Consider the following 72,089-nt stretch of genomic DNA (forward strand, 5'->3'; position numbering starts at 1 on the left):
TTATTCCCTTACTGCCTTTAATATTCTATCTTTATTAGTGCATTTGTTGTTCTGATTATTTTGTGTCGGGAGGAATTTCTTTTCTGGTCCTGTCTATTTGCAGTTTTTCAGGCTTCTTGTATGTTCATGGGCATCTCTTTCTTTAGGTTAGGGAAGTTTTCTTCTATAATCTTTTTGAAGATATTTACTGACCCTTTAAGCTGAAAACCGTTCTCATCTACACCTATTATTCTTAGGTTTGGTCTTCTCATTGTGTCCTGGATTTCCTGGATGTGTTGAGTTAGGATCTTTTTCATTTTTAATTTCCTTGATTGTTTTGTCCATATTTTCTATGTAATCTTCTGCACCTGAGATTCTCTATTCCATCTTTTGTATTCTGTTGGTGATACTCCCATCTATTGCTCCTGATTTCTTTCCTAGGATTTCTGTCTTCAGAGTTGTCTCCTTTTGGGTTTTCTTTATTGTTTCTACTTACAGTTTTAGATCTTGAATGGTTTTGTTTAATTCCTTCACCTGTTTGCTTGTGTTCTTCTGTAATTTTCTGAGGGATTTTTGTGTTCCTCTTTAAGGACTTCTACCTGTTTATCAGTGTTTTTCTGTAATTCTTTAAAGGATATTTTTGTTTCCTCTTTAAGGACTTCTACCTCTTTAGCAATGTTTTCCTATATTCCTTTAAGTGAGTTATTAATGTCCTTCCTAAAATCCTCTACTAGCATCAGGAGATATAATTTTAAATCTTAATCTTGATTTTTGGGTGTGTTGGGGTATCCAGGACTCACTGTGTTGGGAGTACTAGGTTCTGATGATGCCGAGTGGTCTTGGTTTCTGTTAGTAAGATTCTTTCGTTTGCCTTTCACCTTCTGGTAATCTCTGGTGTTAGATGTTCTAGATGTCTCTGGCTGGAGCTTGTTCCTCCTGTAATTTTGTTAGCCTCTCTCAGCACTTCTGTGAGTCCAACGCTCTCCTATGTCCCAGGGATTAGAGCACTCGCTGCATGCAAGCTCTCCTCTGGCAGGGAAGGTGCACAGATGACTGTAGATCAGCTCTGCCTCCTGGGTCACAATGAAGGTAGAAGGGACCCTGTCCAAGAAACTCTGTTGCTTCTGCATTCTGAATGCTCTCCTGTGCAGAATGGTCTCTGAGAGACTTGGGATAGAAGATGGCGATCTCGCCTGAGTCCCAGGGTCACAGCCCTCTCTGTAGGCCAACTCTCCTCTGGCAGGGAAGGTGCACAGAGGTCTGAGGATCAGCTCCACCTCCTTGCTGAGGATGAAGTCCCGACGGGATTCTGTCCAAGAAGCTCTGTTGCTTCTGCAGCCTGTGTGCTCTACTGGGCAGACTGGTCTCTCATGCATTTTTTTTTTCATAATAGTTGATATGGTAGACACTATGTCAATGGGGAAGTGCTCTGCCTGGAAGATTGTCTTGGTAGCTTTTGAAAATAGGCTGAGGAAGTCATGGAACAATCCAGTAAACCGAGCTTCTCCTCCTGTTTCAGTTGCTGAGTTCAGGTTCCTGTCCTGGGTTCCTGCCTTGGTGTCCACGGATGATTGATGTAACCTGTAAAAAAGTGAACCCTTTCTTCCTTGGTTGCTTTATTCATGGTGCTTTTTGCAACAAATGAAATGAACTAAGACACTAACAATATCCAAACATGTTGAGACTAAGGTAGACACAAACACACTACTCATTGGGGTGCTATTGTAAGTGATAATTGAGGATAGAGAGATTCAATTAATAAATGATTTGATAACTGGCAGGTTACCCACATTGTGGAGAAGGTCATACTCTGAAGAGGAATGGATTTGATGGAAACAGAAGACAATACAAAGTTGGGTGGGTAGTGCTGAAAGAGTAGATGAGAAAAGAGTTTGATAAATGACTTGAATATTACCCAAAAGTTGAATGAAATTCACCAAGTTAACAAGAAGTATAGAAAATCATGCAATACCATATGCCTGTAATCCTAGTATGTGAATGGAATGGTGAAAGGTCATCTCATATTTGAAGCTAGCCCCTTCTAAATGAGTGTCCTGATTCCAGGCACATTTGCACAGCAAGGTTCTTCCTAGTAAATTTGAGAGGCAATTTACAAATTGTGTCTCTTATTCTTAGAAAAGCTTACATATTATCTACTACCTGCCTTATAGACACATCCATGATATTTCTTGTTCTACCATGTAGGTCACCTGCTGTGATCTCTGCCTGGGCTCCTTCAAATAGCAGTGATCAGGTGTAAACTACTACCAGGAGGGGAGCCAGTTCAAGAAGGGCCCAGAGCTATGTTAACTCTCTGGAAGCTGCCTCAGATATCAAGGATAAAGTGAGAAGCCACCTGCACCCCAGAGCCTGAAGACAAGCAGGGGCCAGTCTAGTTTTCATTTCATTCTCCAGAAGTATGTTCAAGCAGGTTTTCAAAAGTAGAAAAGTCTGTTTGGAAAGATAGCAAACCTCTCCACAGAGATGCTCAAGGAGCTAAAACTGGGCATGTTAGAGCACTTGATAGTTGGGAGCAGGACATCAAAGTCTGCTCTGGCTAAAGAGCAAGTCATAGGCCAGCTTGTGCTACAAGAGACTGTCTCAAAGCACAAGAGAGAGCAAATTTGAGGGAGAGGAGTAAGGCTAGAGGATATTCAAATATTACCAAGTGTTCTTCCAGTCCTTGAGTTCCATGATTTTGCTGACCTAAAAACCATTAAAATTTGGAAGGCTTCACAATTCCATGATCAAGCAGGAGGAATTTTCCAGACATGCAAGGAAATGTGACAAAGCTTGTTAAAAAGTGACAGGGTCTATGTGTGTGTGTGTGTGTGTGTGTGTGTGTGTGTGTGTGTGTGTGTGTGTGTGTGTGTGTTGGAAGTTTCTCTAAATGTCTAAATTGGCATCATATGCCCTGTAACTGGCATCACAAATGATTATCAGCTGCTAGGTTGGTACTGGGAATCAAACCCCAGTTCTCTACAAAAATAGCTAAAACACTTAATAGGAAGCCATCTATCTATTTTTGAACTCAGGTCCTAATACTTTTGCAGCAAGCACTTAGCCAACCAGTCCCCCGCAATTTGGTTGATATGACAAGCATAACTTCATGAAGAAAATTGAATTATTCTCACCCAGCAGCTTTCAGTTATATACAACTTCTTGCTTGAGGATGGGACTTCATGCTTACTTCTCTCCTCCAGGCTGAAATTTTTGTCTGATTTGCATGTGTGAAGGCCTTTTGCTTGCCATCATCTTTGTGAGTTCTCATGAGCAGCTCATCTATTGTATTTGGAAAATGCTATTTCCTTGAAGTCTTCAATTACCTTTATTTTTTTACAATAGTTCCAATTTCCTTCTGCATATATACATGAGCCTTTAAGGGGAGAGGAGTGATGTAGGTATCCCATTTAAGTTTGAGGATTTCAAAGTCTCTTAATTCATGCACACTGTCCAGTTGTTGATTTATGTCTTAAGTTCTATTGAGTATGAAGTGAACATTCTTTGGCAAGAGGTGACTGATACTGTAATCTATTTGTGTGGAAATAAATCCTTAGAAGTAATTTTAATGTTTTTTTTTTTTTATTGGCAGAATAGTACTAGGAGTTTCTCTTCTGGGGCCATGAAATATTTATCCTCAGATTTTTAGTCTCATTAGACATGCCAGACTTGTCTATGCTATCTTGTGGAGAAGGGCTTAAATCTAATAATACAAGGTGCTCCCATAACACCCATGCCACTATTGCATCATTGGGCATGTCTTACTATAGCTCACAAGCTTTGTATCTGGGTAAGACTGATGATTAATTTCTTCCTCTGCTAGTATGTATAGGACATTCCACTACTAAGAAAGCTAGACAGTGAGGTGAAACTTCTGATGGAGTACCAACTATATATCTTCATGTTTTATGATATAATTATGTGCTACTGTCTTGGTCACTATTCCATTTTGAGGAAGGGACACATGATCATGGTAAATCCTGTAAAAGAATACATTTAATTGATGGATGATTACGGTTTCAGTATTTAGTCCATTGTCATCATGGCATTGGGCATGGCAGCATACAGGGAGATATGGTGCTAGAGGAGTAGCTGAGAGTCCTGTTCTACATATAGATCCGCAGGCAGGAGGAAGTGTGAAACACTAATCTTGGGATGGGATTTAGAAATCCCAAAGCCTATTCTAAGTTATAAACTTCCACCAACAAGGCTGCATCTACTCCAACAATTCCACACCTCCTAATTCTTGCAAATAGTGCCACTTCTTAAGCATTCAAATTTACCACAACACAGGGGCCATTCTCATTCAAACCACCACAGGTATCTTTAGCAATAAGATCTTGCTATCACATTGTGTAGGTTATCCCATGTATTGGCTATAGTATTTGTGTGTGTGTGTGTGTGTGTGTACTCAAAACCCTGCTGGCAAACAACCCAAAAGATGTAAGCCATTTGTTGGTGCTATGGTTTTATGTGGTAGCCTATGATGTCTCATTGGGGTTTTGCAATCCCTCAATTTGGCAATGTTACTTAAATTCCTTTTGTAAACATATATGTTGTAAGAAGCTTCAAGAGAAATAGGCTTCCACATAAATTTACAGAAGACCTTCAGTGTTACTTGTCTCTCCCCACATTCTCTCAGTTATCCTGTCCTCCTTTCACTCTTTCCATTTAATCCTCCTATCCTATTTATCCCTTTGTAACGTGATTTTTAGTTTATCCTTCCTTAGATGATCACTCTCTTCCCATGTTCCCTTCTACCTATCTTATTTCAGTATTCAAAATGAAACACACAGACATAAAGCATAAAAAACATTCATATTAAGAGAAAACATGCAATATTTTTCTTCTTGATTCTTCTGGGTTGCCAAACTCAGGATAAGTTTTTCTAGATCTATCCATATGCCTCTAAATTTCATTTTTCTCAGCAGTTGAATAACAATATAGTGTGTAAATGTATCATATTTTCATTGTCTACTCATCTATAAATAGATATCTAGGCTGTTTCCAATATCTAGATTTGTAGATCTGCAATGGGTAGCAAGTGTCTCTGTAGTACGATTTAGTTTTTTGGGTAAGTGTCCATATGCTATAGCTAGATCTTATGGTAGATCTATTTTCAGGTTTTTGAGATATATCTCCATTCTGCTTTCCATAGTGGCAGTACCAATTTGTACTAGTATTTACTGCCATTCATTTTAATACTCTTCAAAACTCTGACTTTGGGACAATGCATGTTCAAAGTTACTTTTTCTTTTATTTTTTTGAAAAGGAAGAGTATTGAACATTGAAAAAATTTATATTTCATTATTTCAGAACCCTGTGTTTAGGTCATGCCCCAGTTTTTATTTCACTTATTTGTTTTTGTGGTACTCAGTGTTTTGTGTTACACACACACACACACACACACACACACACACACACACACATGCTAGACTCAAGATCTCAGAACTGTGCATATGCTTTGCATCTTTTTGCAACAAAAGAGGGATGCCTCATTAGAATCACAATACTGTGATCTGTGGAGTGGGTACTCTGTAGTTTTTGGCACTAGAAGGTTTGTTGATTTCAAGGAGTTGATAGCCTTTTACCTCAATAGTATGTAGATACTTGTCCTGGATATACAGCTGTTGGAAGATTAGGTTCTGAGGTTTACTAGAGTATTGCCTCTGACCTTAGGTCATAGAAATATTACTTGTGGATTGTGATGTGTTGGTATGTACTAGGGTCATCATAGGTGCTAGGTCCTGACCTGATTCATGTTTGAGTTTTCCATATGGTTTTGCAGAGGCTGGGGATATGTATGAGTGTCAGCAATGTTATAAAACTCTGCCTTCAGTTGTGAGTAGGTTTCCTGAAGTTATGCATCTCTCAGAGTTTCCAATACAATGAAACCAGGGCTTTGGCGTAGTAGTGTTAAAGTGGAGTGGGCTACCTTCTGTGGTTTTGTCTCCCTCAATGGATGTACACTCAGTGTGGTTTTATTGAAGTAGTGTACTGGGTGCTGTTGGGTCCATTAGGGCACTAAATTTACATTCTGAGTACACAAATGCCCTGTGTATTTCTTTCTGTGGCTCTATGGCTTAGGGTTACTAATTTCTACAATTTAGAAGTTGCAGTGAGTAATTAGTTCGGTTTTGAATTGATTTTTGCACAGAATGAGAAATGGGAATCTAGTTTCAGTCTCCTACTCATGGATTTCCAGTTTCCTTGTCATTTTTGTTGAAGATTCTCCCTTTCTTTAAACAAATGGTTTCGGTAATCATTGTCAAAAGGCAGACAACAAGGAGGTAGACAGATAGCTCTATGCTTAAGAGTATTTATTGTTCTTGAAGAGGGTCCAGGTTTAACAAGTACCTACATAGTGATCCACAAACATATATAACTCTCATTACAGTGCATCAGATACCTTCTTCTTTCATCTATAGGCACCATGCCTCCACGTGTTACACATACAAACATATAGAGAAAATACATACATAAAAGTTAATACATACATTTAGGAATGAGCTAGATGGTTACATCTAGCTATATTTATAGTTACTGGGTTCTCCTTCTTCAACCTCCGTGTCTGAATTTTTGGTGAGAGTATCATGCTGTAGGTTTTTTTTGAAATTAGGTATTGCATAATTTCTAATGTGGTTTCTTTGCCTCCTGTCTTGAATTGAAATTGGGCATATTTTTTACTTCTGACTTGAAGAAATACGAAATTTTAAAATTATTTATGTGACATTTCATTGGAGTTTGAGGGAGTCTTCTTTGAAATTTTACTGACTTTCATAACTTTAATTATGCCCACTTAGGCTAGAGAGATGGCTCAGTGGTTAAGAGTACTGACTGGTCTTCCAGAAGTCCTGAGTTCAATTCCCTGTAACCACTTGATGGCTCACAACCATCTGTAACGTGATCCTATGCCCTCTTCTTGTGTGTCTGAAGGGAGTGACAGTGTACTCATACAAATAAAATAAATAAATAAATCTTTTAAAAAAGATTATGTCTACACAATACTATAGTTTATCTTCCTATATTCTAGGGTCCTTCTCAATTTACTTTGCCAATATTTTAAAAAAATTTTTATTTTAGAATTATTTAATCTCCCTTTTTATGTATTTATAGACATTGAAAAAGATTTCTTTTTATTTGTGTCTGTTCACAGGAATATCTATATCCATATACATGCAGAAGCACATGTGGCCTGAAGCACTCAGTGGATCCATTGAAGCTGAAGTAACAGATGTTTGTAACCTGCATGATGTAAGTGCTTGGATCTGAATATAAGTCCTCTGATAGAGTAGTAAGCAGTCTTAACCATCAAACCACCTTTTTAGTTCCTCTGTGAAGTTTGGAAGGTATTATGAAAGGGGATTTTTCTTTACTTCATCCCCAACACAGTTAATCCATGCATATAGAAATGTCTTTGTTCATTGACTTTGTATGTCATTTGTGTAATTATATTCATCAGATTGTAATATTTATCAATGGAGGGGTAACAGGTTCTCCTAAGACATGGGAAAGTAATGGGACTTTCAAAACTCTGGAAGCTTATGAAACTTTAGAGCCCTAGAGCTTTGAAAAAACTTACAAATGTTCTTTCCCAAGTTTATGGACAGAGTAAACATTTTAATGGGAAAGATGTATGCTGGTTGATCTGCTTGCACAATAAACAGGAAACTGTATAAATGCCACTTTCATTAGTCATCTCCACGTAGTGTTTGACCTTTTGATGGTTTGACTGCCTGTCAACCAACCACAGTATATGGTGTCTTCAGCAGTAAGTGTTTATCATTTTCTTCAGTTGGTGACAAAGACCTCTGGTAATAGTGTTTGCACTGGAAGTTCCTGAGGGTACCCAGTCCAACATTTCATATGGAGGTTGGCATTGAGATTTTTATGTAGTCATATATGGCTTCTTAGATAAGCAATATCCACTTATGTTTTAAAACATTTACAATTTTGCCAAACCCTTTAAAATTTAGCTTATACAATAATGGGTTGTAATATAATCTGTTGGCTTATATTTTTAAAAACAAACTTTAAGAAGGTTTCTTAAATGCTTCAACATTCTTACAACCCAGCAACTAAAGGTGTTGGAGGAAGATGGCTAACAGACAGGGAGAAGAAGGTCTGTTTAGAAGTAGTTTCCTGTAGGCAATTCCAATCTTCATTGTTTACAGAGCGATCCACTAGCAAAATACCAAGTTGAATCACTAATAACAGCTCAATCCCAAAGAAACAATGAAGCTTCACTGATTGGTATGAGTCCACCAAAGTGCCAAAAAGCAGCCAGAACATCACCAGAAGTTCTTTGTTGCATTTCTCTGTACAAGGTTACAACATGTGAAGATCAGAGAAAAACACCAGGTGAAACAATGTCAGACTATCATTAGTGAAGACAAGTATTACCAAAGCCCCATGAAGACCAGCAAGGTGCATCAATGCCAGAGCCTCATCAGCATGGACCAGCAAGGAGAAGTCCAACAAGGAGAAGCAAGGGGAACTAATCCCAATGCATCATTCACTATTGGGTAATAGTTATAATGTTTGCAAACTTTATGTGTCCACTCATGCATCTGCTCCAGAAAAGCTCAAATGCCCCTTAACCAGGCAGCTTTCCAAAAATCACCATGTGTTTTCAGCAAAACACGCTCTCAGGTGTCTGCAACAGCAAAACATTATCCCTCAAGATAGTTTCAAGAAAAACATGAAATTATAAAGCTGGGTGTCCAACAAAACCAGAAATTTCCACTTCAATAGCCTTTAATACAATTTTAGGTTTCATTGACACCACCACAAACCCTACCTTTACTCCATGTCCCAACCCCATCCTTGTTTATATCTCATATTCACCCATTACTTATTACACACACACACACACACACACACACACACACACACACACACACACACACACCTTAGAAACCTTTTGTAGTAGTAGGATTCCATATGGCATTTTCAAAGTCCTTTACTATTATTTCTTATAATTCCTTCTCTACTGTGCTCTCTCACCCTCCATCCCATTTCTTCATTCCTGTTTCATTATTCCCCTTTACTCCTTGATACCATCCATGGTCCATCTCTGTTTCCTTAGAATCTTTCAATTCCATAATTAGTTTAAGCTTCTTTTTCTATGGGAACTCCTATTTAAATAAGTCATTTTCAGTGGGTCAGACACTGTCCTATTTCAGCCCAGGCTTCCTGTTGTGTCTGAAACTTTCACTATGAGTTCTAGAACTTGCTACATGCCTGTGGACCTTTCCAAGAGTCAGTTATGTTCCCCATCCCTGTTCCACAGCTTCTCCCAAAGCCCCTGTGAATGTAGAACTCCCCAAGTTCCCATAGGTCTTACCACATTTTAGGACTGTTTCTCACCCTGGTGCTATAGAAATATTGATCAACCTGAATACCCATAAGCCTAACACAGATCAAACCTTGTTCCCATTTTAACTTCCTAGTTATTACTGAAGCCAATTCATGGTTTGGATATCTATTCTTACTATGAAGATATGGAATAGCAAAGTAGTTTTAATTGGCATTTCTGCAATAGTAAATTATATAAAACACTTTAAAAATGATTACTAGCATTCCATAACTCTCTAAAAGCTTTATTGGTGTTATTAAGGTATTTATTTGGCATTTGTATGGTTTTCTTTGTTTGTTTTGAGAGTTTTCAGTTCTTGGAACTTTCTAATTTCATACTGAATTTCTGTATTTGTAGGCTTACCTGTGTTTTTAACTCCAGCTTTATGGATATGACTTCCATTCTTCTTCTTTATTATTATTTTTTATTTATGTACATTCAAGCCATTGCCTCACTTCCCAATCCCCTATGTCACTGTTCCTCACCCCACTCCTAGAGGGTGCTCCCCACAACAGGCATCCTCCTTACCTGGGGCCACAAATCTCTCAAGGATTAGGCACATCTCCCACTCAGTTCAGAACAAGTAGACCTCTGTTATATGCATGCTGGGGCTGTCTAATCAGCCTCTGAGTGCTGCCTGAATGATGGGTAGTCTCAGGAAATTTCCTGGGCTCCAGGTTCGTTGAGACTCCTGGTTTTTCTACAAGATCACCTTCTACTTCATCTTCTTTATCCCTTCCCCAAATTTAACCACAGGAGTCAATGACTTTAGTGCAATTATTGGGTGTAAGTATCTGCATCAGTATCAGTCAGGTGCTGCTAGAGCCTCTCAGAGGACAGCCATGATAGACTCCTGTCTTCAGTCTCTTCCCAGTTTTGTCTGTGCAGTTTTTTTTTTAAAGACAGGAACAGTCCAGCTGGGGTAGGCTGCCTGGTTTGTGGCTCAGTGTCTGAGAGATATCAGGGGTCTGTTTTAGTTGAGACTGCTTGTCTTCCTATGGAATCACCCTCCTTCTCAGCTTCTTCAAGTCTTTCCCTAATTCAACAACAGGGGTCCTTGATTTCGGTCCATTGGTTGAATATAGTCATCTGCATGAGTCTCAGTCAACTACTTTTTGAGCCTTTCAGAGGACAGCAATGCTAGGCTTCTGTCTGTAAATACACCATAGCATCAATAATATTGTCAGGCCTTGGAGCCTCGCTTTGAGATGGATCCCAAGTTGGGCAGGCCACTGTACCTCCTTTCCTTCAGTCTTTTATCCACATTTTCCCCTGCAGATCTACTTGACAGGAACAAATTTGGGTCCGAGGTTTTTTTTTTTTCCTGTGATTTTGCAACCCCATCACTCCACTTGATGCCTTTTCTTTGTACTGGAGTTGGACTCTAGAAGATGGCTATCTCCACTCTTCGGAATTTCATCTATGGTCCCTCCCTTTTAGTCCAGAATGTCTCTCAACTCCAAGTCTCTGGTACCTTCTAGAGGGTCGAGCCACCTCCCATTCACTAAGGTTGCATATTTTCATTCATTTTTGCAGGCCCTCAGGACTTCTCTACTGTCCCCTCATCCTTAAATACCTGATCATGTTCCCCTTTTTCATTCCCCATCTCCCTTCCAGGTCCCTCCATCCCTCTGCCTCCAGTGATTGCTTCTTTCTCTCTCACAAGTGGGGTGAAGCATCCTCATTTGTGATCTTCATCTTATTAAACATTTTGTGTTTGGTGTATTGTATTCTGTGTATACAGTATATTTTTGGCTAATTGTCTCTTGTGTATACTATATATTTTTGGCTAATATCCACTTATTAATGAGTACATACAATTACTATGTAAGTCCTTTTGGGTCTGAGTTACCGCACTCAGGATGATAATTTTAGGTCCATCCATTTGCCTTCAAAAATCATGATTTACTCATTCTTAATAGCTGAATACTATTCCATTGTGTAAATGAACCATGTTTTCTGTGTTCATTCTTCTGTTGTGGGACATCTGGGTTGTTTACAGCTTCTGGCTATTACAGACAAGACTGCTATGAACATAGTGGAGCACATGCCCATGGGGCTTGGTGGAGAATCTTTAGGGTATATGCCCAAGAGTAGTATTGCTGGGTCTTCAGGTAGACCTATTTCCAATGCTCGGAATCATCTCCGGATTGATTTCTAGAATGGTTGCACCAGTTTGCAATCCCACCAGCAATGGAGAAGTGTTTTTATTTCTCCACATCCTTGCTATTATGTACTGTCTCCTGGGATTTTGATCTTAACCTTCCTGATTGATGTAAGGCAGAATCTTGGGGATTTTGATATGCCTTTCTCTGATCACTAAGGATTTTGAGAATTTCTTTAAGTCCTTCTCAGACTTTTGAGATTCATCTGTTGCAAATTCTGTTTAGTCCTATACCATGTTTTTTTTTTTTTTATTGGATTGCTTGGGTTTTTGGAAGTTAGCTTCTTGAGTTCTTTATATATTTTGCATATTAGCTCTCTATCAGATGTGGGGTTAGTGAAGATTTTTCCCAATCTGTGACATCTATTCTCCATAAGGGGAGGGAATCCCCATAAATACATACACATTCAATATGCATAAAAATAAGTGCTAAAATATTTCTTTGTTCACAGATGTAATTAGCAAAAGTCAGATTTTGAGTTTCATCACACCAACTACTATAACCATTCTAGATACTTGTGGCTCTGCTGCCTTTGTGCATTCTCTGGCAACAAAACAGGTTAGATGGTTGATTTTAATCTTTTAAGAAAATAAGTTTGTGACTGAGGAAGCTACTGACAGCCAGAGTGACAACTTTGCCTCCACATGAAACCTCTTGTCTCCTGTCTGATTGGCAGGTGTTTGTGATGATTGGAAAGACAATTTCACCAAGGCCCAGAGTGAAGACTACCAAGGTCTTTCAGGAGAAGATGTACAGTGTGGATCCTGGTATCCTCCCTGGCCTGAGACATTCAAATTCTTAAGACTCCTGAGTATAAGTTGCTTTTGCCTATTTTACTCTTTACTTTTGATGTAATGAGCTGTTGGCACTGCTCCAGAGAGTAGGAAGTGATGTTTTTCAATGATCAACTCTCACCTGGGTAGAGTCCAAGATAGCAAAGCATACATTTACTAATTAAAATTGAATGGCATGCAATATATGTACAATTAATAAAAATTTCATCTTTGAAAACATTAATTATCACAACACTTTCTCATTTATTCAGATAGGGAAATATATAGGCATTCTGTTCTTATGCAATGTTTAAAGAATTAAGTTAGAAGGAGCAGAGAGTAAGTTTTGTCAGGATTGTATAACATATTAACCTGTTTAGGGGAAAATGGGATTCATCTGTTTTTGATCTGCCTGGAGCAGAGTGCAGTTATATATAACAGAACAGAAAGTGGTGAACAACTCACTTACTGTGTCAGTCAGATTCCAACCAGAAATGTTTTCACATCAACAAATGATTATAACCTTATTCTTTTAAAATTACAGAAGTGAGCACCATGCCTTGTTAATCCAAGACGTTGAAAACATATTTATGGAATAAAGTATTTAATAGTATTAGTAAAGCTATCTTCTGTGTTTGGCATTTTTAGAGACTCAGGATTTCAACAATTGGAAGAACACAGAACAAGGATCCTTAGATTTTCTGAAGATCAACAGTAAGGGAGAGATAGTGGGAAAGCCTGTGACCAAAGCTTCACTCCAATGACTCACAAATGCATGAGAATCTGAAACAAGGGCTTGAAGGATGATACAAGTAAAATTTAGAAGATAAAAGCTAACAAATGTGACCACCAGCATCAGGATAGTACAGGTTGCTCTGGTCTCAGCTTGGCCTCTATAGTGTCGATTGGTAGTAAAGACATGCTGCATTTTCTGGTGATGTTTATGGAGGAGAAGTACCATGGAGACACTAGTCCAGACCATGATGCTCATGAATGTGGCATCATAGGCAATCCTCAAGAAGAAAATGACTCTACTGTATCCAGAAGTGAAGCAGAACAACTTGCTTCTACAGTCAGTGATATTGTCTGTTATCTGTGGACCAGTGAGCTTAATTGGAATGTAGATGTTATTTAAGACACTGAAGAACCAACAACTGTAACAAGAATACCTTGCCAAACTTGGGACACTTGCTCTGAGTATGAGTTTACCTCTATGAACAGGAACAAGAGTGACAAACTGATAAATACTCAGGACACAGGTGGAACACAAGTTTGTGCTTCTTGCCACTAGGCGAATGAAGAATTCTAATTTACATTTGAGGTCAGTTGGAGGATTTCTTGGAGCAAAAGTCATCACATTTGTTGGAAATATAGTGATGAAGAGAATCAAGACATTAGCCACAGCCATGTGGCTTAAAATCACCTGTCTGGGACTCTGTTGAGAACCAGTCAAGACTGGATAGAAATTATGGACAAACAGAAAGACATTGGCTACAGTTCCAGCCCCAAACTGGCAAAGCAAGAAGATCTGAAGAGCCACTTCCTCAGTGGTTTTCAGGTACTTATCAAGTGTACACATAGGGAGGGCTTTCACAGACACTGGAGTGATGATTAGATAGGACATTGCTGTTCTCAGGACTCCAATACTGGCCAAGCTTAACAATTGATTTGGAATAATTTCTTCTATTGATCAGTGAATAATTATTCTATCACAATACAGGAACTTTGCATGGAGAACAATGCATGAACTAACTCAGAATAAAATTTGATACTTACTGAATTACTCTTTCCTGAAGATAAAATTTGTATTGCAACTACATCTTTATGGTCACATTGGTCAATAACGTACATAATAACACACATTTTAACACACCATGGCCTTTGCATATTAATAAAGACATAAAAGTGACTAGTATGAGTATGTGATTCTGTCAACAGAATTCAAAATAATTTGGAGGGAGGAAAGGCTGCAAATGGGATGTAACTTAATAAAATCACTTAATAAAAAAAACTAAAAGAAAATACAAATGCCACATGAAAAGAATACAATTACCGTATGTTTCAATAACATATTAAAAACGATGTGTATATTAATAATATGTAGGGTTACAACATAGTAACCAAGAAGGTTGTGTATCTGAATTCAGTTATAGAAAATTAAGTTGTTAGATTTGAGAAAATTTTTATACTACTTATCCACACAACAACAACAACAACAACAACAACAGAAAAACCCAAATATTTCTGATAAAGTCACCTGTGTACCAGTAACACAGTTGAACATAGGTTAACATATGCATCTTCCATTTGAATAACAACCACTTGCTAAAAAGTTTAATTTATTCATAGTTTTCCTGATGTTAATATTTGTTCTAAAAAGTCAGGTTCCAGAGTCTTACCTGCATCATCTCTACATTTCCTCAAAAATTATTAACAAAATTACTATTATTCTCTTCACAAGCTGCTGCTTAGTCTGCATTTTACTTTTTTATATGTTTCAAAAGGAACACGAGGGCCTCCATCCACCAGATAAAATTCAACATCTCATATACAGATTTTTACACTGAATGCTGTTTTTTTCTGAGTGCTAATCTAGAAAATACTCATTCCTTTGAGATGAAAGAAAAATATTAACCTATTTGATTTAAACTTCTGTCTTCAAAAAGAAGTAGTGCTTCATGTTGGCTTCAGAAGCCAATTTACACTGAAGAAGGGAGAAGATAATTTTAAGCATAAGTCTCTGGTTGGAAGATTCCCACCTTCTGATCCATATTCAGGATGATGGTGCTCACAGTCTGAAGACCAGTTACAGACAACAGCTCCTATAGAAGCATATGTCATAGTGCCTATTCCACTGAGGAACTTTTCTTTGTCACTCTTAGTCTGAGAAAGAAAGAAAGAAAATTATGAATGGCTTCTTATTCTTCATGCAATACTGTGAAGGTAACCCAAAAGAGTTCAGGTTACCACTCTCATAAAATAACAAGGTATCTGGACATGACGTCTTCCAGAGAGTTAATTGTTTTGTTATTTGTGATGTCAGTGCATTTGTCTCTTAAGGATATTTCCTATAAAGGAAAAATCATTGATCCCCAGAGCAAGTCTCCATGTTTACTTTCTGATGTTTAGTGATGATGTCTAGTAGTTCCTTAGATATTAATGAGTACCTTAGCAGAAGTTAGGAAAGAGTTTTCATGTTTCCTTTGGGGGGATCTAAGTTCTGAATTAATTTTGTAGTCATATGTGAATTCGAACACACAAGGGTAAAACAAAGGGCACATTATGTTCATTTCTATGGAATACTTCCCTCCTACTATTTTATCCTTGCAAAATTATACTGACACCAAATCCTTCAAGAAAACTGGCAACATGTCCTTCAGATTCTGTAATTGCCCAGAAAGTTGCTGCTTTCCAACTTTTCCCATGTTTGTTCCAGGGCTCATATTTATAATAGCCAGAAGCTGGAAAGAACCCAGATGTCCCTCAACAGAGGAATGGATACAGAAATTATGGTACATTTACACAATGGAGTACTACTCAGAATTAGAATTGGGAACAAAACACCCAGGGAAGGAGTTACAGAGACAAAGTTCGTAGCTGTGATGCAAGGATGGACCATTTTGAGACTGCCGTATCCAGGGATCCATCCCATAATCAGCTTCTAAACGCTGACACCATTGCATACACTAGCAAGATTTTGCTGAAAGGACCCAAATATAGCTGTCTCTTGTGAGACGATGCCGGGGCCTAGCAAACACAGGAGTGGATGTTCACAGTCAGCTATTGGATATATCACAGGGCTCCCAATGGAGAAGCTAGAGAAAGTACCCAAGGAGCTAAAGGGATCTGCAACCCTATTGTTGGAACAACATGATGTACTAACCAGAACCCCGGAGCTCTTGTCTCTAGCTGCATATGTATCGAAAGATGGCCTAGTCGGCCATCAATGGAAAGAGAGGCCCATTGGACTTGCAAACTTTATATGCCCCAATATAGGGGAATGCCAGGGCCAAAAGAATGGGAATGGGTGGGTAGGGAAGTGGGGGGCGCTATGGGGGACTTTTGGGATAGCATTGGAAATGTAACTGAGGAAAATATGTAATAAAAATATTAAAAATCAAAAAAAAGAGATAAATAGATCCAACCACACTTATTACTGTTCTATGTATAATAGAAAATAGGGACTTATTTTTGATTATCAATGATGAAAAGTAAAAACTCAGGTTATAAATATAATAATTGTATGTTGTAATCATTTATCGATCAATATTCATATCTGCAGCAAGATTGTCTCAGGTGCAGTCAATGTACATATATTGGGATGTATGAGAAAAAGATATTACCGCACGATACTTTTACTAGTGAAAACTACAGCATTTAGAAGGGATATATTTGGAAATAACTTGTCTTTTATTGCTAACATACCATATGTTTGCCTGGAACAAGCATACAGCCATGATTTCAACTGAAAAATTTCAGTTGGTGAATTGACAATTACATATTCATAAATGTATATATATGAATAATCTTTATATATATTATTATGTATTTTCTTCATTTACATTTTGAATCCTATCCCAAAAGTCCCCCATACCCTCCCCCCACTCCCCTACCCCCCCACTCCCACTTTTTTGGCCCTGGCATTCCCCTGTACATGGGCATATAAAGTTTGCATGTCCAATGGTCCTCTCTTTCCAGTGATGGCCGACTAGGCCATCTTTTGATACATTTGCAGCTAGAGTCAAGAGCTCCGGGGTACTGGTTAGTTCATAATGTTGTTCCACCTATAGGGTTGCAGATCCCATTAGTTCCTTGGGTACTTTCTCTAGCTCCTCCATTGGGGGCCCTGTGATCCATCCAATAGCTGACTGTGAGCATCCACTTCTGTGTTTTCTAGGCCCTGGCATAGTCTCACAAGAGACAGCTATATCTGGGTCCTTTCAGCAAAATTTTGCTAGTGTATGCAATGGTGTCAGCGTTTGGAGGGTGATTATGGGATGGATCCCTGGATATGGCAGTCTCTAGAGGGTCCATCCTTTTGTTTCAGCTCCAAACTTTGTCTCTGTAACTCCTTCCATGGGTGTTTTGTTCCCAATTCTAAGAAGGGGCACAGTGTCCACACTTTGGTTTTTGTTCTTCTTCAGTTTCATGTGTTTTGCAAATTGTATCTTATATCTTGGGTATTCTAAGTATCTGGGCTAATATCCACTTATCAGTGAGTACATATCATTTGAGTTCTTTTGTGATTGGGTTACCTCACTCAGGATGATGCCCTCCATGTCCATTCATTTGCCTAGGAATTTCATAAATTCATTCTTTTTAATACCTGAATAGTACTCCATTGTGTAAATGTACCACATTTTTTTGTATCCATTCCTCTGTTGAGGGGCATCTGGGTTCTTTCCAGCTTCTGGCTATTATAAATAAGGCTGCTATGAACATAGCGGAGCATGTGTCTTTCTTACTAGTTGGAACATCTTCTGGATATATGCCCAGGAGAGGTATTGCAGGATCCTCCGGTAGTACTATGTCCAATTTTCTGAGGAGCCCCCAGACTGATTTCCAGAGTGGTTGTACAAGCTTGCAATCCCACCAACAATGGAGGAGTGTTCCTCTTTCTCCACATCCTCCCCATCATCTGCTGTCACCTGAATTTTTGATCTTAGCCATTCTGACTGGTGTGAGGTGGAATCTCAGGGTTGTTTTGATTTGTATTTCCCTAATGATTAAAGATGCTGAACATTTTTTTTCCGGTGCTTCTCAGCCATTTAGTATTCCTCAGGTGAGAATTCTTTGTTTAGCTCTGAGCCCCGTTTTTTAATGGGGTCATTTGATTTTCTGGAGTCCACCTTCTTGAGTTCTTTATATATATATTGAACATTAGTCCCCTATCTGATTTAGGATAGGTAAAGATCCTTTCCCAATCTGTTGGTGGCCTTTTTGTCTTATTGATGGTGACTTTTGCCTTACAGAAGCTTTGAAGTTACATGAGGTCCCATTTGTCAATTCCCAATCTTCCAGCACAAGCCATTGCTGTTCTATTCAGGAATTTCCCCCCTGTACCCATATCTAGATATTATAAATTGTAAACATCTAGGATATCCGGTCTTTGGGGCACATTCTAGGCCATGTAGTACTTTCATATTTAGCTTTTGAAAATCTCCAAACTTATTTTCATAGTGGGTGTACTAGTTCTAATTATTACTAATTACACTGAATAGATGTTCCTCTTTTTCCCAATATCCTAACTTGTGTTGTGGGTTTTAACTACAAACAAAAAGTGGTTGATTACTCAAATAAATGAGCATAGGAGTTCTTTCCATCTTCTGAGATCTTCTTTAATTTCCTTATTCAGAGACTTGAAGTTCTTATCATACAGATCTTTACTTCCTTAGTTAGAGTCATGCTAAGGTATTTTATATTATTTGTGACTATTGAGAAGGGTGTTGTTTCCCTAATTTTTGTCTCAGCCTATTGATCCTTTGTGTAGAAAAGGCCATTGACTTGTTTGAGTTAATTTTATATCCAGCTACTTCACTGAAGCTGTTTATCAGGTTTAGGAGTTCTCTGGTGGAATTTTTAGGGTCACTTATATATACTATCATATCATCTGCAAAAAGTGATATTTTGACTTCCTTTCAATTTGTATTCCCTTATTCTCCTTATGTTGTCGAATTTCTCTAGCTAGGACTTCAAGTACAACGTTGAATAGGTAGGGAGAAAGTGGGCAGTCTTGTCTAGTACCTGATTTTAGTGGGAATGCTTCCAGCTTCTCACCATTTACTTTGATGTTGGCTGCTGGTTTGCTGTAGATTGCTTTTTATCATGTTTATGTATGGGCTTTGAATTCATGATCTGTCCAAGACTTTTATCATGAATGGGTGTTGGATCTTGTCAAATACTTTCTCAGCATCTAATGGGATGATCATGTGGTTTTGTCCTTTGAGTTTGTTTATATAGTGGGCTATGCTGATGGATTTCCGTATATTAAACCATCCCTGCATCCATGGAATGAAACCTACTTGGTCAGGATGGATGATTGTTTTGATGTGTTCTTGGATTCGATTAGTGAGAATTTTATTGAGTATTTTTGCATCAATATTCAAAAGGGAAATTGGTCTGACGTTCTCTATCTTTGTTGGGTCTTTCTGTGTTTTATGTATCAGAGTAATTTTGGCTTCATAGAATGAGTTCGGTAGAGTACCTTCTGCTTCTATTTTGTGGAATACTTTGTGAAGAACTGGGATTAGATCTTCTTTGAAGGTCTGATAGAACTCTGCACTAAACCCATCTGGTCCTGGGCTTTTTTTGGTTGGGAGACTATTAATGACTGCTTCTATTTCTTTAGGGGATATAGGACTGTTTAGATCATTAACGTGATCCTGATTTAAGTTTGGTACCTGGTATCTGTCTAGAAATTTGTCCATTTCATTCAGGTGTTCCAGTTTTGTTGAGTATAGCCTTTTGTAGAAGGATCTGATGGTGTTTTGGATTTCTTCCAGATCTGTTGTTATGTCTCCCTTATTATTTCTGATTTTGTAAATTAGGATGCTGTCCCTGTGCCCTCTAGTGAGACTGGCTAAGGGTTTATCTATCTTGTCGATTTTCTCAAAGAACCAGCTCCTCGTTTGATTGATTTTTTAAACAGTTCTTCTTGTTTCCACATGGTTGATTTTGCCCCTGAGTTTGATTATTTCCTGCAGTCTAAACATATTGGGTGAATTTGCTTCCTTTTGTTCTAGAGCTTTTAGGTGTGTTGTCAATCTGCTAGTGTGTGCTCTCTCTAGTTTCTTTTTGGAGGCACTCAGAGCTATGAGTTTTCCTCTTAGAAATGCTTTTATTGTGTCCCATAGGTTTGGGTATGTATGGCTTCATTTTCATTAAACTCTAAAAAGTCTTTAATTTCTTTTTTTATTCCTTCTTTGACCAAGGTATCATTGAGAAGGGTGTTGTTCATTTTCCATGTGAATGTTGGCTTTCTAATATTTATGTTGTTATTGAAGATCAGCCTTTGTCCATTGTGATCTGATATGATGCCTGGGACAATTTCAATATTTTTGTATCTGTTGAGTCCTGTTTTGTGACCAATTATATTGTCAATTTTGGAGAAGGTCCCGTGAGGTGCTGAGAAGAAGGTATATCATTTTGTTTTAGGATAAAATGTTCTTTAGATATTTGTTAAATCCATTTGTTTCATAACTTCTGTTAGTTTCACTGTGTCCTTGTTTACTTTCTGTTTCCAGGATCTGTCCATTGGTGAAAGTGGTGTGTTGAAGTCTCCCACTATTATTGTGTGAGGTGCAATGTGTGCTTTGAGCTTTATTATAATTTCTTGAATGAATGTGGCTGCCCTTGCATTTGGAGCATAGATATTCAGAATTGAGAGTTTCTCTTGGAGGATTTTACCTTTGATGAGTTTGAGTTGTCTCTCCTTGTCTTTTTTGATAACTTTGGGTTGGAAGTCAATTTTATTCGATATTACAATGGCTATTCCAGCTTTTTTCTTCATACCATCTGCTTGGTAAATTTTTTCCAGCCTTTCATTCTGAGGTAGTGTCTATCTTTTTCCCTGAGATCGGTTTCCTGTAAGCAGCAAAATGTTGGGTCTTGTTGGTGTAACCACTCTGTTAATCTATGTCTTTCTATTTGGGAATCGAGTACATTGACATTAAGAGATATTAAGGAAAAGTAATTGTTGCTTCCTATTATTTTTGTTGTTAGAGTTGGCATTCTGTTCTTGTGGCTGTCTTCTTTTAGGTTTGTTGAAGGACTACTTTCTTGCTTTTTCTAGGACGTGGTTTCCATCTTTGTATTGTTTTTTCTGTTATTATCCCTTGAAGGGTGGGATTTGTGGAAAGATAATGTGTGAATTTGGTTTTGTCATGGAATACTTTGTTTTACTCATCTACGGTAGTTTAAAGTTTGGCTGGGTATAGTAGCCTAGGCTGGCATTTGTGTTCTCTTAGTGTCTGTATAACATCTGTCCAGGATCTTCTGGCTTTCATAGTCTCTGGTGAAAATCTGGTGTAATTCTGATAGGCCTGCCTTCATATGCTACTTGACCTTTTTTCCTTACTGCTTTTAATATTTTATCTTCATTTAGTGTATTTGTTGTTCTGATTATTATGTGTCAGGAGGAATTTCTTTTCTGGTCCAGTCTATTTGGAGTTCTGTAGGCTTCTTGTATGTTTATGGGCATCTTTTTCTTTAGGTTTGAGAAGTTTTCTTCTATAATTTTGTTGAAGATATTTGCTGGCCCTTTAACTTGAAAATCTTCATTCTCATCTACTCCCATTATCCATAAGTTTGGTCTTCTCATTGTGTCCTGGATATCCTGGATGTTTTGAGTTAGAATCTTTTTGCTTTTTATATATCTTTGATTGTTGAGGCAATGTTCTCTATGGAATCTTCTGCACCTGAGATTCTCTCTTCCATCTCTTGTATTCTGTTGCTGATGCTTGCATCTATAGTTCCAGATTTCTTTCCTAAGGTTTCTATCTCCAGCGTTGCCTCACTTTGGGTTTTCTTTATTGTGTCTACTTCCCTTTTTAGGTCTTGGATGGTTTTGTTCAATTCCATCACCTGTTTGGTCCTGTTTTCTTGCAATACTTTAAGGGATTTTTGTGCTTCCTCTTTAAGGTCGTCTACCTGTTTACCAGTGTTCTCCTGTATTTCTTTAAGTGAGTTATTAAAGTCCTTCTTTATGTCCTCTACCATCATCATGAGATATGCTTTTAAATCCGGGTCTAGTTTTTGGGGTGTGTTGTGGTGCCCAGGACTGCGTGGGTTGGGAGTGCTGCGTTCTGATGGTGGTGAGTGGTCTTGGTTTCTGTTAGTAAGATTTTTACATTTGCCTTTTGCCATCTGGTAATCTCTGGAGTTAGTTTTTGTAGTTGTCTCTGGTTAGATCTTGTTCCTCAGGCATTTATGTTAGCCTCTATCAGCAGACCTTGGAGACTAGCTCTCTCCTGAATTTCAGTGTTCAGAGTACTCTCTGCAGGTAGGCTCTCCTCTTGCAGGGAAGGTGCCCAGATATCTGGTGTTCGAACCTGCCTCCTGGCAGAAGTTGTGATCCACTCACAGTGGGCTTAAGATCCCATGGAGGGTCCTGTGTAAACCTTACGGGTGTCCACAGGCTACATGCTCAAAGTACCCCCTGTGCTGGCATGGACTGGAAGGGACTTTTGCCCCTGATCAGGCCGGGTTTTCTGCTTCCCTAATTAATGCAGTCTCAGGCCCAGTGCGATTGGATTGGAGCAGCAGCTGTGTTCCACTCACCAGAGGTCTTAAGATCCTGTGGAGGGTCTTGTGGGTAGCTGGCGGGTGTAAGCCGACTCTGCACCCTAACTACCCTGGTGCTGGCCCTCTTGAGGTCTTTATATATTTTGGATATTAGTCCTCTATCAAATGTGGGATTAGTAATGTTTTTTCTCAATCTGTAACACCTATTCTCCTTAAGGAGAGAGGGTCTCCTTAAAGACATACACATCCTATACATATTAAAAATATGAACATTAACCAATTTTTTGAATTCACAGAAGTAATTAGGACAAGTTAGATTTTGAGTTTCATCAGAATGACAACAATAACCACTACAGATACTTAGCTTGTAGGTTCTGGTATCTTTGGATATTCTCTGATAGCATAGAAGGTTAGCTGCTTGATTTTAATCTTCTGAGAAAATAATTTTGTGACTGAAGAAGCCACTGACAGAGTGATAACTGCCATTGTTCTGATACCACTTGTCTCCTGTCTGATTGGCAGGTGTTTCTGATGATTGGAAAAAATTTCACCGTGGACTAGAGTGAAAAATTTGCCAATGTCTTTAAGGAGAAGATGTACAGTTTTGATCCTGGTATCCTCCATGGATCTGAGTCATTAAATCTCTTAAGTCTCCTGATCAAGAACTTCTTTTGCCTCTTTTCCTCTTTACTCCTGATGTAATGAGAAGCCTGCAGTGCTTGATAGAGCAGGAATTGATGTTGTGCAATACTTGACTCACACCTGAGTTGTGTCCAAGATAGCAAAGTGTACATCTACTAAGATGGAATAACATGCAATATATAAAATAATAAAAATATCCTCTTTGAAAACATTTAGTCATTACAGTATATTCTTCTTTGATCAGATGGGTAAATACAGAGAGGAATTCTAGTTTTATCTGAGGCTTAATGTATTAAGTTGAAAGGAGCAGAGTATAACTATTTGATCTGGATCATATAACACATGAAACTGTTTAAGAAAACAGTTTTCAACCATTTTAGATGAGCCTGCAGCAGAGTGCAGTTATATACAAGAGAACAGAGTGTAGTGAATAATTCTCTTACTGTGTCAGTCAGATTCCAACCAAAAGTCTTTTCACATCAACAAGCGATTATAGCCTTACTCTTTTAAAATTATAGCAGTGAGCACCATGCCTTGTTCACAGAAAAGATGTTAAACACACATTTATATAATAAAGTAATTGATGGTATTAGTAAAGCAGTCTTCAGTGTTTAGCATTTTTAGCAACTCTGACTTTCAACAGTTGAAGATCACAGAACAAGGATCCTTAGGATCTCTGAAGACCAACAGTAAGGGGGAGAGAGTGGGGAAGCTTGCAGCCAAAACTTCACAAAAATGCCTCATGAAGAGATGAGAAACTATTTTTAAAAAGGTTTGAAAGATGATACAAATAAAATTTAAAAGATAAAAGCTAACAAATATGACCACCAGCATCAGGACCGTATGGGTCACTCTGGTCTCAGCTTGGCCTCTGTGGTCTTGATTGGGGGCAAGCATGTGCTGCATTCGCCGGTGATGTCCATGAAGAAGTACCATGGAATCACTGGTCCAGATCATGATACTGACAAATGTGGCATCATGGGCAAACCTCAAGAAGAAAATGTCTACACTAAATCCAGAAGCAGAACAAAACAATTTGTTTTTAGAATCAGTGTTATTGTCTGTTATCTGTATTCAGTGAACTTAATTGGAAAGTAAATGTTATTTAAGACACTTAAGAACCAACAACTGTAACAAGAATAACTCCCCAAATTTTGGACACTTGCTCTGAGTATAACTTTACCTCTATTAATAGGAACAAGAATGACAAACTGATGGATACTCAGGATACAGGTGGAACACAATTTTATGCTTCTTTTGCCACCATGTGACTGAAGAATTCTAATTTATATTTGAGGTCAGTTGGAGGATTTCTTGGAGCAAAAGCCATTATGTTGTTTGGAAATATAGTGAGAAAGAGAATCAAGGCATTGGCCACAGCCATGTGGCTTAAAATAACTTGTCTGGGACTCTGTTGAGAACCAGTCAAGATTGGAAAGAAATTATGGACAAACAGAAAGACATTGGCCATAGTTCCAACCCCAAACTGGCAAAGCATGAAGAATTGAAGAGCCACTTCCTCAGTTTCTTATTCTCCATGCAGTTTTGTGACGGTAACCCAAAAGAGTTCAGGATTTCTGTCTCATAACATAACATGTACCTGGACGTGACAATAAACTTCAGAGAGTTTATTATTGTGCCATCTGTGGTCTTGGTGCCTTTGTCTTCATGGAGATTCTAGGACATCTCCAATGAAGGAACAATAATTTATCCCCAGAGAAAATCTTCATTTTTATTTTCTGATGCTTAATGATAATGTCTAGGAGTTTGTGAGATTTTAATGAGTACCTGAGCAGAAGTTATGAAAAAGTTTTCATGTTTCCTTTGGGAGAATCTAAGTTCTGAATTGATCTTGTAGTCAGATGTGAATTGGTGCACTCCAGGGTAGAACAAGGGACTCATTATGTGAGTTTCTACATAGTACTTCCCTCCTTACTATTTCACTCTTGCAAAATTATGCTGACACCAAGTCCTCCCAGAAAACTGGCAATGTGTCAGTTGGAATCTGTAACTTTCCAGGAAGTTGCTTCATTCCAACTTTTCCCATGTTTGACCTAGGACATTCATAAATGACAAATTTATTAACTGAAGCTGGTCTTTCACACCTGAATCCTCAGGTTATTCCAATATCCATTTGTTTTCAGGTAGATTGTTACTTGTTTTCTGATATACTCATGAATCCTTATCAGAGACCTAATATCATCTATTAATATCTATGAATCTGCTTTGTAAAGAAGGAATCCTTGACATACAATAAGCTTAGATATGGATAGAGCAATCATTAAGAAAAAAATTAAGAAAAAATGACCCATCTACATTCATTTCTGCTCCGAGTATAAATGAAAGCTAGAGACTTAGTTTTGATTTTCAAGGATGAAAAGTAAAAACTCAGGTTATAAATCTAAGAATTGTATATTCTAAACCTTTATTGATATTCAAACCTGCAACAAGGTTATCTGAGGCACAGTCAAATAACATATACTTGGGTGTATGAGAAACAAGCTATTATTGCCCAATAGTTTTACTAATGACTATACTCACATTTAAAAGGCATATATGTGGAAATAAGATAAAAAAAGAAAGAATAACTTGTCATTTATTGCTCAGAAATCTTATGTTTTTCTAGGAAAAGAACACATCCATAATTTCAACTGTGATATTTATGCTGGCCAATTGACAATTACATATGGGGTATTAGCTTCTTGGAATAACTTTAAATGTCAGGAATTTGTAAGATTCATGTCATGTTGAAAAATATGAGACAGAATATAGTGTTATAAAGGACTAAAGGGTGATAATATTACAAAAAGTGTTAAATTTCAGTGTATGTTTGAGGGAAAGTAGACTGGGAGATATGGAAAATAGTCTTTTGAAAAACTGTACAGACACATACTGCTATTTGGGCATCCTGTAATATGTTAGCATGCATATTTCAAAGGACTTTTTTCCTAGCTGCTTGACTATTGACTCCCAAAGCACAATCCAATCCATTCCCAAGCATCACAGAATAATAGTGCTGGTAACTCTCCAATACTTGTTGGATGAATGCAGCATATTCTGGACACACAGACATGCGGAAATCAAACTGGCCTTGGAAGTTTATACAGCATCTACCTGTCCACAGGTAGTATAAGAAAGGAGGCTTAAAAGTCACATGGAAAACCCAGTTTTTGCTTTCTTAAAAGTTGCCTCACACAGTACTGGAGGAGAAAAGTAGTTAGAAATACCATGCTTCTATGAATCCTGACAGGTACAGCAATTACTGGCTATACGAGATATGACCATTGATTCAAGAGTGACATAAATGTTTGGGAGAAACCATATACTTTATTATTAGACCGAAGTCCCTGTCCATGAGGTAGAACTCATAAATTGCATTGTTTATATTGTCTGTGGGCAGATAGGTCCTAGCAGGAAACCCAATACTAATATTCTGCATAATGGACTGAGAATTGAAACATTTATTGTTGAGTTATTGATACGGTTGTATATCAGTGTACTTCTCAGCCCTCATCAGAGAAGCATCTTGGATGTTAATTATCTCAGGAACTCTCAACTGGTCATTGTGCAGTGATAAGACTTTGGTGTGCTCACTCAGCATTAGAATGTATATATCATACCTCTCATCAGGGCACTATTGTAAGTGATAATCGATGATAAAGAGATATAGTTTTTAAATAACTTGATCCCTGGCAGGTTAGCCACATTGTGAAGAAGGTCATACTCTAAAGAAGAATGGATTTGATGGAAACAGAAGACAATCTATAGTTGGGTGGGTGGGACTGAGAGAGCAGATGTGCAAAGAGTTTGATGAGTGAGCTGAGTATTGAAAATTGAATGAACTTCACCAAGTTAATAATATTAAGAAGTATAGAAAATTGGGCAATGTCACATGCCTGTGATCCTAGCATGTAAAAGATATAGTGAAAGGTCATCATATGCTTGAAGACAGCCCTTTCTAAGTAAGTGTTATGATTCCAGGCACTGTGGCACAGCAAGGTTCTTCTTCATAAAGTTGAGAAGTAATATACAGATTTTGTTTCCTATTCTTAGAAAAGCATACATACATAAACAATAAATCTAAATCACACATGCTCCACTTATTTCCTGCCTTTTCTCTACTCTCCCCAACATATATCACCTTGCACTTCATAGGATCTTTTATTTTTTATTAGAATTAGATTTTTTTCTTAATAAAATCAATTAAAATAATCAAAATATAAGATTAAAAAAAGTAACACATCAAAGTTTGACAAGACTGACAAAGGAAAGAGGTCCAAGACAAGGGATTAGAATGGGAGACTCACTTGTTTACACATTCACAAATCCCCAAAACAGTACACTGGAAGTCATGGTATAGACATAGAGGGCCTAATGTATACATATTTAGGTCCTTTGTCTGTTCCCTCAGACTCTGTTTCTAATTTCATGTCTCCTTTTGAAAAATTACCCTTTAACTCCATGAGTGCTCCCCATAGGTTTTGGGTACCAAGTCAGACACTAGATCATAGGCAGAGTTTCACTCAAAACATGAAGAAAATGGCCCTCCCTCTCTTTGTGTTCAGGTAATGTCAGTTCATCCTTTGTCTCTCCCTTGCTCGTTCTGTTATCTTACACTGTTTGATCATATTCAGACCTTCTCTTATCAACAACAAATCTATGAGTTCTTGTATGGATATTTCCATGAATGTAGGTATGTGCACTAAAATCATGTGTGCTACCCTCAGAGTTCAAAGGATGACATTGGATCCTCTGGAACAGAAACCAACTATTGTTCTGAGCCTCAATGCCTTTTTGAAAAGAGAAATTTTGTTTTTATGTTAATTCCTTGTTTGAAATGATGCAATTATTTTTATTTTCTATCTATTTGTGTTTTGTCTGCATGTACATTGCATGGGGTGTCAGATCCCCTGGAACTGGAGTTCCAGTGACCTGCCATGTGTGTGCTGGAAATTGAACCTAGGTCCTCTGGATGAGCAGACAGTGCTCTTATCCATTGAGCCATCTCTCCAACCTAAAAGCAGAGCTTCTGACTGCTGAGCCATCTCTACAGCCAACTCTGGTATTTTGAACTGGGGCAAGTCAAACGTGTTTAAATATACCCTGATCAGACAAATATTGTGTTCTTTCATGTCACTTCTTGACTTTTTTTTCCTTAGATATTTTCTTTATTTACATTTCAAGTGTTATCCCCATTCCTGGTATCCATTCTGAAAACCCCCTATCCTCCCCCCTCCCCCTGCTCACTAACCCACCCACTCCTGTTTCTTGGCCTTGACATTTCACTATACTGGGGCATAGAACCTTCACAGGACCAAGGGCCTCTTCTCCCATTGATGACTAACTAGGCCAACCTCTGCTACATATGTAGCTAGAGCCATGAGACCCACCAAGTGTTTTCTTTGGTGGGTGGTTTAGTCCCAGGGAGCTCTGGGAGTACTGGTTAGTTCATATTGTTGCTCCTCCTATGAGGCTGCAAACCTCTTCATCTCCTTAGGTACTTTCTCTAGCTCCTTCATTGGAGACCCTGTGCTCCGTCCAATGGATGGATGTGGACATCCACTTCTATAGTTGTCAGGTACTGGCAGAACCACTTCTTGATATTGTCAAGGGCAGATCAAGACTTTGACAGAACTCCAATGGTTTTAGTGTATGACACTTGACCTTACAAATTTAAAGATCACAGATGTCATAATTTCATCTCACCATTTACATTCCTTTTATAACTCACTCAGATTTCCATAACTTGGTAAGGCTCACATGCTTTCTTTCCAAATCTAGAACCACATTAAGACCTCTTCACTTTTAAAAATTCTCTTCTCATTTGTTACATTCTGAACACAGTTTTCTCTCCCTCTTTTCCTCCAGTTCCACCCCACAATGTCCAGTCTTCCCCAGGTCCACTCCTCATTTTCCACTTAAAAACAGGCAGACCCCCCAATTAAACATGGCATATCAAGTTTCAATAAGATTAGGCACCTCCCTTTATATTAAGAGTAGATGATGCAACCCAGTAGGAGGAAAATGGTTCCCTAATCAGGCAAGAGTTAGAGACAGCCCAATTATCATTGTTAGGGGTCCCATAAGAAGACTAGGCTGCATAATTATAATACATCTTTAGAGGGCCTGTGTCAGTCCTTTGCAGAGTACCTGATTATCACTTCAGTCTGTGTGAGATTCTATGAGGCCTGGTTTGTTGATTCTATGTGTTTTCTTGTGGTATTATTGAAGGTCCTCTCTCCTACAATCCTCCCTCCCCCTTCTTTAGGATTTTCTGACCTCTGCCTAATGTTTGCCTGTGAATCTTTGTATCTGTTTCTGTCAGTTGCTGGATGTAGCCTCTCGGACAATGACTATGGCAGGCTCCTTCTCATGGCATGGGTCTCAACTTGTCTAGTTATATGGTTGGTGACTCCCACAAGTTCTGTTTCACCTTTACCCAAGCACATCTTGTGGGCATGACAGATTGTATGTTGAAGACATTGGGGCTAGGTTGATGTACTAATCTCTCCACTGGAAGCCTTTCCTTGTTAGAAAACAACCACCTTGCCATTTTATAAAAATTCTTTTTTTTTTCTAAAATTGTTTACATTCATACATTTAAGAAAAAAACAATTTCTTTTTTTAAAACTTACTGTTGCCTTTTACCACTTTCTTTACTGTCTTCATATCATTAGACTCAGTAACACTAACAAATTTATGTGAAGCAAAAAGTTGATCCCAATCTACTTTTGTACAGCATAATGTTATAAAATAATATTACCTGTGTACACATTGTATAACTTGTGAAGCTTTGTATGTTCCTAAAGCAAAACCCACAGAAAACACTATTCTTTCAACAATCTTTTGTGCCTTGTATAGACCAGAAATGATGTCCCATGCATAGCAAAAATATCATCCAACTGATGTTTATAACATCTAATAGAAAAAAGAAAAGCACTCCCAAAATCCTAATCTTAAAGTAATGGGTGAAGATTTTAAAATAATGAACCCATTATTCCAGAAGTATTTTCTACTACAGAGTTTGGAAACACTTTACCTAACCCTTAGCTGTTCATCAGAAAACGCTTTAGATAGCTTCTCTGTGAAATGCCAACTGTAAATGATGAATTTTCCAAGATTATCAGAGATTATAGAAGGAAGCTAGTTGTGTATGTTGGGAAGCAATGCTGAGTCTAGTATTTACAGTCTGGAACCAAGCACCAGAGAATTACCTAATTTCTTCAAGGTTTATCAAAATTAGGTTTATATATTATATGCATATATGCATACATGTACATATGTATGCACACTCATATACACATAAAAGGGTATATATGTATATATGTATGTATGTATGTATGTATGTATGTATGAATAATCATTATGTAGCTAAGAGAAAAACTGACACCATATTATAGGCTTAGATTTTTCAAAACCTCCTTTAATAAGGGTTCTTAACCACTTCAATTTCCTTTCTAGCCCACTGACCAAGGGTAGGAGAGAAAGATGGTTAATAGGAACAGAGGATGTGGTCCTGTTTAGAAGTAGTTCTATGGGGCTATTCCAATGTGTGTTGTCAGAATATCAGAAATCCATTCCAAAACATCAAACACAAATCAGTAGAAGCAGTCCAGTCCAATTGGCAAACACCAAACATGAATCACTAGTAGTGAATCCATTGTGAAGAAACAACAAAGCAATGCTGAGTTGGCATGAGTCCACGAAAGTGGCAGGAAGCAGGTAGAATACCATGAGGAATTCCTTGATGTTTTTCTTTCTATGAAGTCATGATAGGTGAAGATCAGAGAAGACCAAGAAACTGTTGAAAGGCAAACAAATGTAAGAGTGTCATTTACTGTCTGTTGTATTATACTCTTTACATATTTCAAGTATCCTCTCAAGTGTCTGAGTCAGAAAAACATCCTGTCATGTCTGCCTTGGTAAAAACCCACTCACTTTTATGCTTCACCAAAACACCCTCTCAGATCTCTGCATCAGCAAAACATCCTCTCATAAGACATCTTCCAGCAAAATATCACATAACACAACTGAATCTCCAAATAAATCAGACATTTACCCTCAGCTCACAGTGCACACATGCACACAGTGCTCAGATTTAGGTATGAAGACATACTTTTCTTTATCTGTTCACAGTTCCTGCTGTTGAGAGGATCAAACAACAAGGCATGGCATGCTGCAGGTCATATGGAGTTATCCTTTTATTCTTAAAATTCCATGAAGTGTTCTAGTTATTCTAACTAGAACATTACTGTTTTGTGGTTCACAGTAAGCACCCATGGGGAAAAATCTACCATCAATTATATGCTATAATATTAAAAATACTAATATGTGCCAAAATATTAAGATATAAAATACCACTAAGAGAAAGGCAGATTCAACAGTGAAAGACAAGTAGGTCCAATAAAAACTAGCGAAGTAGTTTTAATTTTAAATGATGAAAAGTATAAACTTATGTGTTACATGCATAAAATGAAAAGGCTACAGTTTTACTGATATCTGAATCTATACCAAAATTAACTTAGGCGAAGTGAAAGGAAAATTCCCTGGATATATAAGAAGCAATCTATCTATGAAGAGTATTTTTCAAAGTTAACATGCTAGCATTTAGGCAAAACTTATATGAAAGTGAGATATAAAAAAGAGGATAACAAATCATTTATTGTCCAGGTAGCGTATGGTGGTCTATCACAAGCACATATATTTTTTCAACTGTAAATTTTATATCTGCTAATTGACAATTACACAAGGTTATTAAAATGATCTTGAGATTCTACCTTACTCCAATCAGAATGGCTAAGATCAAAATCTCAAGTGACAACAGATGCTGGTGAGGGCTTACAGGAGGGGGAACACTCCTCTATTAATGATAGGGTTGTACACGTTGCATGGTCAGTCTGGAAATCTATCTAACAGTTTCTCAGAATATTTGGAATAGTTCTACCTGACAACCCAGCTATACTGGTCTTTGGCATATACCCCACCATACCACAAGTACATATGCTCCTCTATGTTCACAGAAGCTTTATTCAAAATAGCCATTAACTGGAAACAACCAAGATCCTTTAACTTAAGATGGATTCAGAAAATATCATTCATCTATACAATGGAATACTATTCAGCTATAAAAAGGCATCATGATTTTGGGAGGCAAATACAGGTTTAGATTTTTCTCAACCTACTTTAATAAGGGTTCTCAGATGCTTTAACATCCCTTCTAACCAATCACCCACCAGAGATAGTGCAACAAAAAGATTAATAGGGCAAAAGTGGCATGTAGACCTGTATAGAAATAGTTATTTGGGGCAATACCTATCTTCATTGTCAGGATATCAGCAGTTCAGGTCACAAGAAAGAGCAACTGTAGTTTATCCATTCACAAACACTGCTCCAAGGTAAAAGCCAGGGCATAGACACACTGTATTTCTGCCTCCATATGACTGTGCACCTGTGCCCTATTTTCATTGTTATATCATGAGGCATCACTGCCTGGTGCCTGCTCTGGCAAGAGGCTCTTTTACAAGTTCTCTCACTTGATTAATGTATCTGGTCCATAAAAATGGAATTACAAGATTTGGCACATTTACATTGATGTAAATGTCATTTTTAAAAAGACTTTTTACAAAGGAGACTTCTCATGACCCCACTATATCCAAGAAGGCTTGAATACCAAACTTAATCTCTGTCACTTATAAATAAGTGCAGTTCCAGCTAAACTTTGGTTCTGTTTGCTTTTTGTAATAACATTCCATTAACTCTTAAAATATAAAATGTCCAATTCTTGCCAGTTTTTTTTTTTTTTACTTTTTACATTAGGGAAAAATTACAGATATTATCTAGAAAATAAATATGTATTTTTGCATTTTTAAAAAAATTATGAGACAATTAAAGTCTGTCATCAGAAGTTAATACTAAGGACCACCTAATACCTACCTCTTATTTCTTGTTATCATAATTGAAATAAAATGTTGCCTTATTAAGGAAGAAATGAATAGAACTATCCACATTTGTTACTGCTCTAGTCACAATAAACAAGAAATACAAATATACCAGATGTCCAATGTGGTGGATTGAATAGGTATAGCCCCATAGACTCATGTGTTTGAATGCTTTGCCACAGAGAGTAGCACTATTAGTAGGTGTGGTCTTGTTGGAATAGCTATGGACCTCTTGGAGGAAGTATGTGATTATGAGTGTGGGCTTTGAGGTCTCCAGTGCTCAAGCTACATCAAGCAATACAGTTTCCTTTTGCTATCTTCAGACCCAGATGTATAACTTCCAGATCCTTCTAAAACAAAATGCCTGCCTGCACTTTGCCATGCTCTGTGCCATGATGATGTTGGATAAAACCTCTGAAACTTTGAGCCAGCTCCAATTAAATGTTTTATTTTCTAAGAGTTGCTGTGGTCATGGCGTCTATATGTAGCAATGAAACCCTGAGACACTGAGAAACTAATGAATGTATAATAAATATATGGTATATTCACATAATGGAAAATTCTTCTGATGTCAAGAAAAAAATGTAAAATCCACAAGTAAATGGATAGAACTAGAAATAATTATGCTGTGTGAGATATGGAGAAGTAAAAAGAGAATTTTCACATTTTCTCTCATGTTTGATATTAGATTTGAATATTTAGATATGTGTTATTTATGTTTAATTACTTTAGTAGTCAAGAATTTATTAAGAGTAATGGGGGTTCAAGAGAGAGGGAATTGAATAGTGTTATAAAATTATAGGAAAATAATGACACATGGGGGTCAAATATGGGTGGGTATATGATTGAAAAGTAGAGAAGGGAATATGAAGAGGGGTCATTATCACTAAATGTCTTTTGAAAAAACATACAAAAACACCATAGAAGAGGAGCTTCTCACTATATGTTAATAACATGCTAAAATAGTTCTAATGGAGTTAAACTACATTACAGGGAAGGTTTGACCTCTGGCTATCAAAAGAAATCCTCCAATTCCCAGAATGGGTTACTTCTTTTTAAGTTTCTTTTTAAGCAATTCTATAGATCCCTGAACATTACAAACTATTGCAAATAGAGCTGTAAATTCTCTTGGTTGAAAACACCACAAACAGAACTCATATAATATGGAGAAATCATACTGTTATATGAATATTCTTATGCCATCTAGGTGTGTATGTGTGGTATAAGAAAGCAGACTGAACAAGTCATGTGGGATAAGCAAAGTGTCCTGGTGGTAAAAGGTGCTATGTATAGTACTAGAGGCAGAATGTAGTTCCAAATGTCACCCACTTCTGTTGAAGAAATTATATAATCTTTGCCTAAGGTTTCTACCCTGCCTCTGATGCATTAGTTCCCATATAATAGACAAACACAGTCTTTATGTTTACAATAAGCTTTAAACATTACAAGAACTGAGTGAATACCTACCCTCCACGCTATCAGTATCTACTTTCCTGTCGATTATCCCACATTATTACTTAATATTTAGTATATTTAATCTGGACTTCTCTTTACTCCAATGGGCTAGTCCTCGTGGTCATAATTTTATTGCTTACCTAACTCAGGGCATCTTCTCCTTCATGCTTCTACACCTATTCTCCTCATTTTAATCCAAAGCTCATGAAACCTAAACCAGAACAATGTCTCTTTTTTCCAGGTATTGACTAGTGATGATTTTTAAATTTACCAATCAGAAACAACTTGGGGACAGTGTCACTACATGTGGATTCTCTCATTTTTGGGGTAACAAATCTTGGGCTCTAATATTACCATTAGAATACAAGGAGCATCAGATCAACTTACTACGTAATTCTGAATCCTACAGGCAATAACAGTGACTGGCATGATGAAATATGCCCATTGGTTCCTTAGTGGCATGAACATTTTAGGAAGTCAATCACCTTCTGATTTTATCTATGTCCAAGTACATGTAATAGAACTCATACCTGGAATTGCTAAAAGGTACTCAGGGAAAGTTCAATAGTTAAATATTGCTAAGTGATCATATTACTAAAACATTTTTATTGATCTATTGACATACCTGTAAATCTCTGCATGCCTTAGTCCTCACGAGAGAAACTTCTTGAACCAAGTGTCAATTAATAGAGAAATTCTCAAGGGGACACAGCAGATAATTAAATACTGGAATTTTGAGTACATATCATACCTCTTCCACCAAGGAATATGGGTTGGGTAGACCTTTAAGAAGCAGAGATAGAGTATGCAATGGTGTCAGCATTTGGAGGCAGATTATGGGATGGAACCCCAGGTGTGGCAGTCTCTAGATGGTCCATCCTTTCATCTCAGCTCCAAATTTCGTCTCTGTAACTCCTTCCATGGGTGTTTTGTTCCCAATTCTAAGAAGGGTCAAAGTGTCCACACTTTGGTTTTTGTTCTTCTTGGGTCTCATGTGTTTTGCAACTTGTATCTTGTACCTTGGGTATTCTAAGTTTATGGGCTAATATCCACTTATCAGTGAGTACATATCATGTGAGTTCTTTTGTGACTGGGTCACCTCACTCAGGATGATACCCTCCAGGTCCATCCATTTGCCTAGGAATTTCATAAATTCATTCTTTTAAATAGATGAGTAGTACTCCATTGTGAAAATGTACCATATTTTCTGTTTCCATTCCTCTGTTGTCTCTTGTGAGGCTATGCCAGTGTCTGGCAAACACAGAAGTGGGTGCTCACAGTCAGCTATTGGATGAAACACAGGGCCCCCAGTGGAGGAGCTAGAGAAAGTACCCAAGGAGCTGAAGGGGTCTGCAACCCTATAGGTGGAACAACAATATGAACTAACCAGTACCCCTGGAGCTCGTGTCTCTAGCTGCATATGTATCAGAAGATGGCCTAGTCAGTCATCACTGGGAAGAGAGACCCTTGGTCTTGCAAACTTTATATGCCTCAGTACAGAGGAACGCCAGGGTCAAGAAGTGGGAGTGGGGGGAGGGTATGGGGGACTTTTGGGATAGCATTTGAAATGTAAATGAAGAAAATGCCTAATTAAAAATTTGGAAATGATTTAAAAAAAAGAATGTGACAACCTGTAACACATTCTATTTGAAAATCTAAAAATCTAAAAAAAAAAAAAAAAAAAGGAAACGGGGGGTTGCACATACGAACTGACAGTATTTGTGACAGAAAGCAGAAGACCTGTGTAAGCTCTAATACAAATCTCCTAATGTTTTACCAACTTGAATGAAGCTAGGCTCATCTGTGAAAAGGAATCTTAATTGATAAAATATCTCCATAAGATTGACTTTAGCTAAATAGGTATGTCATTTCCTTAGTAATAATTGATGTGGGATGTCCCAGGCCACTAAGGCTTGTGGTCTGGGTAGCACAAGAAAGCAGGCTTAGAAAGTCATGAAGAACTTTCTCTTCATTACTATATTTCAAGCCTTGGGTTGAGGGCTTGGTGTAAATGTCCCATTTAAAGGTTAACATTCACAGTAACTTACTCAGGAATCTCTGCATTAACCACACCACGTGCTATAATACAAGAGTCTCTGAAAAGATGGAGAGTAGCACAGATTGATGAAAACAATATTTAGGAGGCGCTTCAACACTACTAAAGTTTTCTAAATCAACATCAAAATATTATACTCTCAGCCTTATGTTTTTCAACAATGGATTTTGACAGTGTTTAAAGTACTGGCCATAATCTCTTTCCTGTGGATCATCTGTTTAATGTATTCAAAAGAGTGCTAGGTCATCCTCTTTGATAGTCTTGCTATTATTGCGTTGGTAGCTACATATTGCCTGGTATGTTCAAATTATAGATGACAGTATCAATCACTTGGCACGAGTCATGCCATCATCATACACTTGCTAAGACATACAGGGACTGTAACTGATAAAGTCTGAAGACAAAGATCAGTGCAATATTTCCAATTATTTTCTCCAAGTCCTGCCAAACTGACAGGGAGTCTGCCTGATCCAGTAGGTCAAAGATCCATGACACATTCAGTATGTCATCACTTCTGTTGTGATATGTGGGAATTCTAACCAGTTCATGTGACATTATAGATAACATAATCTTCTACCACATCACTACTTCTCCCATTTTCCCAAGTCAGAGGCCATGTGAATCAAGTCTCCAAGCATCAATGACTATGTATACCTTGTTTATGAGGTCAAAGGGTGTGCTTTCCCTAGCCAAGTAGGATTTTCCTTTGACAGCACAATCAGAATCCGGGAAACACATAGAAGGAATTTCTTTAAAAACTGAAAATAGAACTCAGATGGTCTAAAACTTGAGAACACAAATTATACATTTTGTCTCATATTGTTGTCTTCTGAATTCACATGCACACAACATTGCATAAGTGGACATGAGTATGCTCACATATTCAGTGTAATTAAAAATTATGAGATTTTATTATGAAAAACATGTGTCTTTGTGTGACAAAATTCTATGACCATGATAAATAGTATATGAAAGCTGCTAATTGGCCTTAAGATTTCAGAAGATTTGTGTCCATGATGGTGGAGTGAAAACATGATGACAGAATGAGTTTAGAGCTCACATCTTTATCCCCAAGCAGAAACAGGAGAACTAGAGATAGTGGAAGGCATTTAAATTTTAACCCTTGGTTTAAAGATTCATTTCCAGCAACAAGGCCATAATTCTTTCTTTTCTTCTATCATTTTACATCCCAATAACTGCCATCCTCCTGGTCAACCCCTCCCACAATTTTCCTACTGCACCATTCCCCTTCTCCTCTGAGAGGGTGTAGCCATGCTTGGGTATCCTCCCATTCTGGCACATGAAGTCTCTATGGGAATAAGCTCATCCTCTCTCACTGAGGCCAGACAAGGCAGCCCATTGAGAAAAACATACCCCTCATACCTGCAGCATCTTTTGGGATAGTCTCCATTCCATTTGTTGGGGACCCACATCAAATCCAAGCTGTACATCCGTTGCATATGGGTAGTGAGGCCTAGGTCCTGTTCATGTATGCTCTTTAGTTGGTGGTTCAGATTCTTAAAGCCAACAGGTACAGGTTAGTTGTCTCTGTTGGTCTTCCTGTGGTGTTCCTGTCTCCTTTGGGGTACAAAATCCTTCCCCCTACTCTTCCCTAAGAGGCCCCAAGCTCCATCCACAGTTTGGCTCTGGATGTCTGCATCCATTTGAGTCATCTGCTTGGTGGAGGTTCTCAGAGAACAGCCATGCTGGACATCTGTCTGCAAGAAAAAGAGAGTATCATTAATTTTACCAGGGATTGGTGATTCCCCATGGAATGGGTGTCAAGTTGGGCCTCTTGTTGTTTGGCCATTCTCCTAGTTCTGTTCCATCCACAGTCTCTGAATCTTATTTAGACATGATAAATTTTGTGTGGAATATTTTGTGACTGGGTTGGTGTCCATTTTGCTTCACTGAAGTTCCTGCCTAGACACAGGTGGTAGTCTATTCAGGATCCATATCACCAATGCTGTGTTTCACAGTGGAGGTCCTCCTCACTGATTCTTGAGTACATTCTTTATCCCAGACGTCTGTCTTGTCTTGGAGATGCCTCCGCCTTTCTATCTCCATTAGTTGCAGATTTTTTTATTCATTCTCATGACCATTTGACCATCTTGCCTGTCCTTCCCAACATCTGATCCTTAACCTTCCCATTTCTTTCCCCATCCCCTCTTTCACTCAATTCAATCCATCCATCTTCCTTTTTATGACTATTTTATTCTCTCTTCTACGTGAGAATCAAGCCATCTCACTTGTGAAAGCCATAATTCTTAATCCTTTCAAGCAACCACACCTGGTAAGCATGAGTTTAAGTGTCTGATACTTATTAACAGATATTTTATACAAAATGCCACATCATTAGAGATAAGAGTCTGCCAAGAAACTGCAGTCAGAGAGAGTTCTTGAGATTAATGATGGGAAAATTTGACTCAAGGCACAATTACAAGACGTTCTATAGTGGTAGATTCCAGGCATTCACAGTTTTCTAGAATACACAGCAAATAAACAGGGGACCACTAGATAGCAGCTCTCTGAATACATGTGTTATGTCTTAATATCTACAATTAAACTAGCAAAGAATAACAGGGAAAGATGTTAAGCAAAATGTGATGTCTGTAGCAGTTTTTTGTTGTTTTGTTTTTTGTTTTTCCCATATTCCTTGTTTAGCAAACTCTGTCACTCACTATCATGATGGAGTGTCAGTGTCCAACACTATCTGTTAGTGAGAACAAAGCTTAGGACAAAGCTCAGAGGTCTTCAGTATACTCTGTCTGATTGTCAGATTGAAAATACTATTTTTACCTATCTAGTTGTGTTTGTGTGGAAGTGTATTTGTGTGTATAAACATATATTACATTTATACCAGAGTGACTTTGGGTTCATTCATAGTTATCAGATTTCAATTGGGTTCCCCCTTTGGAGTCTTTTGTTTTGTTAATAATGTGATTTAACAATGTACTCAAGTGGAAGCTCCAGAACAATCTTGTTAGTGTTAAGAAGACAACTATGATAGACTTTCGATCAACCCTTCTCTTGGGCAATTAAGGCACACGGTGGACAAACTTAAATCTTTACTTGTTTAAGGTCAAAGCCACTTTAAGATCTTGTACTCAAGGTTACTTGGAATAGCAGGAACCACTGCATCCTTTATCTTTTCATCTACCATATTATCCATCTATGTGAGAATAGGTCAAAGACTATGTTGGTCCCTGGCATTATTGATTAACATGGAAGAAAAGTTTCCTCTATCTTGAATGTCATCTTTTTAGATTAAACACTGATAACCGGTTACCCTATTGGGTCTACATGACCTCCCAGAATTAGAGGATAGGTGATTTTCAATAATACAGTGCATTTTGTGAAATGATCTTCATTCCAATAGGACCTCATTGACCTTTGAAGATCACCCCTTTTATTTCATCTGTTTATACCAGTATAGACTTTCAAGTGTCTGTATTTAGAGCCCAGGAAGTCACTTATATCAGTATGATTTGTAAAGGATTATTTTTATTCTACGTTTAGAAATGATTGTTCAAACAATGTATGTGTTTATGATGTGTAAGGTGGGTTCCAGAAACAATCAGAAGAGGTTTCTGGATCTTATGTAACTGGAGTCACAGATAGCTATGTGGTGCTATACAGGTGCTGGGATCAGTATTTAGGACTTCAATAAGAAAGCAAATGCTTATATCTACTAGAGCAGTTATTATATCCCCTGTAGCAGTTGGGAGAGCTTGCCCCAAGGCCATGAGAAGGGGAGAGCTGGCCCTTCCTCTTACCAGTTGAAGCATTTGCAGAGCTAGCTGTGGCAGTGCTGCAGAGCTCATTCTGCATGGGGAAGAGCTGTTGAGCTGACCAATGTATCTATAACCCAGGCACAGATTTAGAGCACTAAGTTGGCCCATCCCAACATCTACCTAATCTATGACTGTTAGAGCATATGAAGATGCTAGTCTTTCAGATCAAAAGCTGCAGGATTTCTACAACAAAGGATATCTGAGAGAAAACCCAGAAAGAATCCAATATTGATGGTGTGGCAGAAGTCATAGGCCTGAATATTTGCAAGTAAAACTGTATGGATAAAAGGGTATACTGTGGGACAATGAAATGCTTTTTATGTTTTGTTTATTTGTTAATTTCTAAATTGTGGGGGAATGTTACAAGGGGAAAGGGCATGTATGAAAAGTTGGGGATATAAATAGGACTGGGCGTGTATTATATGAAACATGACTAAAAATGTAATAACCTTTTAGAAAGGGAGGATTCAAATGATGTCTTCTTGCTGAGGACCAAATAACTATAGAGGGAACTCTGGTGTATGCTGGAAGGCAGACTTCAAGTGGAGTTCATTGATAACAGAATGGACACAAGCACCTAAGAATTAACCACTTGCCCCTTGCTCCATGGAAAGTAGGCAAACACATACAAATGAATTTGCACATGCATGTGTTGTGTCCGGCCAGCAGATCGCAGGTCTGGGTTCTAGCCTGGAAAGGCATTTTGGAAACCTGGAAGAGAAGGGGGGCTAGGCTGCGCGAGATAAGGACGGACCCAAGACAAGGTTCTGCTCAAGGTTCAATTTTAATGTCAGCAAACACGCTTTATAAAGAAAAGGGGAGGCCCATCCCTGGCCAAACAAAGTTACTTTGAAGTAGATAAGTCAGCCTTTTAGTGGGAACTTGGGAAGATTGCAGTTTGGTGCTAACTCCAGAAAGTCTTAGAAGAGAGGCCTCAGGCAGGTTGGGCCTCGGGGCAGGTAGTGGCACATCAAAGGAGCAGCACAACAGGTGGCTCTGCTTAAGCGGTGGATGGTCACAGCCAGCCTTACTAGTCTGGAAAGAGGTAACATGCATGTACACACATGCACACACAACTAAGGATGGTCTTCATTAACAACAGAAAGCACACATACACATTGAAGCTGAACACATTTCTACTCAATGATAATTTGGTTAGGGAAGAAATAAAAGGAGAAATTAAAGACTTTAGAATTTAATGAGAGTGAGAGCCAGCATACCCAAGCTTATGGGACACAGAGAAAGCACTGCTGAGAGGAAAATTCATAGCTCTGATTGCCTTCATAAAGAAATTGAAGAGAGCATATACTAGCAGCTTAACAGTACATCTGAAAGTTCTAGAACAAAAAGAAGCAAATACACCAAGAGGAGTAGATGTCAGGAAATAAACTCAGGCTGAAATCCTCCAAGTAAAAGCAAATAGAACTATACAAAGAATCAGCAAACCCCGGAGTTGGTTCTTTGAGGAAATCAACAAATAGATAAATGCTTAGCCCAGCTAACTAGAGGGCAAAGAGACAGAATCCAAATTAACAAAATCAGAAATGAAAAGGAGTAAATAACAATAGAAACTGAGAAAATTTAAAAAAAAATTAGATCCTACTACACAATTCTACACTCAAGAAAACTGGAAAATCTTTGCTGAAATGGACAATTTTCTAGACAGATACTAGGTATAAAATTTAAATCAATGTAGTACTCAAGTTCTAGCTAGAGCAATTAGAGAAGAAAAGGAGGTCAAAGGGATACAAATTGGAAAGGAAGAAGTCAAAATATCACTATTTGCATATGATATGATAGTATACTTAAGTGACTACAAACATTTCACCAGAGTACTCCTAAACCTGATAAACAACTTAGGTAAGATGGCTGGATATAAAATTAACTCAAACAAATCAGTAGTCTTCCACTACTCAAAGGATAAACAGGCTGAGAAAGAAATTAGAGAAATGACATCCTACACAATAATCACAAATAACATAAAATACCTTGCTGTGATACTAACCAAGCAAATAAAAAAAATCTGTAGGACTAGAACTTCAAGTCTCTGAAGAAAGAAATTGAAGATCTCAGAAAATGGAAAGATCTCCCATGCTCATGGATTGGAAGGATTAATATAAGAAAAATGACCATTTTGCTGAAAGCAATCTACAGATTCAATGCAAAACAAAAGCTGGAAAGAATCAAGATGTTCTCCATCTTGGGGTCACTCATCTCCAAATTCTTAACCCAGAAGGGCTTCTGTATAAAGAAAATAAAAAAATAGGGGAACAAAATGTGGAGCGGTGACTAAAGAAAAAGCCATCCAGATAGTGCACTACCTGACGATCTACCCCATATACAGACACCAAACCCAGATACTGTTGTGGATACTAAGAATGGATACAGAAAATGTGGTATATTTACACAATGGAGTACTACTCAGCTACTAAAAACAATGAATTCATGAAATTCATAGGCGAATGATGGAACTAGAAAATATCATCCTGAGATAAAAACCCTGAGTGAGATAAAAAAGAAAACACATGGTATCCACTTATTGATAAATGGATATTAGCCCAAAAGCTCAGAATAACCTAAATAAAATTTATAAACCTTATGAAGCTCAAGAAGAAACACCAAAATGTGATGCTTCAGTCCTTAGAAGGAGGAACAAAACACCTGGGGGAGGTAGAGGTTGGGAGACACTTGGGAGGAAGCGAGGATGGGGAGTTGGAAAAAAGGATGGGATCAGGTTAGGGAGAGATGGGGATGATATACAGATGGTCAGGAATTTGAACAGAGGTGTGTAGCCATGGGGGATGGGGAACTGGAGGTAGCCACCAACAAGTCCCAGATTCCAGGAAAGCAAGAGGCTCCCAGGAACCAGTATGGATGAGATTAGCTGAAATGCCCAATAAAGGGGAAAGAGATCCTGTAGATCATATCTAGATGTTAAGCAAGGCCCCTGGTTGAGGGATGGGGTCACTCATCTCCAAATTCTTAACCCAGAAGGGCTTCTGTATAAAGAAAATAAGAAAATAGGGGAACAAAATGTTGAGCAGTGACTAAAGGAAAGGCCATCCAGATAGTGCACTACCTGACGATCTACCCCATATACAGACACCAAACCCAGATACTATTGTGGATACCAAGAAGTGCTTGATGACAGGAACCTGATATACCTGTCTTATGAGAGGTCTTATGTGCCAGAGCCTGACAAACACACAGGTGGATTCTAGCAGCCAACCATTGGACTTAGCATGGGGTCCGAAATGCAGGGGTTAGAGAAAGGATTGAAGGAGTCAAAGGGTTTGCAGCCCCATAGGAAGAACAACAATATCAACCGACCATAACCCCCCCCCCCCGAGATCCCAGGGACTAAAGCAACAACTGAAGATTACACATATAGGGAACCATGGCTTCAGCTGCATATGTAGCAGAAGCTGGCATTGTCTGTCATCAATGGGAGGTAGGAGTGGGTGGGTGGATGGGGGAGTGGCTAGGAGATGAAGGTTTCAGAGGGGAGACCAGAAAATGGGATAACACTTGAAATGTAAATATATAAAGTATCCAATAAAAAAGAAGAAAAAAATTAAATAAAAAATCATAGGCCATAGAAACGAGCAATAGGAGAGGGTCAAGTACACAAGAAGACATACAGAGTCAACTGACCTCAGCCCAATGTAGATCACCGACACTGAAGCACGAACCAACGAGCATGTGAGGGCTAGACCTAGGACCCCTATGCAGATGTAGTATATGCATCAGCTAGTTTTTCATGTGGGTCACCTAACAATTAAAGAAAGGACTGACTCTGACTCTACTGCCCAACTTTGGATCCCTTTACCATAGCTGGGCTGCCCTGTCTGGCTCAATAGGAGAGGATGCACAAGACTGCTGAGACTTCATATACTAGGGCAGGTAACCATGCTCCACCCTACTCTCTGTAGAAAGGGGATGTGGGAATGGGGAATGGGGTATGAGGGTAGAACTTGGAGGAGAGGAGGGAAGGTGTGTGTTTAAGCTGTAAAGTGAATAAATAAAGTAATGAGGAAAAAAGAAAATGTTGTACATTTACACAACAGAATATTATTACTAAGATGTAAAAAATTGTAATAATGAAATTTGTAGATTAAGCTAATGGATCTAGGAAATAATCATACTATGTTGCATGCCCCAAATTCATAAAGACAAATAAGATATTATATTTGTCTATATGTGGATGTTAGTTGTTGGGTCATTGATAAAAAATGCTACAATTCATAGAACCATAGAAGTTAAGTATAGAGTAATTGACTAGTAGGATAAGATGTGTCTATCCAGGAAGGGGAAATAGGATAGATAATAATGGATGGATGACAGAGGGGAAGAGCATGGGGCATCAAATGAAGAGGGGCAGTGAAGAAGAAGCTGATGGAGGGAATATGGGTATAGACAGCTAAAAGTGAGTGTTTTTAGTGTTTGGAAATGCAGCATGAGTTTCTAAGAAATATACATGTGTGAAGTCAATTTAACTGAAAACAAAAATATCAGGGATTATGTAGCAAGAAGTGCACACCTATTTCCATCAAATGAAGCTTTTCAGACCCATAATGGGCTATGGCTATTAGGGTTGTGATCAAATGGATCCCAAGTGAATTCTCCAAGCCATCCAGGCTTTTATGAAGGCTACTTGCTGAACTCTACAAACTGACAGTAAAACCCTATTGTTGTAGCCAACACTTAAATAATTCCTTGGACATAAAAAAGTTGAGCTGATGCATACTTAGATTACTGATCCCTACGAATAGTGTTCTTGATACTGTAAAGTACTCTGCATGCTAACAAAGAAAGGAATAGTAAACATCAATCCAGCTATAAACTTTGTTATTTGTAATGTGACCTGCCTAAAAGATATGGAGCACAATAATTATACAAAGCTTGTGGATGTAACCAAACAATATCTGGCTTGATTGAAGGACCATCCTATGAGATGGAACCCATTCCTGAAACTGGGTGGTGAAGAAGAACCTGAGATAAAGTAGTTCAGGGCCATAGGGCAACATGAAATACTAGTGTATTGCTAAAGAAATACACCAACAAATTGACTTCTAATCATATTCTGCTACACTCATAGATCAGCACCTTGTTTGGCCATCATCAGAAGATTCCTTTTGCAGCAGATAGGGACTAACAATGACATATATAACCATAAAATATGTAGAGTGAGATACTTTTGAACACTCAGTCCTAGATGGGATGTCTTCATCAAATCCCTTTCTTCAGGAGTTATAGAAGTCTTTTGGATTGGAGGCCTAGGAAGTATAAGAGCCAAAGGGGAAGGAGGGCACAAAAGAAGTAAGATCCTTTAAGCACATCATGCACATATACACTCCAAGAAAATGAGAGTTTATGCACTAGACCTTCATGGCTTTGTACATGACGAGATCCTAGAGCTTAAAGACATGGACACATGCACTCAACTTTGACCCAGAAACTAGATGATAACCACATGTTATTTAAAAAAAAAAGAACTTTTTTTTTTTTGCAAGGGGGATCTCCCAGGGGGAAACAAGTCATTCTTATGGGTAGGCTCCATGCAAATCAGTAGATGGCCAGTACAAAAACGAACTTACTGGCATCCCTTAGGTTCATTTTCTCATAATGGTTACTCAGAGAATTCCTTTTACTTTTAATCTCATGTGTCTACTGTGTACATTTTATGGTTTTCAGTTTTGCACTTTTATGGGATTACTGTGTGTGAAAACGTGTGTGTCTGTGTCTATACAATGTTTCTTGAGCTTTTTATTTTCACTTTCTGATGCTCTGAAACAGCAAGAATAACACATTGACTTCCCAAGACAAGGGAAAACTTATATGATCTACCTCCCTTTCCCTACTTCCATTTTTCCTTCCTTCCTTCAAGGTCTCTGGGTGACAATCTGACATAGTTATAACTTTATATTCTGAGTTGATCATATTGGTTACATGGTAATTTTCCTACCTCAACCACATTAGTGCTAGGATTACAATAGTGAGTCATGACCATCATACAGATGTTCTACCCAGGTTTATTATCAGTGACTGTTAATAAAAGCATTTTCTGTGTTTATCCCTTTAGCTGATATTTTTTAGGATCCCTAAAGATCAACATTAAGGGAGAAATGGTGGGAAAACTTGCAGCCAAAATTCCACTGACATGCCTCAACCATACACGAAAATGCACAAAAGAAATGTGAAAGAAAATACAAATACAATCGAGAAGATAAAAGCATACAAATGTGACCACCAGCATGAGAATTGTGTATGCTGCTCTGGCCTCTGGTTGAAGTCCCAGGCTCCTATTGGACCTGTGAATGTGTTTCAGGCTTTGGTGATGCCTATACAAGAGAAGCATCATGGAAACACTGGTCCATACCATGATGCTGATGAATATGGCATCATGGACAAACCGTAAGAAGACCATGACTAACTCAAAACCAGAGTTAGAACATACCCACTTGCTGTTCGGGTCAGTGTCATTGTCTGTGTTCCATGGACCACTGATTTTTATAGGGATATAGACATTATTTAAGACACAGATAATCCAACAACTATTACAAGAGTAGTGCACAAATGTGGAGGCATTTACTTTGAGTATCACTCTACTCCATTTACCAGGAACAAGAATGATAAACTGGTAAGTGCTCAGGACACAAGTAGTACACATGTTTGCACTTCGAGCCACCAGGCGAATGAAGTACTCAAGCTTGCAGCTGAGGTCATTCAGAGGCTTCCTTGGAACAAAAACTGTCATATTGCTTGGAAACCCAGTGAGGAGGATAATCAAGAGATTGCCCACAGCAATGTGGGCAAGAATGACATGTTTTGGTCTCAGTTGAGGGCCAGCAAAATTAGGAGATAAATTATGGACAAGCAGAAGAATGTTGGCCACAGCTGCAATACCAACCTGGCAAAGCAAGATGATTTGAAGGGCCACTTCCTCAGTGGTTTTCAGGGCTTTACTAAGAGCAGACATAGAAAGACTTGGGTGAAAAATTGAGTGAAAATCAGGTGAGACAGTATTGTCTTCAAAGCTCTTGTTAATTGTCTGTGATTTGCAAATTGTTTGTAGTATTTTCCTGGGTAAGAAGACACCACTGTATTAAACTACAGGAACATTTCCTGGAGAATTCTACACAGGTGTTAACTCCAAATATCATTTTTTACATATTGTACTTTCTGCTGCATCATGATAAAAGTGTATGAATGAAACAACTCTATCTCTGTTAGTCAACATACATACATTTTAACACGAATTCTGGTGTACATGTGAACACATGAACACATAAAGAATTATAGACAGGAGGGCATCACTCCTTCATTTAAATTCAAGAACTTTTCTCGTGTTATAGTAATGTTTTAAGAAATGCAGATTTACCACTGGAGACATGGCCCTGAATCTAATGTACTTTACTGGCTTTTGTGGTATTGCATACTTGTATTTCCACTCATTCATGAAAGGAAAGCACTCATGCAGATAAAACAAAATAAGTAATATTTAAAAAATAACACAAATGTATAAAAGGCAATGTATACTTTATAATACAATGTGACTGAAATAAGTTACAAAAATTAGCCATCCACTTTTGATATATTTTTACCCTATTCATTGAAGTTATAGAATACAAAATACTACTTAAATAAATTACTACTATCTCTGCCCACAGATAAACCTTGATTTACATACATAGCACCTATGAGGAGTAAAGCCACAGTGACCAAAGCATTTCATTGATTTATAATATTCTATAGTTTATCTCTTTTACTAAGAAGTCAGATGCTGGATACATAACTGATTCATCTAAGCTTCCCCCAACTATGCTCAAACCAATAACATCATCACAGTTGAAAACATTTCAGGGGCTGGAGAGATGGCTCAGTGGTTAAGAGCACTGACTGCCCTTCTGAAGGTCCTGAGTTTAAATCCCAGCAACCACATGGTGGCTCACAACCATCTGTAATGGGATCTGATGCCCTCACTCCCAGTGTACTTACATATAATAAATAAATACCAAAAAAAAACATTTCAGGACAAGGTTACTTGAAACTTTTTTTTAATATTCATCTTTGATCTGGAGCGTTTTTTGTTTTATTTTCCCCTAACAGGGACAATAAGTCTCCACCAATCAACTAACAAATCTATCCTGAATATGGATGTCATATTCAGTGGTATTTTCAATTGAGTGATAACCCATGAAACATACACTTTTGGGCAATAAAGAAATCAATGAAATAACTCCATAAATTAGAGAGACAAAACAACAAACACTATCAATATTAATGTTAGCTTCAAAAGATGCTCTTTAGTTGCATGAAAACAAGAGAATTTTAAGCAGAAATCTACAAATGTAGGAATCTCACCTGCCAAACTACATCAAGGTTAAGGTGGCTCACAGGGATGAAAGCCTTCTTCTGAGCATTTACTGAAGAAAAACAGCTATGACTATGTCTTCCTTTGAAGACTTTCTCTGGTCATTTACTTCCCAAGCAGATCTAAGGAAATGCTTATATTTCCCATATTTTCCACAGAGTGGTGTACAGATTACTGAATGAGACCAGGATATTTATCCTCATGAGAGCACAGTGTATCAGGAGTAACATCCCTCAAAGACTCCATTACTGTGTCATCTGTGGATATTACATTATAAGACATTACAATGTCTTACAGGATAATTTGGGATACATCTGATAGACAAAAAATGTCATATATCCCCTGAGGAAATCTCCATTTTTACCTTCTGATAGTTAATGATGATGTCTATAAATTTGTTAGATGTTAATGAGTAGCTGTGTATAAGTTACAAAAGTTTTCAATATTTCCTTTGGGAGAACCCAAGTTATGAATTTGTGTCATCAGATGTGGAGATGTGCACTCCAGAGCAGATCAAAAGATTTGTTAGATGTATTTCTAGGGTGTCCATTTCACACTATGCTTTTGCTCCTGCAAAATTGTGCTGATACCAATCCTTCCAGAAAGGTGATAATCATGTGATCTGGAGCCTTTTACCTTTCCATATGCAGACAGGGACATTTTAGTCTGACAAATATATTAACTGCAGCCAGTATTTCCTCCATGAGTTCTTGGGTTATCCCAATGTCCATTTGTTTTGAAAGAGATCATGGCTCATTTTCTGAGACAATGGAGTCTTATTAGAAACATAATAAATTTGCTATTTTGTATAGTATCTTATAAATAAAATATCAACTTTGGACATACAGGCAAGGATAAGGATTGAGCAATCATTAAGAAATATAGAGAACCATCATCATAGCTGTTTTACTTAGAATAGCCACAAAAGTGAAAGGTTAAATGTCTATCAGTGTGATGAATGGAAAATGATAATGTAGTACATTTGTACCATGGGATATTATTCATCTCTTAAGCCAAATGAAATTGTGAAATTTGTAGGAAAATGGGTGGTTGAGAAGAAATAATTATGCATATGATAACCCACAATTTAAGATAACCATTGTTCATTTTCTCACATTTGTATACATTAGCTGTGAATCATGATTTATATGTGTTTCATTTGAAATACCTATAAAAGTCAGGGGTTAAGTAAGGGACATAGGGATAAAGACTTTTTAAGAAAATGTAGATAGAACACAGTAGTTTTAAGGATAAATAGATAGGTGCTTCTCTGCCATTCGGTATTCCTCAGGTGAGAATTCTTTGTTCAGTTCTGAGCCCCATTTTTTAATGGGGTTATTTGATTTTATGGAGTCCACCTTCTTGAGTTCTTTATATATATTGGATATTAGTCCCTTATCTGATTTAGGATAGGTAAAGATCCTTTCCCAATCTGTTGGTGGTCTTTTTGTCTTATTGATGGTGTCTTTTGCCTTGCAGAAGCTTTGCAGTTTCATGAGGTCCCACTTGTCAATTCTCAATCTTACAGCACAAGCCATTGCTGTTCTATTCAAGAATTTTCCCCCTGTGCCCATATCTTCAAGGCTTTCCCCCACTTTCTCCTCTATAAGTTTCAGTGTCTCTGGTTTTATGTGAAGTTCCTTGATCCACTTAGATTTGACCTTAGTACAAGGAGATAGGAATGGATCAATTCGCATTCTTCTACATGTTAACAACCAGTTGTGCCAGCACCATTTGTTGAAAACGCTGTCTTTTGTCCACTGGATGGTTTTAGCTCCCTTGTCGAAGACCAAGTGACCATATGTGTGTGGCTTCATTTCTGGGTCTTCAATTCTATTCCATTGGTCTACTTGTCTGTCACTATACCAGTACCATGCAGTTTTTATCACAATTGCTCTGTAGTAAAGCTTTAAGTCCGGCATGGTGATTCCACCAGAGGTTCTTTTATCCTTGAGAAGAGTTTTTGCTATCCTAGGTTTTTTGTTATTCCAGATGAATTTGCAGATTGCACTTTCTAATTCGTTGAAGAATTGAGTTGGAATTTTGATGGGGATTGCATTGAATCTGTAGATTGCTTTTGGCAAGATAGCCATTTTTACAATGTTGATCCTGCCAATCCATGAGCATGGGAGATCTTTCCATCTTCTGAGATCTTCTATAATTCTTTCTTCAGAGACTTGAAGTTTTTACTATACAGATCTTTCACTTCCTTAGTTAGAGTCACGCCAAGATATTTTATGTTATTTGTGACTATTGAGAAGGGTGTTGTTTCCCTAATTTCTTTCTCAGCCTGTTTATTCTTTGTGTAGAGAAAGGCCATTGATTTGTTTGAGTTAATTTTATATCCAGCTACTTCACCGAAGCTGTTTATCAGATTTAGGAGTTCTCTGGTGGAAATTTTAGGGTCGCTTATATATACTATCATATCATCTGCAAAAAGTGTTATTTTGACTTCATCTTTTCCAATTTGTATCCCTTTGATCTCCTTTTGTTGTCGAATTGCTCTGGCTAGGACTTCAAATACAATGTTGAATAGGTATGGAGAAAGTGGACAGCCTTGTCTAGTCCCTGATTTTAAAGGGATTGCTTCAAGCTTCTCACCATTTACTTTGATGTTGGCTACTGGTTTGCTGTAGATTGTTTTTATTATGTTTAGGTATGGGCCTTGAATTCCTGATGGAACAGAGAATTAGGGTTAGGAAATGAATAAAGGTCAAAAAGAGAATATTAGAGAGATAATACTGAAGGCCTGTTAAAAGGCTGAATAGAAATCTACATTTTGGAAACTTCATATATGTATATAATGTGTGTGTGTGTATGTGTGTGTGTGTGTGTGTGTGTGTGTGTGTGTGTGTCCTTGAATAGGCAGGGAAGACAGAGGATGGGCCCTTTTTCCTATCTCATAACGCATCACCAAATTCCTCCTGATACATGTACAATGTTTAACCAGACACTATGATAACATCATAGAAAATCTGTACCAGTGTTCACCCCCATTTCTTTGAAATATAGGTCTTCCTTGCCCAGGTCAGAGGACATTCAAATTCGTGCTCTATGTGGAACGAGTTTGTGAATTCAAGACTGTGTTATTTTTGAGAATAAGTTTTACCTCCGCTAAAAGCAACTGGGTATCAGCAGAATTCCATCTTTATTTTTAATAGCTAAAAGTAGAACTACCATATTGTGTAAAATCTAAGGACTTCAGTTAGGTCTTTTGATTTAAATGGTTGAAGTAGGAACTGACTCCATCAAGTTGTCCTCTGACATCCACACACATCTATGTGTACACACACACACACACACACACACACACACACACACACACACACACACACAAATATTAACATCTGAAAAGCATGAGGTAGAGAGAGAGTCTGAAATATATGTTTATGTGAAGAAAGTTGTTGAGATCAATGATGGGAAAATTATACTCACAATCATCAGAGAATCTAAGATGGTAGATGTTGATCAAGTATACACTGTCTTCTGGAATTCTAGAGAATTACAAAGGATTGGGTAACAGCTCTCAGAATAGGAACGTGAGACTTGGATATCTATAATTTCTATTGTAGTTTTAAAGCACAATATATTGTTCACAGCATGTCCAAGAGGACTCGATTAGATGCTGCCCACCCCAACCAACTACCATTAGAATACATGCAGCAGAAGACAATGAGAATCATAGGACAAGACAAGGAGACTCAGAAATCTACAGGGTACTATTTTTTTCTATATAAAGAGATTTCTTCTTCTTCTTCTTCTTCTTCTTCTTCTTCTTCTTCTTCTTCTTCTTCTTCCCCCCCCCCTCAGATATTTTATTTAATTACATTTCAAATGTTTTCCCCTTTCCTGGTTTCCATTCTGCAAACCACTGATCCCATACCCCCTACAACTGCTTCTATGAGGGTGCTTCCACAACTACCCTCATCATTCCCACATTACTGTCCTGAGCCTTCACAGGACCAAGGGCCTCTCCTTCCAATGATGCCATATAAGGCAATTTGTTTTTTATTTTACCCCAGCAAGGTGTGTGGGGGGGGTGGGGAGAGGCAAGCACTGTAGGAGTTAAAGGGTATGGAGAGCACCACAAATAATATGGTCCACTGAGTCATCTAAGCAGGCCTCCCATGGGCTCATTGATGCTGAAGCAGCAAACATTTAGCCTGTAAATGTCTCTACCAGATACTCTCAATATCTCTTATGAGTGTCAGCTTGATGTTCTTGTGATACTCTAAACGGAGGGAGCTGCTGTGTCTCTGATACTTTTGCCTCTGCTTGAGACTCCCTATTATTGGGTTGTCTTGTTCAGTGCAATATGAGGACATTTGCCTTATCTTATTGTATCTCATTTTGTCTGGTTTGTCTGTCATCACCTGCTATTTTCTGAAAAGAAATGGAAGGGAAGAAAATCTGGAGAAGAAAGATTGTGGGGGGAACTGGGAGGATGGAGAAAACACAAATTGTGATTGGAATGTATTGTATGAAAGAAGAATTTATTTTCAATTTAAAAACCCATGTCTGCCTGTCACTCTTTGCCTCTCTGAATCTCTCTCTCTCTCTCTCCCTCCTCTCTCTCTCCATATGAATATGTAGATATATTTATAGATGTTATAGATATAGAGGATATAGATAAATGAGATAGAAAGTACCTTTTCTTTCTTATTTATTTATTTATTTATTTATTTATTTATTTATTTATTTATTTATTATTTAACATCCCAATCAGTCCCACACCCTCCTTTTCTCCCAGTCTCATCTTTTTACCTCCAGAATATGAGCTGGCCAAGGGGATCTTTATTGTATAATTTTCCAATTTATTCAATTAGCTATTGAATAAATTTTCTTCACAGTCTTGGTAATGATTTGTTATTTGTAAATAGTACTGAAATCAGTGAGGTACTAGAGTTGCAGAAGGATTGTAACTGAAAGGAAGAAATGACATTATTAAAAAGTTCATGGGCAAAAGCCCTCACTATATTAGAGTCCACACTATATGAGGAACCCCAGGTAAGATAACACCCACCACCCACTAACAGTCCTTAGAGACCAACCAGGAGTCATCAACAGTACTACCTCTCCTGGGCTCTCTAGATAAGCCCACAACTCCAGTAAAAGGTCCCTGCTTTACCAGAGGCTAAGCTACTATTAGGAACCCCAGGTAACTGGACCTCCAGAGGTCTCACTATTATCCAGAACATCAGAGACTGAGCCAATCCTCAGAATCCCAGAACTCTAGAACCCCAGAAGAAATATGAGGACCCCAAATACCAGATGCTGCCAAAACCCCAGCAGAGACACACTAATGGACCTGATAACCCCTTTGTAATCAGAAACACAGGCTACTCATGCCAGAAGACCATAGGGAAAGAAAAACAGAAAGCATGAGAAAAATATTTTTAAAAATCCAAGAAGGATAAGCTCAGATATTGAAGCCTAAAACTAATAACCATAACCCTAGATAACTAAAGGCCAGCATAAGAACACAAGTAACAACACTAAGAGCAATATAGCACCACTGAAGCTCCAGATATCCTACTACAGCATGCCCTGGATACTTTACCACAGCTGACATACAAGAAAATGACATTTAATACAATCTTATGTAGACAATAGGGGCTGTTAAAAAGGAAATGAATAAATTCTCAAAGAAATCCAAGCAAATAGGAGAAGGAAATAAAAATGTTTAAGGCATGAAAATGGAAAGTGAAGCAAAAAAGAAAACAGAAACTTGTGGATCCTGAACATAGAAAATCTAGGCAAGTGGACAGGAACTGAAGACACAAGCGCCAGCAACAGAATGCAAGAGATAAAGACAAAAATCTCAGGTGTAGAATATATGAAAGAATAAATTGATACAGCAGTCAATGAAAATGTTAAATCTAAAAAGTTCCTGACACAAACCATCCGGGAAACCTGGCACACTATTAAAGACCAAACATAAGAATTGTAGGAATAGAAGAAGTAAAAGATTCCCAGCTCAAAGGCCCATAGATGTTCAGAATTGAGAGTTCTTCTTGATAGATTTTTTTCCTTTGATGTGTATGAAGTGCCCTTCCTTAGCTTTTTTCATAACTTTAGGTTGAAAGTCGATTTTGTTCGAAATTAGAATGGCTACTCTACCTTGTTTATTGGGATCATTTGCTTGGAATTTTTTATCCAGCCTTCTTATCTGAGGTAGTGTCTTCTTTGTCACTGAGTTGGGTTTTCTGTATGCAGCAAAATGTTGGGTTCTGTTTTCATACCCAGTTCATTAGTCTATGAATTTTTATTGGGGAATTGATTCCATTTATATTAAGAAATATTAAGGAAAAGTGATTGTTGCTTTCTGTTGTTTTTATTGTTAGAGGTAGCTATCTTCTTTTTGGTTTGTTAAAAGTAGATTATTTACCTGATTTTTCTAGGGTGTAGTTTTCCTCCTTGTGTTGCAGTTTTCCATTTATTATCATTTGAAGGACTGGATTTGTGGAACGATATTGTGTAAATTTGGTTTTATAATAGAATATCTTGGGTTTGCCGTCCATGGTAATTGAAAGTTTGATGGATATATTAGCTTGGGCTGACATTTGTGCTCTTTTAGGGTCTGTATGACATGTGTCCAGGATTTTCTACCTTTCACAGTCTCTGGTGAGAAGTCTGGTGTAATTCTGATAGCTCTGCCTTTATATGTTACTAGACATTTTCCCCCTGCCTGCTTTGAATATTCTTTCTTTGTTTTGTGCATTTGGTGATGTGATTATTATGTGATGGGAGGCATTTCTATTCAGGTTCAATCTATTTGGAGTTCTGTATTTGACCTGCGCAACCATCTCGCCAGCAAAACGCACGCAGGTCACTCGGATCCTTCTGCAGTAAAGCTTTAATACATCTCGAGAGATAGATGATCAGCTTCAGGAGAGGAGACCCAGAGAGCAGAAAACCCTTCCCTTTTATAGGCTGTGAAGTACGTTTGGAGATGTGCACCACCCGGATTGGCTGCCCACTATCTGTCAGTTAACGCCAAGAGAGAGGCAGGGCTCAGGTAATGGAAAGATACCCTGACGCCTGCGCACACTTTACTACGAGCAATGGATGTCAGCGCCATCTTGTAACGGTGACTGTGAGGGCGGCTCTTCACATCTCCCCCTTTTCTTTTATTTTAGAAGCAACAGGCCACCCAGTACTGAGAGTGGAGACAGAGGTCAAATCCCAGTGTGCAAGCATAGGGGCTTTATACAAAACCTCCTCCCAGGCTCATCACCTGGAGGGGTCTTGGTCCGCTCCCATGTCGTTTTTTCCTGGGGGAAGGACACTTGGACACTCAACCTTCATACAAGATGACATGTCTCCCTAGAATAGGCTCACCTCATGCTGCAGAGCCTTTCTACTGCAGTGCTTAGCTGTACAACTCTCCCGGGCTGCTGAAGCACACTCACTCTACCCTGTGCAATGAGACTAGCCTCGTGGGGTGCAAGAGCTGAGCAGTCAGCGACCTATTGCTTAAGCATCGATAATCGTATATTGGGGGAGGCACCATGCTCCAAAGCAACAAGCGTTTGGGTTACTACCATCCTGCCCCTCCTTGTTTGGGCTTTAAGTTTGCAGATCATCCATAGTAGGAGCAGTACTCCACCGCACACAGCCACTCCAAACAAACCCACCCCCACCCATTCCTTGAAGTTGGAGAATGCTGCAGAAATCCAGGTAGAAAATCCTTCTGTCAATGACAGGTCAAGACGTGTCGAATTGACTTGTAAGACAGCGATCCTCAGCTCCCAGAGTGTTCAAATTCTATGGTCCAATTCTGTAACAAATAACGAGACAAAGCCTTTGACAGGTTAGTTGCTCTTGTAAAATTCTCAAATTGTACTGAGATGATACAGAGGCCAGGCAGCTTATGTTTGCAACCCAGCTGAGCCATTTGCCACAGGACATCCACCTGCTCTTGGACCAGATCGATCCGTTGGTTTACCAACATGAGGCCTCCCTATAGCTGAGAGTTGGCCGTGGCCTGCCTGTCCAGGGCCGATGTCACTCTTGCCGAAAGGTCATTGATGGTTTGGGTTGTCTGAACCGTAGCAGACAAGGCAAGGGCCAAAGCAGTGATAGAGGCAGCTATTGCTGCTGTTGCTACCAAGCCAACTATAATAGAAGAGATTCTAAAAATCTCTCTTTTCTTTAAACAAGCTTAAACTGCTAGGGGCTTCCACAGGAACTGGAACAAATTTAGGCATGCGAGTAACCAAAGCAAAGGGATACTTAGTAGCATCCTAACACAGGGCATAGAAACACTCATTAAGCAAGTAATCTAATTCTAATTGATTACTATTTAAACTTTTATTACTTACCACCCATAGAAAGGGGGCCAAACACTCTATAAGGATATACACTGGCTTTGGTCTTTCAAGTCAGAGATCATCACAAAGCACAGGCTTCCTTTGAGGGAAAAGTTCTATTTTCCATCAGAGCCTGAATTTGCCCATCTAATGGTAAAAAGGCAAGTTCCAGCTCCCTATCAGTAGTAAAGAAACATGGAAACACTTGTGCACTGTGCGTGAAACACTTGTGTACTGTGCATGAAAGGCATGGGCAGGGGAAAGGTGGACATAATACCCCAACGCAATTTCCCCGATATACTAGGAACCAGGATCTCCAGTAGAAGGGTCAGTATCCATCGTTGTTTCAGTGTTCCCTCTTTTGTCCACATCTTTTGAAGGGGAGATCCTTCGGGTGAGGCGTTCTGGAACCCAAAGAGGATTTTCTTCTTCCTGTGGAAAAACACAAATAACTCCCCTGGATCTTATTAAAATAGGATCCAGACCTCTCCATTTTCCAGTTAAGACATCTTTCCATTTGATCATTTCTCTAGGTCTGTTTGGTTCTGAAGAGTGACGATCAGCTGCAGTGCGGCCTTGTTCATCAAGATTCAAAAAATTAAGAATAAAGAGTGCCATGGAGACGGCCACTCTTGGTGTTAAGGGCAGAGCCTCTTTGACTCCCCCTTTCTGTTTCCATATATTGTCCCATATTAGGGAGTGTAGCCTTTGCTATCATTTGCCAATGGGGTCATGGCCATATTGGCGAATCTCTTGACCTGAACTAGAGTAAAATTGGCACTGACCCCATAATTACGGACAGATTCAGCAAGTTGTTTAAGTTGTTTATAGTCCACTCGGGCGTGCATACGCCCCGCCTCCCCAGTATCAAAGACTGGAAATGCTACCTGTATCTTTTTTAACTCTTCCTGAGGAAAAAAAGAGTTAGCGCTATACCGCAATTCATAAGGCAGTGGCGCTGTGGGCACAGTAGCTGGTATGCTACCCTTTTTATTACTTCCTGATCGTGACCATCGGTCAGGGTTATATCTTTGTTCTTTATATTTTGCTGCCTCCTCCTCTAATTCAGCCTCCTCACTGGGGTCTAGATCTTCGGACCCTGAACTATCAATCTCTAAGGCCTCCAAGTCATGGATAGGACAAAAATTAGTATAAGGCTTTTTCTTAGTAGAGGGTTCAGTTTCACTGCCCTTCTTTCTCTCTCCCCTTCCTTCTGAATCCTGGGGAGGTCCCTTTTTCTTAGACATGTCTTTCTTTTTTCGAGCTCCTATTCTCTAGCTCCGTTCGGTTTCTGACATATTGTCCTGAACCTCTTCTAGTGTTCCCTGTCCCTCCACAATGGCAGTCAGCAGGTTTCATCCTCTAGACAGTTTTTTATCAGCTTCCAGATTGCCTTGGTGCCCAGGCGTAAGTCTCCCTCTTCATGCTTACGGTCAAGGTCCCTTCCTAGCTTATTCCATGAGGCTACAGTTAGAGACCCCGAACAGGCATACCAGGGAGCAACGTGATCCACTTCCTTAACAAAATTCTGCAGCGTACAGGAGGCGACCTGCAGATCGCGTTGCTTTAGCACTGCCTGTTAAATGGTGATCACTGACTGTGAGGAGCCCATGATAGAGTGAGTGCCTGCGGCTGATCTACGCCCGACTTATGGTACTCCTTAAGCAAAGCTGAAAGTAAACACAGTGCTCCGCTCCCTTATCTACGGGAGGCTTACAAGATACCTTGGTGCTGCCGCTTATCTATGTCGGACTGACCACACCTCAAATTTCAACACCAGCCTCGATGGACAAAATAAGAATTTCAGCACCAGCCTCAATGGACAGAAATAAAATTTCAGCACCAGCCTCGATGGACAGAATAAAATTTCAGCACCAGCCTCGATGGACAGAATAAAATTTCAGCACTAGCCTCGATGGACAGAAATAAAATTTCAGCACCAGCCTTGATGGACAGAATAAAATTTCAGCACCAGCCTCGATGGACAGCCTTCTGCACCTGAGATTCTCCCTTCTATCACTTGTTTTGTGGTGGTGATGCTTGCATCTATGACTCATCTTTTCCCTAGGTTTTCTATCTTCAGAATTGTCTCCCTTTGTGATTTCTTTATTGTTTCTACTTCCATTTTTAGATCCTGGATGGGTTTGTTCAATTCCTTCACTTGTTTGGTTGTGTTTTCCTGTAATTCTTTAAAGGATTTATGTGTTTCCTCTTTAAGAAATTGTATCTGTTTACCTGTGTTCTCCTGTATTTCTTTAAGGGAGTTATTTTTGTCCTTCTTAAAAATCCTCTATTGGCATCACAAGATATTATTTTAAATCCAAATCTTGCTTTTCCAGTGTGTTGGATTATCCAGGAGTTGCTGTGATGGGAAAACTGGGTTCTGAAGATGCCATGTAGCCTTTGTTTTTGTTGGTAAGGTTCTTGATCTTGCCTTTCACCATTTGGTTGTCTGTAGTGTTAGTTGGTCTTACTGTCTCTGGCTAGAGCTTGTCCCTCATGTGGATATGGAAGCCTGTGTCAGCCCTCCCGGGAGATCAACTCTTTTCTGACAGGACCTGTGTACAGAGGACTGTGCAACAGCCTCAGCTACTGGGTACAGATGGTGACCAGAAAAATCCTGTCCCATCTATTCTACTACTCCTATGCTCTGTGAACTCCTGGCCAGTACGACTTTGGACAGTTATGCAGGAGAGAGTGGGGATCTCACCTCTGAGTCCATGAGTAAGAGCACTCCTGGGATACCATCTCTCTCCTGGAGGGACAAGTTTAGAGAGGGCTATGGAACAGCCATAGCTCATGGGTTCATATGGTGACTGGAAGACAGAAAATGTTTTTGAATTTAATCACTATGATGAGTAGTGTAAAATTGTATCAACACAGGTTGGGTAGTTTTGAGGGAATATATTTCATTTAAGTTCTTTCATAAAGAATTAGTACTAAACTGGTTTCCATATGTGCCTGGAGCTGATCATGTGCAACAGTGCTAGAAGCTGATCCTGTGCCACAGCACTCTATACCCAAATTCCACTGGGAGAGAGTGGGTCTACCAGGTGTGCTGACAAGTCTGTGAGCACAGGTAAAACCACCATTTCTGCTCAAGTTCCTGGTCCAAGTGTGACCTGCCCAGAGCCATCAATATCAGGAAACAAGGAACAGCCAGGGACAGGATACTTCCAGTTCTGGTCTGTACCCTGGAGCTGACCCTGTGCCACAGCTCTCCATAACCAAATTCCTTCTGAAGAGAAGTCATCTCCAAGGAGTACAGACACTGTTTGCAGGAGGGACAAACAACAGTCAGATACAGCAAGACCAGCTAATACCACAGATAACTAGATGGCAAGAGACAAGGACAAGAACATAAACAAAAGAAACCATGGCTACTTGGCACCACCAGGAACCATTTCTCCCATCATAGCAACTTCTGGATACCCAAACACAAGAAAAGCAAGACTCTGATTTAAAATCACATCTTAAGATGCTGATAGAGGGCTTTAAGAGGGACATAAATAACTCCCTTAAAGAAATACAGGAGAACACAGGTAAACAGCTATAATCCCTTAAAGATAAAACACAAAAATTCCTTAAAGCATTACATGAAAACACAGCCAAACAAGTAGAGGAATTGAACAAAACCAACCAGAATCTAAAAATGGAAGTAGAAAAAATAAAGAAACCACATAATGAAACAATCCTGGAGATAGAAAACCTAGGAAAGAGATCAGGAGTCATAGATGCAAACATTATCAACAAAATACAAGACATGGAAGAGAGAATCTCAGGTGTAGAAGATACCACAGAAAACATTGACACAACAGTCAAAGAAAATGCAAAATGTAAAAATCTACTAACACAAAACATCCAGGAAATCCAGGACACAATGAGAAGACCAAACCTAAGGGTAAAAGGTATAGAAGAGAGTGAAGATTCTCAATTTAGAGGGCCAGTAAATATCTTCAAGAACATTATAGAAGAAAACTCCCATAACCTAAAGAAAGAGATGCCCATAATCATACAAGAGGCCTGTAGAACTCCAAATATATTGGACCAGAAAAGAATTTTCTCCTGTCACATAATTGTCAAAATACAAAATGCACAAAACAAAGAAAGGATATTAAAAGCAGTATGAGAGAAACATCAAGTAACATGTAAAGGCAGTCCTATCTGAATTATACCTGAATTCTTACCAAAGACTATGAAAGCTAGAAGTTTCTAGGCAGATGTCATTCAGACCCTAAGAGAACACAAATGTCAGCCCAGGCTACTATATCCATCAAACCTCTCAATTACCATAGATAGAGAAGCCAAGATATTTCGTGCCAAAACCAAATTTACACAATATCTTTTCACAAATCTAACACTGTGAAAGATAATGGCTGGAAAACTCCAACAAGGAGGGAAACTCCACCCTAAAAATAACAGGAAGAAACAATCACTATTCCTTAATATCTCTTAACATCAATGGACTCAACTCCCCAATGAAAAGATATAGAGTAACAGATTGGTTACATAAACAAGAACCAGCATTTTGCTGCATACAGGAAACCTACCTCAGTGTCAAAGATAGACATTACCTCAGAGTAAAGGTCTGGAAAACAATTTTCCAAGCAAATGTTCTCCAGAAACAAGCTGGAGTTGCCATTCTAATATAGAATAAAATCAACTTTCAACCAAAAGCTATCAAAAAGGATAAGGAAGGGCACTTCATACTCATCAAAGGAAAAATCTACTAAGAAGAACTCTTAACTCTGAACATCTACACTCCAAATGCAAAGTTACCCAGATTTATAAAAGAAACTTTACTAAAGCTCAAAGCACATGTCACACCCCAGAAAATAACAGTGGAGACTTCAACATCCCACTCTCAGCAATGGATTGATCATGAAAACAAACTAAACAGAGACACAGTGAAACTAACAGAAGTTATGAACCAAATAGATTTAGCAGATATCTATAGGATATTTCATCCTAAAACAAAAGAATATACCTTCTTCTCAGCACCTCATGGTACCTTCTCCAAAATTGATCATATAATCGGTAACAAAACAGGCCTCAACAGATACTAGAAGATTGAAATAATCCCATGCATCCTATCAGATCACCATGGACTAAGGCTGGTCTTCAGTAACAAAAAACAACAGAAAGCACACATACACATGAAAGCTGAACAATGGAGAAGGAAAAATTTATTCTTTCCACTTCAGCTTATCATAGCTTTTATGGATAATATTTTTTACACGGTGTGACGATGTGTATCTGTCTTTCTTTTTCTGTCTAAGGCAGAGTTGAAATAAATTGGTTAAAAGACAATGCCTATAGCCCATAGCAAATAGGAGATTTGTAAGGTGGGACTTCTGAACATAGAGAGGATGTCTTGGAAAGAGTCAGGTGTAGGGAGATTTTCCACACAGACAGGAAGGAAATCTGATGTATAAAATTGAAGATAGGTAACCTGCTAAGTGGCAAAACTTAAATTAATATAAATGGGATAACTGAATTATGAGCTAGTGACAACAAGCTTAGCTTAAGGAAGGACCCCCTTCGCCTACTTTTTCTGCCTAATTAGACCTCAGTGGGAGAGGTGGTGCTTAGTCCTTTTGGTACTAGATATTCAAGGGTGGTGTGGTACCCAACAGGAGCTTCCACTTCTCTCAGAAGAAGGGGAGGTAATGAGGGCAGGAATTTGTAAGGTCAAGACTGGGAGCAGAGGAGGTAGGCTGTGAATAGGATGTAATGTAATAGGAAAATAAATTGTGAAAAAATAATAGTAAAAATATGAAGAGATAACATACAAAACATTGAGTAAAGTAATAAGAATAACTTTTAAAAATGAAATTTTATATGAATTCAATCAAAAGCCTGCAGCACCACCTTGGGGCAAAACTGTAAAAATGTAGCCTGTATCTGTTAAGAAAAACAAAAATAAAAACAAAAGATGGCTTTTCCAGACTTCATAATGGAATTTGAACAAATGGAACAGGATTCACTAGGTTATGAGTTATGAATGGTGGCCTACAGAGGCACAAGTTTCAAAAAGATTCTAAGAACTAGAAGTAACCTATGGCTTACCTTAACTATATTTAAAACAAATACTAAATAACTGTGCCACAAAATATCATATAATTCCAAAAGTTTGGTGAGAACAGGTGACAACCATCTTAGAGTCTGGATTTCTACTATACTGGCCAACATCATGGAAAGATGAGGCACTTATGGGTCAATGAAAAAGGACTAGAAGCATTGATATTGTCAATGACCAATTATTAGGTGAAGATCCTTATTCTTCATTAAGGACACAGATTACCACTGATGACGCTCTCCTAGAACAATGTCATATAATAGACTTAAATGCTTTGGACAAGGTTCAGCAACAGAGATGTGCTAAATCATTTACAAAGATAATCTAGGCTTCAAATGAATGTTTCACTGACCTTTTTACAAAAATCAACTATAGCTCTAAATAGAAAAAGGTCAGATCCAAATGCTAAAGAAACTGCAATTGAATTTTTAGCTTTTCAATATGATAATGCTGAATGCAAAATTGCTATTAGTCCTTTAAGGGCCAGATCTGTACCTCCTTATGAATGGATTAAAGCTACTGCTGATATAGAATCTAATGCTTACAACTCAATTGTGGTTGGGCAAACAATTACAGAAGATATAAAAATTCACAATGCCCATTGCTTTGGTTATGAAAGATCAGGTGATTCCATAAACGACTGTAGACAAACAGTTCCTAAATATTATTTTTTCTTTAATATTAACTCAGGGAGAAAGCTGCTTGTGAAATTTAGAATATGTGCAAGGACAAACATAAGACTGATGAATATAAGTAGTCCAAAATATTAGAGGCCATTTTTAAATTTAATTTTATTTTTTCACTTATTCACTTTATATTCCACTCCCTGCCTCCTTCTGGTCACCTCTTCCTAAGATCCTTTGAACATCTCCTTCTCTCCTCTGAGCGATTGGGGACCCCCTGGATATCCTCCCCACCTTGGCACTTCAAGACTCTGTGAAGATAGGCACTACTTCTTCCACTGAGTCCAAAGAAGCCAAACTAGTGAAACATATTCCATGTACAGGAAATAAGTTTTGGGATAGAACCCACTCAAGTATTTCAAGACCCACATGAAGACCAAGCTGTGCAACTGCTACATATGAGTGGGGAGGCAAAGGTCCAAATGGTTATGTTCTTTGCTGGTGGTTCAGACTCTCAAAGCCCCAAGGGTCAATGTTAGTTGATTCTTTCTTCCTGTGGAATTGCTATTCCCTTCAAGGCCCACAATTCTTCCTCTCATTCATCCATAAGGGTCCCCAAACTCCATCCACTATTTGTCTGTGGGTCTCTGTATCTGTATAAGTCAGCTGCTGGGTGGAGCCTCTCAGAGTCCAAAATGATCCTGTCTGCAAGTATAATGGAGGATCACGATAAGTGTTTAGGATTGGTGCTTGTCCATGGATGGGTCTCAATTTGGGCCAGTTATTGGTTGGCCATTCCCTCAGTCTCTCTTTTATCTCCTGTCTGTTAGAGGCCATTTCTTAATGTTGGGACACTTACTATGGGATCTTACTTAAACACCAACAATAAAAATGAACAATTCATTTCCTGTGTTCCAAGGAAAGATTGTTCTGAAAAACAGTAGAAAAATGAAATCCTTATAGGACAAACAGAGCTGCTCAAAACTTAAATAAACATTTTAAATGAGATAGAGCAGCTCCTCTGGATAAAAGAAGAAATTCTAAAGATACCCAAAAGACAGGTATTTAGTCAAATGACTATAAATGATAAGAAACACAATTAAAAATTACAGTTAGAACTCCGGAGGAGAGAGACGAAGATGAGGGGAAAAGGGGGGGGCAGTATCAGGTATGGGAAGAGATAGGAACGAAGTCCAGAGGGTCAAGAAAATGAATATTTAGCAGTGGGTGTTAGGGTACTGGGGGTAGCCATTAGACATTCCCAGATGCCAGGGAAGTGAGATGTTCATAGGATCTAAAGAGGTTGACATTAGCCAAATACTCAACAAAGGGAAGATAGAGCCTGTAGCGACCACCCCCAGGAGATAGGAACAGGACTCAGTAGAGGGATGGGTCCACCCACCCATCTCAAAATTTTAACCAAGAATTTTTCCTGTTCAAAGAAAACACAAGGACAAAAAATGGAGCAGAAACTGAAGGAAGACCATCCAGAGATGATCCCACATAGTGGCCCATCCCATCTAAAGACACCAAACCCACACACTATTGCTGATACTAAGTGCTTGATAACAAGAGCATGGTATAGCTGTCCCATGAGAGGCTCTGTCAGCATCTGACTAATAGAGATGCAGTTACTTACAGCAAACCATCAGAAGGAGCCCAAGGACCCGAATGGAAGAGTTAGGAGAAGGACTGGGGAGCTGATTGGAATCCCATAGGAAAGACAACAATATCAAATAACCCGATCTCCCAGAGCGCCCAAGGACTAAACCACCAACCAAAAAGTATACATGGTGGATCTATGGCTCAAGCTACATATATAGCAGAGGATTGCCTTACGTGGCATGAGTGGGAATGGAGGCCCTTGGTCCTGTGGATTCTTGATGCCCCAGCATAAGGGTATGTTAGATGGATGAGGCAGGAGTGGGTGCATCGTTGGGGAAGAAACCTCTTAGAGGCAAAGAGAAAGGAGGATGGTATGGGGGGGCTCATGGAGGGGAGATTGGGAAGGGGGACAACATTTAAAAAGTAAATAAATAAAATAACCAATGGAAAAAAAGGAAAAAAGAAAAAAAGGTCAAGACTAAAGGAAAAATTACACTTAGATGGACTTGAGATTGAAGGATTAGTGGATACAGGTGCAGATATAACAATAAATTCACAAGATTTCTGAAATTAACTTTGGCCACTTCAAAAGTTATTTACACAACTCCTAGGAAGTAGGACATTGTGTCATTAAAAAAAAAGTCTAACACGGATTAAATGCACATGTCCAGAAGGTCAAAGAGTAAAATTGAAGCCATATGTATCTTAAATAGCCATAAATCTACTGCAACAATGGGAAGCCCAGGTTAACAATCTTCCAACCTTAGAGACAGGCTATAAAAGAGAATCTCATAATTAAGCAATTTTAAAATGTGATCAAAGACAGTTACAGACTGTTCAGGTTGCCCATAATCTGGATACAGCATAGGCTGACTTTTCAATTTATAATGGGGAAGCCGCTGTTGATAGAGCACCAGCTCCCCTATGACAAAATGAGAAACCTATTTGGAACGAAAAATGGCCTATGAAAAAGGAAGTTACAGAGTAACTAGTTTAAGCGTAGCTAGAGGCTCAACATATAGAAGAGTCCACCAGCCTTCAGAATTCTCATATATTTCTCATTTTAAAAATCTGGAAAATGGCATACAGATCTGAGAGCAATCATTAAAATCACTCAGTCAATGGGCTCTTTATAGCCTGCATTCCCATTGCTTTTTTTATTACCCAAGTGAGTGATTGATTTAAAAACATGACTATCTCACAACCCCTTTGTATGCACATGCTAAGGGATGATTTGCTTTCTCAGAACCTACTTATAAAGCTGTCTAATAAAACATGATTCTTTCACTGGAAAGTTCTTCCAAAAGAAATGTTGAAGAGTCCCACCTTATGTCAATATTTTATACAAGAGCCATTTGAATTAATTCATAAGCAGTTTCCTCAGTGCACAATTTACCATTATATGGATGATATCTCACTAAGATCTTAGCAAAAAAATTGACAAAATAAAAAAGAATAAAAAGGTCAGGTGGTGGTGGCGCACGCCTTTAATCCCAGCACTTGGGAGGCAGAGGCAGGCAGATTACTGAGTTCGAGGCCAGCCTGGTCTACAAAGTGAGTGCCAGGACAGCCAGGGCTACATAGAGAAACCCTGTCTCAAAAAAACCAAACCAAACAAACAAACAAACAAACAAAAAAGAATAAAAAGAATTTTTCTTGCAAGGGATTATATATTGCTCCTGAAAACAACAACAACACACACACACAAACTCCAAGGTGGAGCTTCTATTTCTTATCTAGGCTATAAGATAGTTCCACAAAGATTTTTTTATTAGATATTTTCTTCTTTTACATTTCAAATACTATCCTGTAAGTCCCTTATACCCTCCCCCGTCCTGCTGCCCAATCTACCCACTCCCACTTCCTGGCCCTGGCATTCCCCTGTACTGGGGCATATGATCTTCACAAGACCAAGGGCCTCTCCTCCCATTGATGGCCAATTAGGCCATCCTATGCTAAATATGCAACTAGAGACACAGTTCAGGGGGGGTACTGGTTAGTTCATATTGTTGATCCTTCTATAGGGTTGCAGACCCGTTTAGCTCCTTGGGTACTTTCTCTAGCTCCTTCATTAGGGGCCCTGTGTTCCATCCTATCGATGACTGTGAGCATCCACTTCTGTATTTGCCAGACACTGGAATAGCCTCTCAAGAGATAGCTATATCAGGGTCCTGTCAGCTAAATCTTGCTGGCATATGCAATAGTGTCTGGGTTTAGTGGTTGTATATGGGATGGATCCCCAGATGGGGCAATCTCTGGGTGTTCCTGTCTTTCGTCTTAGCTCCAAACTTTGTAACTCCTTCCATGGGTATTTTGTTCCCCGTTCTAAGAAGGAACGAAGTATCCACACTTTGATCTTCCTTCTTCATGAGTTTCATGTATTTTGCAAATTATATCTTGGGTAGTCTAAGTTTCTGGGTTAATAGCAGCTTATCAGTGAGGGCATATCATGTGTGTTCTTTTGAGACTGGGTTACCTCACTCAGGAAGATATCCTCCAGATCCCATTTGCGTAAGAATTTCATAAATTCAGCATCTGCTGTCACCTGAATTTTTGATCTTAGTCATTCTGACTGGTGTGAGGTGAAATCTTAGGGTTGTTTTGATTTGCATTTCCCTGATGACTAAGGATGTTGAACTTTTTTTTTTTTTTTTTTTTGGTGCTGCTCAGCCATTCAGTATTCCTCACTTGAGAATTCTTTGTTTAGCTCTGTACCCCATTTTTAATGGGGTTATTTGATTTTCTAGAATCCAGCTTCTTGAGTTCTTTATATATATTAGATATTAATCCCCTATTTGATTTAGGATTGGTAAAGATCCTTTCCCAATCTGTTGGTGGCCTTTTGGCTTATTGACAGCATCTTTTGCCTAAAAGAAGATTTGCAATTTTATGAGGTCCCACCTGTCCTTTCTTGATCTTACAGCACAAGCCATTGCTGTTCTGCTCAGGCACCCCCCCCCCGTGCCCATGTCTTCAAGGCTTTCCCCCACTTTCTCCTCTATAAGTTTCAGTGTCTCTGGTTTTATGTGAAATTCCTTGATCCCCCTTAGACTGGAGCTTTGTACAAGAAGATAAGAATGGATCAATTCGCATTCCTCTACATGATAATCACCAGTTGTGTCAGCATCATTTGTTAAAAATGCTGTCTTTTTTCCCACTGGATTGTTTTAGCTCCCTTGTCAAAGATCAAGTGACCATAGGTGTATGGGTTTATTTCTTAGTCTTCAATTCTATTCCATTGATCTTCCTGTATATCACTCTACCAGTACCATACAGTTTTTATTACAATTGCTCTATTGTACGGCTTGAGGTCAGGCATGGTGATTCCACCAGATGTAATTTTATTGATGAGAATAGTTTTTGCTCTCCTAGTTTTTTTGTTATTCTAGATGAATTTACAAATTGCCCTTTCTAACTTGGTGAAGAATTGAGTTGGAATTTTGATGGGGATTGCATTGAATCTGTAGATTGCTTTCAGCAAGATAGCCATTTTTACTATATTAATCCTGCCAATCCATGAGCATGGGAGATCTTTCCATCTTCTGACATCTTCTTTGATTTCTTTCTTCAGAGACTTGAAGTTCTTATCATAAAGATCTTTCACTTTTTTAGTTAGAGTCACACCAAGGTATTTTATATTATTTGTGATTATTGTGAAAGGTCTTGTTTTCCTAATTTTTTTCTCAGCCTGTTAATCCTTTGTTTAGAGAAAGGCCACTGATTTGTTTGAGTTAATTTTATATCCAACTACTTCACTGAAGCTGTTTATCGGGTTTAGAAGTTCACTGATGGAATTTTTAAGGTCACTTATATATACTACCATATCATCTTCAAATAGTGATATTTTGACTTCTTCCTTTCTATCTCCTTGATTTTTTTTTGTTGTCTAATTGCTCTGGCTAGGACTTTGAGTACTACGTTGAATAGGTAGGGAGAGATTTCAAACACAATATCTATATATCTATATATCTATACATCTATCTATTTATCTATCTATCTATACACATATATAGATATATCAGGAGAGGCCAGGTATGAACTCTTAAAAAATTCTCAAAAATTTTGGGGAGATATTATTTAGTTAAGGTAACTACTAAGGATAACTACTCAAGAGCTAAGTAATGAATTTTAAACATTATTAGATGATAAGTGCTTATATAGTCCAAGAAAATTATTATCTGTAAGTGAGAGAGCATTGGCTCTTGTATAGAAGAAATTACAGGAGGCATATATGGATTGTTTGGATCAAAAATTGATTGTATTTTAGTAATTTTACCTTCTAATCATTCTTGCACATGAATTCTAATGCAGAGAGAAGAAAATAGAATGGATATTTTTAATACACAAAGGAATTAAAAATTAAAGACCTATGTAGAAAAGGGTTTTGAATAGACTCTAAGATGGGAAAAATTAGACTTCAACAATTAATAGGAATAGACCATGCAGAAATTGTAATACAAATGCTGAAATTGTCCAATTAGGGGCAGAACATGAACAGTGGCAAAGAACTTGCAATATTATTTTTTTAGAAATTAACAAAAAATATCTCAAATGCAAGTGATATCAGTTTTTAAAATAAACTAAATATATTCTCCCTCATATACTAAAAGGGACACCAATTCTGGAAGCCCTATATTCTATATTGATGTAAATAAATCAAGAAAGGAAGTTAGAACTGAAAAAAAATGGTTCAGAATTCTTATGATTCAGTTCAAAAATCAGAATTCTGTGCTATTCTTATCATATTAAATATCTTCCTGAATATCTTAATATAGTTACTGTCTCTTAATATGCAGAGTTATTTTGTACAGAGAAACTGCTGAGTTTATTTAAAATGATTCAGAATTAACTTCACTATTGATTCAAATACAAATAATCAGAAACAGAAATCATCCGTTGTATATAACATATCTCTGATCACATATGGATCTACAAGCTTTATAGAACAAGATAATGATAAAATTTATCAGCTACTGATAAGAAATGTGCTAGAATCCTTTTTATGAAATTCTGAAGATTCAGAAATCATAAGGAAATGTCCTACTTCTTTGTATAACCAAATTACATTACCTGCAGGGAGTAAGGAAATACAAGACAGTAGTCATTCAATCAAACTTATGGTCATGGTAGATATTAGTTTAGGTTTTATTTTTCCATAAGAAAGATTTATTTGGCCTCCTATATGTGTTTTCAAAGTTAATCAGATAATACATAGCTATAAACAAACAACATTTGCCTATTCAGATATACTATAGATAAACAGATAATCTGCAAACACCACAGAGATCTACACAATATAGAATTTAAAGATGTTTTATTAACATAAAGCTTTTCATGAAAATGAGACATTCTGTTCTTGGCACAACCTTCACATTACTTCCTAGAAGATGATGGGCATCGAAGAAGATCCATATAAAATTTGCTTCAAATATAAAAAGTAGCCACTAGGAAAACAACTTCTTTTCCTTCAACAGCTGACAGAATGCTATATATTCTGTAGATAAGCAGGACATGAAGGAAGTCAACTGTGGTGCTTTACCAGGACAAAGTAGGCAAGACCTTGATTTTTCCTGCTTCACAGAATATCTGTTATATAGTGGAACATTGCAGAAAATCCTAGGTGATTACCCAGCAATCCACCAACCTGATATTTCTATAGCACTAGAAGCTGCTTGCTCAGAAATTCATATTTACTCAGGTAATATTTATACTTCCCATATTTCTCATGGGGTTGGATACTATAGAGTTAAAGTCTCACAATGAAATTTAAGTTGTTTAGGATTTAAGAAAATGTTTTAAGGTCTAAAAAAATATTTTAACATTGACAAGTGCAAATTATGGTAGAAATGATGTAGGTACAGAACTGTGGACTCACCAAGATAGGATAGATAGTAATTTCTCCAGTTGCCAAATACATATGGACTGGACATTGTGAATGTAATTGTTACCTGATAAATTTATAATTACCTGATAAATTTTACAATGGTTCTTATTGTATATAGTTTATTCATATTATAGAAAGAGTTTTTTATTGGGCTAAAAATGGAAGACACTGAGTGAAAGTTCTCTCTCTCTCTTTCTCTCTCTCTCTCTCTCTCTCTCTCTCTCTCTCTCTCTCTCTCTCTCTCTCTCTCTCTCTCTCTCTCTCTCTCTCTCTCTCTCTCTCTCTCTCTCTCTCTCTCTCTCCCCTTGCCTTCAGAAGCATCAACTGAGTGGTTTTAATTTTTATATTTTCTATTTTTAATTTGACATTTTCTTTATTTACATTTCAAATGTTATCCCCTTTCCTGGTTTCCACTCCCAAAACCTCTTATCCCCTCCTCCCCACCCCCCACTCATCAACCCACTCACTCCTGCTTCCTGGTCTTGGCATTCCCCTACACTGGGTCATAGTGGTTTCACAGGACCAAGGGTCTCTCCTCCCATTGATGACTGACTAGGCCATCATCTGCTATATATGCAGCTGGGGTTGGGAGTCTCACCATGTGTACTCTTTGGTTGGTAGTTTAGTCCTTGGGAGCTCTGGAGGTACGGGTTATTTCATATTGTTGTTCCTCCTATGGGGCTGCAAACCCTTTCAGCTCCTTGGGTCCTTTCTCTAGCTCCTCCACTGCAGACCCTGTGCTCAGTCCAATTGATCCCTGAGAGCAGACACTTCTGTAATTGTCAGGCACTAGCAGAGCCTCTCAGGAGA

The 72,089-nt window shown here is 38.3% G+C and overlaps 1 protein-coding gene and 2 pseudogenes across 1 annotated transcript; all 3 read right to left on the reverse strand.

Annotated features, from left to right (window-relative positions):
• Positions 1-12,927: 12,927 nt before the first annotated feature.
• On the reverse strand, positions 12,928-14,051 carry LOC147003422 (vomeronasal type-1 receptor 4-like). Its single transcript, XM_085840994.1, has one exon. The coding sequence runs from the start codon at positions 13,897-13,899 to the stop codon at positions 12,928-12,930; it is 972 nt and encodes a 323-aa protein (XP_085697120.1). The 5' UTR covers positions 13,900-14,051.
• Positions 14,052-23,795: 9,744 nt separating this feature from the next.
• On the reverse strand, positions 23,796-27,622 carry LOC110287856 (vomeronasal type-1 receptor 4-like; annotated as a pseudogene).
• An 18,818-nt stretch (positions 27,623-46,440) lies between these two features.
• LOC147003423 (vomeronasal type-1 receptor 4-like) lies at positions 46,441-48,872 on the reverse strand (annotated as a pseudogene).
• Positions 48,873-72,089: the final 23,217 nt, after the last annotated feature.

This window comes from Mus caroli, unplaced genomic scaffold (genome assembly GCF_978045245.1).
Source record: "Mus caroli unplaced genomic scaffold, Mus_caroli_1 scaffold_8, whole genome shotgun sequence".
Classification (NCBI taxonomy): Eukaryota; Metazoa; Chordata; class Mammalia; order Rodentia; family Muridae; genus Mus; species Mus caroli.

What these genes read in the sequence shown, in the direction of transcription:
- LOC147003422 (XM_085840994.1), bottom strand. Translation starts at nt 13,899, where the DNA reads ATGTCCTATCTAATCATCACTCCAGTGTCTGTGAAAGCCCTCCCTATG.